Here is a 70044-nt window from a genome sequence, read left to right as displayed (position 1 = left end):
CAGCCTGCAGGTTCCCTCACAGCACCTGCACTGGCTGCAGCAGACCCAGGGCATCCAAAACTTCATTTCAGAGGTGGGCTGAGACCAAGCACACCTCCCCTGGGGCTCACACCCACGAAGTGCCCTCCGCTGAGACACACTCCGAGCCCATCAGCGAAATCACCTCTGACTTTGGGGACACCTATGCAGGAGCAGGGAGGACCTTGGGGTTTCCTGGTGTCCCCTGCCCACACAGAACCTCTTGCGTTAGAAGAGCTTTGGAATGATGTAGCAGCTCAGGTCATGAGGTTCAGCACCGCGTTGGCACAGCAGACCATGTGTAACTCCCTGTGTTCGTTAATTATGGGCCCCAGAGGGCAAAGGCAATAATAAAGTTACAATTCTGTCGCCCCTGTCCCCTTCATGCCAGCTCTTCCCTGAACCCTTCGTCTCTGGCTTAATCCTACCACATGTTCTTCCCTTTGAGGACCGTCCACCTATAATCAGGCATTTTTTTCCTGCTCAACTCATCCCCTTGGCACTCCCCCACCTGAGGACTAAGACTCTCTGCTTCCAGCTGGCAAACGCTGTCTATGCCTGCAGATACCATCACCAAGACCTTCATCATCAGCGTCAGGCCCCTCTTTGGGCTGCACAAGGGAAAGAGCTCGGGTGGCTGGGTGTTCTCGGACATGGCACATGAGGCCACACTGTCACCGCCACTGGGTTGAAGAGTTGTCACCACTCTGAGCCCAGACATGTAGCACTGGGGTGAGGTGGTGGGAAGGAGAGAAGATTCCTGAAACCTGCTTAGACTGTTTATAAAGTGGAAGCCAATGGGGCTGGCTGTTTTTCTTGGAAATACATTATTTCTTCTTTTTAAAATCTCAGCTCTCTGAGCCACGATCATAGAATCATAGAATGGTTAGAGTTGGAAGGGACTTTAAAGATCATCGAGTTCCAAACCCCCTGCCCTGGGCAGGGACACCAGACCAGGCTGCTTAATCACCTTGTTCATAGTTTGCAGTGTGAAAATGTGAAGTGTAAGTGTTCAAAAACCAGAAGGTAATTGAGATAAGAACCCGATGCTCCCTTTTTAATCAGCTCTTTCTAAGTGACTCCTAATTTGGGAGATGGATGGGGACAATATTGATGCTTATTTGCCTGTGTTTGATAATGAAGCTGGCCACAAGAGAAGTTTCTGAATGGTTGCACACACTTGTCATTCCTACAACCAAAAAGCTTTTTGTTGCACCACCAACACTTAAAATGATAGCTGGTACCAAGCTGTTCTAAAGAAGATACAGGGATTAGAGACCTCCTCCTTCTGGCTGCACAAATTAACCTTCCACCCCATAAATGCCTGCTGGGGGAGAGTCACATACACACCTGCCTTTAGGGAGGTTTTGCACCTGCAAAAAATGCCTTCAGAAAATTGTGGTCCCTTTTTACAGCCTGGCACCGCTTGACTGAGAGCCGCGAGCCCAGGAGCCAGCCACAGCTCCACCCTCAAGCCAGTGTATTCATCATGTTAAGAAATAAAAATAAAGCTATTTTCTTCTAAATAAAAATAAAGTTATTTTCTTCAAAAGGCTGTGCTCAGAGCTAGCTCCTCAGCTCCATCACGCATCTGGTCTGCTATTAGACCTGCCCTCATTAGCCAGCTCAGCTTTCTGCATCATCCAGGGCTCTTCTTTGAACTTTGCATAATTAATTACACACAGAGAGAGATAAGGCTTGTTGAAAAGGCACCACTCCCAATAGATCAAGGAGATCTGCTGAGGAGAGAAAGACCACATTTCTTCAGCCTCCTCTCTAGCCCTGAGCCAAGCTCCAGGGTCAGGGACAGCTGCTTTGTGACAAGTGTTGTCCTTCAACCCTTGGTCAACCAGCCCCAGATTTGGTACTGGTGGGGCAGCAGGGCAAGGGGAGAAGCAATGCAGTTGTGTGTGGAGAGTCAATTTCATTGCTCTGCGGAATGTGTAAAGTGAGTTTGTAATAGCTAGAGTTTGCAGAATTAGGTCATTCAGTTTTTAGGCTCATTTTTTGAAGTCTGTTTAGGTTTCTCCAAGGAAGCCAGATGAAGAGGAGCTACAGATGAGGTGGTTTTTCAGCCTCCCCAGAGACAGCACTGGACCTGGTGGCTTTTCTTGCCTGCTCCGTTGTGTTGGCCTGGCTCTTCTCCAACCTCACAGCCAAATGGCTCAGGAGACAAAGGCTGGGAAAGAGCCGCTCGTCTTTTCTGTGCTATTAAATTGTCTGTCCAGCTAAGGTCCACTGGGCTCACCCAGTGCCAGGGAAGTGCTGGGACCACAGAGATGGGGGCAGGATGCTCCAGAGGCAGCTGAGCTGCACCCCAAACATCAGCAAACGGGTCCTCTCCCCCTGTGGGGGCTGAGCTGCTCCCCCCCTGCCAAGGACCCTGTTGTACATCCCTGCTCTGCTCTTGGCCACCCACCCCACCCCTGGTGCTCTCTGCCAGCTCCGTCGGCAGGCAGAGCTCATTAGCTCAAAGGGAACATAATAATAATTAGGAGAAAGAAAGGGGGTGACTGTCTTCTGAGATAATGAGCCAAATAAATTCACGGAAAGAAGGGCCAGACACAAAATGAAGAGGATGGGGAGTAAAAGCACCTCTTTTGGAGGCAGCTCAACTGCTTAAAGAAATGCAGCCTCAACCTTTCTTTAAAATCCCAGTGCAAAGGAAATGTTCAGCCTCAGGGGGTGTCAGAGGGCTTTGCAGAGGGCTCAGAGATTATTTGTCCAAGTGTGCACTTTTGCGTTGGCCCCTGTCCCTACATTTAGCTGTGAGGGGCTACTGGAAGCACCAGAGATGCTGCAGAGAGCTGTTGGGGGGGCCATATATGAAAACTCTCCTATATGTGGGGTAATTGCAAGAAAAGGAAAAGAGGAAGAACTCAGCACTATTAGCTGCGCAGCGATAGCTGAAACTGAGCTGCCTGAGCTGTAAGTCCACACAGCACCACACGAACACTGCTGTGTAGTTTTTGCCTGTATTACAGCTAATTCATGACACAGCTAATCCACTGAGATTGAGCCACCAAACTGGAGCTGAATGTATAAAGCTATAAAATAAAGCTATAAACTCCTACGGAATCACATACTGAAAGGAAGCAAGATGACTCATCCGAAAGAAGTACAATGTGTGAGGTGAAACTCTGTGAGGTAATCCTGGCAGAAGGAGTTTTCTTCAAACTTTCCACCAAAGATTTCCCTGCAGGAGGAAAAAAAAAAATTGCCTGCTTTGCATGTAGATATGCATTGGAAACACTCTGCAGTGCTGTGTCACTGTCATGGGCAGCTCCTCATTCCATACTAAGTCACGTCCACATGCAGGAGAAGACCTGTCTCCACTCGATTACAAACTCCGTGTGCTCACGCACCTGCAACCCTACCGCTCCTCAGCCCCGCGCCCTCTCCCAGCCCATTCTGGAGGTTCTCCCATGCGCCGGACCAGAAATGCAGGTTCTGTTTTGGCCAGACTCCTGCATTTCATGCTGTGCAAGGAGTTACAGGAACCAGAAATCGGATCCCAGACCCGCCTGGGGTTCCTCGGAGCTGTCAGCTCCCTTATCGTCTCGGCACGGCGTGAGAAAAAGCAGGAATCCGTCTTCCAGCTGTCAAATAGCAGCTTGGTGAAATGACTGCACTTAGGTTATATCCTAGTGAATGATTAAGGTACCTTCAGGAAACTAATTCCAGGCAGTTATTCACTCAGCGTGTGACTTTATGGAACCCAGTTTAGAGGTTCTATGCAAAATACCAGGAACTTGATTTCCCAAGCGAGGTCTTTGGATCACATATTATGGAGGGAACCTGTATCTGAGACAGAAAAAAAAAAAAAAAAAAAGGAAAAAAAAAGGAAAAAAAAGGGGAAAAAAAGAAAAAAGAAAAAGAAAAGAAGAGTAGTGTTTCCTGGCAGCTCTTCCTCCACCCATCCTTATACCTATAGGGGACTTCATGCAGCACAGGAGGAAGATGTGAACAGCATCTTAGCACTAATCCCCATCCCACTCCCATCTCTTCCTTCTGCCCAACCTCTCCTTCACCCCAACCTTTTCCACCCCAGAGCTGGCCTCATCCAGAAGAGCCATTTACAGAGAAATATCAGTCCCTGCTAAACAAAACTATACATCCTGTGACCTGCGCTTCAGCTCCCCACGCTCGCAGCTGCCCTTTTGAGTGAGGCTTTCGACACGGCAGAGAGAGGCAACACCTCTCAAATCTTGCCTAGAACGAAAGAAGGCAGCAGCTACAGGAGGCAAACCCAGCAAAAAGAGCAGCCCTAACAAACTTGTTCAGTTTTTCTGCTGTTTTCTGGGGCAAAACTCACCTTCCAGCTCTGGAGGCCTGCTGATGCTCTACAAATTTTGCACCATGAAAAAGCAAGTTTGTTTTTTTTTTTCTGTACTGTGCTGGACTGTATTACTTCCCTCAATAGCAGGAGAAAAGAGAAATACACAAAAAGAGCTTCATTGTGCACAAAACTGAGCTGAAGCAGCTCGTCTACATTGGTCACTCTCTCAGCCACGCTCAAAGAGAATTCTTGGGGGGGGGCGGAATTTTGGTATGGTGACATTATTTTTGGATTTGATATAGTAGCACAACATTTCTCCATTCCCAGGTGGGAAAACTCTGTCTGGGTTCTTGGTTCCCTCTTTCCCTGTTGTGCCTGTTCAGGAGACAGTCCCCAGCATGGGAGCAAGCCAGCCTCCAAGACTGAGCAGAGGAAGGGGCCACATCCCATTTGATGTCACCCTGTGGAGATATGTCCCCTCTTCATGTGCTCAGGAAGATGGAGGCTGCCAAAGAAGGTGAATTACAACGCTCGGATCCTCTCCGTGCTCCCAGATCTGGTGGGTGAAGCACGGCATGGAAGCTTCATCTGAAAGGTTCTTGAGGGGAAGAGCTCGAGAAGGGAATTACACCTTTTAACCCCAATTTCGCCTGAAAATCCCAGGCCCAAGCAAGAAAGTGAATCCTATCTTATTCCTCTCAAATTAATTATTATTCCCCCTCAGCATCTGTTTCTCATGCAGGCATCTGCAGGCTCAGAAGACATCGCCAGCTGCATAAATGGAAGCCAAAGCATCTTCTCCAGCAGAAGATGTGTTGTGTGTTTCACATGGGGACTGCACGCGGCCACAGTGTAAAAATATGACAATCTTACTGTCAACATCTCTCACATGGAAGTGCCATAAGAAGGAAATGGCAGACAAATTCCTGCTGACTGGTTTGGAAATGGAGAAGGCTCTGCTGTTGTCATTACTTCTCCTGGCTCTTATCCAGTACTAAACTATCGCATTTATGCTATAATTATTTTTTCAACCCCATGCTAACTTGTTTTATGATTTCTTCACTTCCAACTAGTAGTCACAGACACAAACTTCCCCTCATTCAAGCTGAATCCTTTTAAATCACAACCCCAAACAAAAGCACAAGATAGTCCCTCTGCTCATGTATTTATCAGATAGTTATAAATACAAATTATCTTTAGGTTTCGTAACCTGACATTATTCATAAAGTTGCTGTTACTCCACTGTAATCAAGTTTTGCAGAGCTTTCAGGTAACAGTAATTAAAAATTACAAGACAAATCATATTTCTGAAAACATTCATTTCTTTTGGCAGACTCAATGGTTTTTAATGCTGTAGTTACCAAGATGAAAGATATAGTGTATCTGCACGGGATAGCTGCTAAGAAGTTGCACTGAAGCCAAGTAGTATTTCTGTTTGACTATACTGTGGTTTGTGTTTTATTTGATCTATCTAATCATGTTTAAAATCTGATTTATTCAAACCAGTCATAAGAAGATTCTGAGTTCACTAGTCCATAAATTTACTCTGCCTTGGATGAATCACTCGCAAATGGACATGTACGAGAAGCAGTCAGGGGACTGCTTCATGGACCACAGCTCAGAAATCACATCTATTATATGTGCCTGGCTTTCAGAAAAAGACACAAGACAACAGGTTGTGTTGTAGTCTCTTCTAGAAGAAAGAATATGTTGAGATTCAGGAGAACACATGGATCAAGGAATAGAGTAGATGGAATGGATGAGACTAAACTGCTTATGGCAGGGGGTTGGAACTCGATGATCTTTAAGGTCCCTTCCAACACAAACCATTCTATGATTCTATGTTTCTATGATTCTATGATTCTATGAAACTAGACTGGAATGGAAAGGAAAAGAATAACTTCAGCTTTCCAATATAAATGTAATTCCAACTTAGGTATAATTTCAAGTTGCCACTACCAGAAAAGTAGAATTGTTGTTAATTGCTGGACCAGGGCTGAAGTCCAAAAGTAAGTTCGTGATTCTCTTTTACAGTTATTATAATTTCTCAAATATACATTTTTCCTACATCTGCTTGTCCCCTCTGTAAACTCAAAAATAGGCCATGCCAACTGCTGGATATTCTGCACAAAGAGATCAATGGCATGACACTGAAATGTTGCTTCTTCAGATCTATAATCTGATTTAGGAGAAGAAATTTCGTGACTAGAAGCACTGGGATTTCACCTGGGGTCTTGATATGCCTGAGGACTCGATGGGTTGTAAAGGTGTACAATGGGAAGAAGAGAAATGGTGGTGAGAGAAGAAAATACACCTGAGGATTGCGAAGGCTGAATAGAAAAAGGTGTGTGGGAAAGCTGAGAAACAGGAGGAATTTATGAAAGGACTGAAGAGCTGAAAAAGGCCAGGTAGGTAAGAAAATATGGCAAGAAGCTGAAGTGAATGGCAAACATGAGGGACAGGAGGTGCTGAGGAACATACAAGAGTTCTTCTGCAAAGAAGACTGAAATACAGAAGAGAAGGCAAGGGACAGGTTAGGAGCTGGCCTCACCTCATGGACAAGAAGAGGGTGAATGAAGATTTGTTTCATTCATCCTGAGCAGAAGTATGGCAACATAGGCTTGAATTTGGAACTGAAATTGTCCCGTGTCTTAGGAGTGGTTCCTTCCCCTTCAAAGACCAGAAGGCCAACTGAAAGGAGCAAACACAGAGCAAACATAAGCAAACGTGGGTACATGACAATTAATTATGCTGTACAACTTTTCCATTGGCTTTTTAACTCTGAGATGGTTCGAACAGGTCATGCAACGTGCTGCCGCTTGCAGCAGAGCCATGTGGTTCCGTGGGAGGAACAACGGGATGGTGCTCACCACCTCGCCGTGCAGATGAAGGTGACTGGATGGGACTCGGAGACACGGCACACCAGGGTGTGGATGGGAATGGCACGTTCTTGTAGCACCACGATTGCAGCTTTTCCTCAGCTCGTACGGGAGACACCACACCTTTTCAGGCTACAATTGTGTTTAGCAAGCCAGGATCATCCCAAATGACTTCCCATATCTATTACTAATAAAAAAGCAAATGTGCTTTGCAGGGTAAAAGCCTGCTATTTCACTTTCTGTCGCTCCAGTAAATCCTCATTGCTTTGATGGGAAATATCAGGATGATTGTCTGCAATTAGGTGCAGTTACTCTATTTCTGAGGGTGGTTTCCCAGCCAGAAATGCGTGAGTGCAGGCTGGGTGGCTGACACATGGTGCGTTTGATGGTTCGAAGGCAGCAAACCCTCCGGGATTAGCACAGAGCCAACCTCTGCAGCGCACACTTTGCAGTTCCACACGCTCGCCCTGCGTCACACAGACCTGGGCAAGCACCACGGCCTGCTACATGCAAGGAAACACACCACGACTAGAAAATTCTGGGCACGAGGTAGCCTCACCAATGTAGTTAAAACCAAAACCAAATATATCAGTAATGGGGAAAACAGACAAACAAACAAACAAACAAAAAAACAACCAAACCAAAAAAAAAAACCCAAACCAACCCCCTAAAAAACCCTTTAACTGGCACAACATCAAAGAACTGGATAAAAAAAAACTATGAAATTACCCATCAAGTATTCTGAAGTCCAAGGATAACATCAAACCCTATATGCTCATCCTAATACTTGTCATGCTTGCTGTAGCTTATAAATTTATAAATTTATCAAGATTTTATGGAAAGTTTGGTTGGTGTTTCCATTAGAACTGCTCCTCCTGGAGTCACTTGAGGACATCAGACACTCAGCTCCTGTTCCAAGAGATGCCTCAGTCATAGAGAAAAAGTCTTGAAAACTGAGAGCTCCAGGTGATGCTGGGGAGCTTGTGCAGGGCACTGAATGCAGAGAACTGGCTGGTCTGCATCTCTTGTGAAAGGAAAAACTGTTTAGAATTCCTCTCGTAAACTACCTTCTACTTTTAATTCATCGTTTTTCTTTTTCCTATGATGTTCAGCTACCAATAGCGAACATTTTGCAGACTACGATGTCCACAAGTTTAACCAACTCGTGACCATCAGTCATTGCAGATGGGGAGCTGCTTCTGCATCTGAAAATCTGGCTGCTGGGAAGCAAGGGAAGGATACCTGCAAATCCAGTCTCTGTTACTTTACTAATATTTTCATAACTATAGTAATCTTCAACAGATAAGGATAAAGCACTTCACACCCTCCAGACACGATCCAGCAAGAAACTGGTTCAGCTGAAATGAGTATACACAAAGGCCAGGACAAATCCCAGAGGCAGGCAAGGATGCCCAAGGACATCTCAAATGGCACCAAATCCCATGTTTGGTTACGTCCCATTGATGGATCCATGGACTGATAACTGGTGCCTCCAGTAGCCCCATTATCTTGGTACATGCCTTTTCTTTGTCCAGTGTCCCCTGCGTCGCAGTGGCCAAAGGTTAAAGAAAAGCAGACAGATTAGTGGCTGAAATTCTGTGATTCTGCAAAAAAAAATCCCCCAAAACTCTGAGTTGTCTGAATGACAGCTCTTGGAGTTGTCATTTAAGGAAAAAAATAGCCATTGTGAGTAGAGGGTTGAGTGTGCACGCCCTGTGTGCGCATACACCCTATACTTATGATTTCACCCACCAGTAGTTGACGGCTGGTGTACCACGGGGAGAAGTGGGTTTGCTGTAAGCAATTATCTAGCTCTGCCTTTGATTTGTAATTTCTAATAAATAAACAAACTCCAAGCCTGTAATTCTCTGCAGTCCGGAAATGAAAATTACAGACCAGTGGTCACAGAAGCTATGTCAGAGCTGACCAGTCCCCAGCGCCAGTGGCAGCAAACAGCGTGGGGACGGCATATCATGTGGGAAAGTCATCACTCGTGGGGAAGGCATCATGTGGGAAATCTGCTGAGCCAGGCAATCATGGGGAAGGGAAGGCTGGCTCCTTCCACAGGCCATCCCAGTGGTCCTCCTCAACGTGCCTTTCCAGGAGATAAGGTGTGATGAGGACATGACAGGGTGACACGGTTCACTTCTGTGCAACCTGGAACCACCTCCAGGGTGTTGAACACGCCAGGTGAGAACTCACACTATGCAAAATGGTAACGTATCCTTCCATGTACGTGTCAGAACCCTTGGAGACAGGGAACTCCGATCCATTTTTAGGTGAGCTGTATGAGTCTTTCTCTGAAGAGGCCTAATTTCAGTTCCTTCCTTGTTGAAACTGGACCACGCGCAGCTGTGCAGAAACCAATGGCACCAACTTCCTACACTGGTGCTTTCTGTGGAAAACAAACGCTTTCTTATGAAGTGGAAAAGGCAGGTGCCCAGTATATGCCCCATGTGCAAGTTTTATGCTGCACATTGGCCGTAAGACTAAGGGTGAGTCTGTCATCAGGGGGTTTATAATATCAGAAAAATAATATGCAAAATTCAGTTCTGCAAAATATTTATACTCATCTTTATAATTTGAAAATTATTCAGGTGTAAAAAGAATCATTTTGTTTTGCAATGGCACGATTTCTTTTCAAAACATGAAGATACGAGCAGTCCAGCAACAGTACAGAACCTTACAGTGATTTTATTCAAAGGCATAGGGGAGGAGGGTTGAGCTGCCTTCCTAAGGAAATGATGCTCAGGAAATCGTGCTGTCTATGCATCTGTCTATCTGTTCCCTGATAAATTTTGAGCCCCGTGGCCAGTTTTCACTGATAGCAGTGCAGTCCTCTGCAAAGTAATTACTACTCCCTGTGTTTCATGAAAAAGAGATGACCAAGTCGACGAGAGAGACTAGAAGTGTCTTGACCAGTAAAGATGGCCACATGATGAGGAGATTAAAAGAGGAAGCAGAAGAGCAAAAGAGATACCCCAGTCATTAGAAATATTTAACTGCTGCTTGCACTCAACTGCAAGGTACAAATGGAAAGGGAACCAGTAGCTACATCAAATGCTCAGGGAATTATTTTTTGTAACACAGAAGAATTCTGGTAGGATCGAATGAAAATTTTGGAAGCATTGCTACCTCTGAGAATCTACCTGCCTGTTAAAAACCTGTTTAATTTTTTTTTTTTCCAGAAATTCCTTCCTATTTTTCAAAGCAAAAACTGTTCAGTGACTTCTTTATCTCCAGCAGTCCACTCTCTTAAGTCTCTGTCACCACAACTTGCAATAAGGACATGTCTGTCTTTGTGGCTCATATGAATAAAATCTGACATCCCTTAGGGAGCGAAAGGAAGGATTTCAGCCATGGTTTTCATTTACTTATCTGAATATTCATTCAGATAAACAAGCACGCAGCCTGAACTGAAATATCCCTCAGACACTGTTCAGTCAAGTATTAGGAAGAGTCCGTGCACAGAGTCCTCAGAGCTGGAGTTGCCAGCTTGGACAAGGAGAAGGAAACAAAAGCCCTGGAGGTCAAAATGACCTTGGCAAATGAATGGCACAACAGTGATGAAAGGTTCAGTGTCCTACTTGTTAGACCTGGACACCGGTTATTTCAAGATGCCAGGATGACCCGGGTGAGACCTTGGATCCAAGCGTAGAGAGATTTGGCTGAGCGGTGCCGCGGCAGTGCCAGGGAACGCAGCAGGGAGATGATGCTTTGCCAGCTGAGGGACAGGAGATGCTTTGGCAGGTCCAGCCCAAGGGGTATGGACCCCCACATGTGGTGCTGCTGGGGCCAGGTCTGAGCTGGTACCGCTGAACACCACTCCATAGGGATGCCGCCAGCGCAGATCGGAATCAGCCCGAGGATCACCGCACCACAACTTGTTGGGCAGTGAAGACGTAACCAGTTTTCCTGTTGGCTTTCAAAAGGAAAATACAAATTACTGGCTTTTCAAACCTGGTTCTCCTCTGACATTGGAGCTTCTCAGCTGCAGGTTGACAGTCCCACAAGCAGAGACCATCCTGCTGAGGGACATGTCATGCTCCTACACAGACCTTGGGAATCCACCACTTTTCAGATGGCCACTGCTACCTGCTCCAGGGGAGAGAAACAGCCAGGAGACCACCCTGAGAAGGGACCTTCCTGCCTCAAGGCACTTCACAAAATGCTTCCAAAGCAAAGAGATCATCCTGACTGTAAAAACAACATGGATTTCCTTTGCCATGGTAAGAATTATGCCCTTGTCTGCTATTACTTGGCTTAATGAAAGACTATCCCCTTGTTTCATGGAAACTTTGAATGCCCATCAAATGCAGCAGAGCTTGAAAGTGGTCCATAAGTTTCATCCGTTACTATTTCTGTGCAGTGTTGTGAAACTATGTGTTGGCACTAACATTTTAGAAGTAAACTTCCTTCACATAGCAAGAGAATGAAATATTGTTGACATAAGTAAAATAGAATGTGTAGACTCTTCATTTGGATTCAAAAAATATTGCTTTGAGGTCATCAGGCACATTTTGTCTTTATAAGGGAAAGCTTAGATTGAAAACAGAGACTATGTTTGATACGCAGCTTTGCAATTTAAATTGCATTTCTATAGCTAAGGTTAAAACAATTTTATCCTGTTCCATTTTCTTTACAAAAGATCAAAACATTATTCTAAGATCGAAGTGCAAAGTAATAATCTTAATTTTGTAATTATTTTTATTTTATTTTTTATTATTTTACGGTGGACTATTAAATGTGGGAAAATCAGTGTTGATGCCCAGAGCAGACCAGTAATTTGTATTGGTAACTGTATCTTCACTTTTTAAAGAAAAAAGACTAGATCTATAAGTTAGCTATACCTTTGCTTTTTCAAAAGAAATTCCTACTGTGTGTAATGGTAAAGGGAAAAACAAGTGCTTTACAATTGGAAAGACAGAGCTATGATTATCCGAGCTGTTTACCTAGCAAAAGTTAGTGGGAAGTTGTTTTTTATGCATGAAAAAAATTAACAAGCTATGACTGAGTTAATTAGTAATGGAATTCATATCTGAAGATATTTTTCCAGTAGAACGCAGCAAGGAGAAAGGTGTTCATGGGTGGAGAGAGCTGGTGGTCCCAGCTGGTAGCCACCTCGGAGCCCAGCCCCGACCTCAGCTCGCTGCCCAGCTGCGCCCCAGCCCAACCCAGTCATCGGTCCACAAAAATCCCAGTTTGAACAGAGGACAGAGGTTTTGCGATGCCATCTCTAACCCCCCTCCTTCTGTGTTGGAGCAAACCCGTTACTTCAATTCTTGGCTCTAAGAAGAGCACGAGCCACCCTGCCCACAGACCCTCTGACCCAGCCTTAAAAACGGCTGGGTGGCTCCTGCTGATGCCAACACACAACTGACCGGGGCTAATTGCCTGACCAACCCCAGCCTCATTCATTAGTCGACACTTCCGAGTGCTTAATGTCCCGTGCTCACCAGGACTGACTGGTGCACGCTGAGTATAATCAGTGCTCGTCCTGGTTCCAGTTCTTCTGTCACAAGATTTGGGTTCACTCTCCCAAGACTTTCATTTAGCGACAAGTGCAAGGTAAATAAAGTGTACTTAATTCAGCTTTCCACACGTGTGTATGCAAATGTGTGAATTCTTTTTTTTTTCCTAATTACAGTTGATTCATATGAGGGTGAGGAGATTCTGCTGTATACGTTACTACAAAATCAGCGGGAGGATAAAAAGAGTTACCCATGGATCGTGGGGCAAAACAGTTTGAACAGTTATGCAAAGGTCATGAATTGCAACAGAGACTTCATCTTCATCCACCCTTGGAGATGAAGAAATCCTGGTTTGCATATATTTCACAAATTTCAGCATCGGCCAAGAAGCGCTGTGGAAATTACTTGTGTCTCCAGAAGTTGTGTTTCCTTTGGATAAGTCAACAGAGGGGCTGGTGCTGAGCTTTTTGGTTGCAAGCTGCCTCAGGCTGGTGTCTGAGGCTTGGGCAGGAGGGCAGCGCTGCCTGGGAGATTCCCAGACGAGGTGTCAGCAGCGTGAGCAGAAGAAACAGGCATGAGGCCCTCTCTGTCCCTCCTGAGCCCTTCCTTTTGACACTTCTTACTTTACTTTTGTCACACAAAAGACTCATAATTATGTCACTGCCAACTCAGAGCTACCTCACTCATCACTTACAAATATGGTGATGATCAGCCTAATTGCTGGAAAACCTCCAGGCCAGCCCATGATAACGAGCACCAGGAATATTTTTGCAGGTCTGACAGAGCTGAGGAGCATCTCCCACCCGAGCAGCCCCTGTTCTCACTAGTGTTTTATCCTTTTACACTTGTGTCTGTTTGTGGGTGGACTCCATTGGAAGGACCCAGTTCAAGAAGGACAGAGAACTGCTGGAGAGAGTTCAGCATAGGGCTACAGAGATGATCAAGGGGATGGAGTACCTCTCTGATAGGTACAGGTTGATACACCTGGGTCTGTTTAGCCTGGAGAAGAAGACGACTGAGAGGGGGTCTCATCAATGCTGATCAATATCAAAATGGCGGATGCCAAGAGGATAACATGAGGAAAAACTTTTTTCCTGGGAGGGTGGCAGAGCCCTGGAACAGGATGCCCAGAGAGGGTGTAGAGTCTCCTCCTCTGGAAAGACTCAAAACCCACCTGGATGAATTCCTGTCCAACCTGCTCTGGGTGACCCTACTTTGGCAGGGGGTTGGACTGGTTGATCTCTGAAGGTCCCTTCCAGCTCCTACAATTCTGTGACTCCCTTCGCTCTTTGGAGGTGTAGGGGAGGTCGGGGAGCTCTGCTTTCATCCCCCAGACATGTCTGTGCTGGGAGCCAACAGTGCTCCAGCCAAGGCACCGGCATGGGATGGAGGGGCTGAGGGCAGGTGTTGCATCCACCCTGCCAGAAGCCAGGTATTGTCGCAGGGATGCCATGGAGAACGCACTGTTAGACCCTGCTCTTGGTTCTCAGGGTTTTTCTCGCTCTCAGGAAACAACTGTTTGCACCGTTACGGCATGAAATATTTCTAAAGCCCTATGAGTGCACGGAGGGGTTCCTTCTGTTTTTGCTGCTGCGTGTTCCCTTGGAGACTCCTGGCTGGCAACTTGCACAAAAACAAGTCTGTGTCTCAATAAAGCATACCTTCCTCTAAAGGCCCTCCTTAACATACTCAAAATAGCCAAACGTTTCTGATATCTACGCACACTGGCTGGATGAAGAAGCCAAAAGGACATATTTGATCCGTGAAGAACTGCTATATTCAGCTGCCTGCAAATATCTTCCATTCTTAAGTCACTTCCAAAGCCAGGTCCAATTCCTGAAACGGGAGGGAATGGGGAGAGCAAAGAGTTTGCAGAAAACACCAAAATGCTAGGGATTAAATCCTGTGCATTGCTGAGATTTTTTTATCCAGAAAAAGCAGTGGAAGGAGCTGAGATTTCATAAGCCGAGCACGTAGTCAACAATTTATACAAAGGCACGAAGGCACTTATTTATATAAGGGCACCTGGACTGACCAGTTTAAAGTCCATTTGCGTATGGCCACATTTGTGAAGCTGCAGCCATACCTCCGGCAGCGACATTTCAGCCTTTAAGCATTTCCACTGAATTCTGCACCTCTTTATAGCGTGAGTAACTTCCTCTGGGACCCGTCAACTTACAACAGAGGGTGCATGTCTGTCTTTAAAATAAAAATCAGCCAAACACTCACTCTTGTTCAAGTTCTTTTCCCATCTCAAACACCCACTTCAAACACCCGCTGCCAATAACTTGTAACGATGACGTTATCCGCTAGTTTGCTCTTTATGGTATTACACCATTTATCTGTTCTCCCTTTACTCAATATCGAGCTCTTTTTGTCAATGAAGCATTGCTTTGCATTAAAGAATGAAGCTGGCTTTGTTCAGAGGGAGTTAATAGCACGTCTTGATTAGCTAGAATATCATGAGGTACTCGAGGGAAAGTACATATTTAAACAGTTCCTTCATGGAATTCATGTTGATCTTCAGAAGATGCTAGGACTTTAAAGAGAAAACCTGGTTTTCTTAGAGGGAAGGTGCCAGGTGTTGAAGTATCTGAAAGGAAACAAACAGAAGATGTTTTTAAAAAATATTAAGCTATGTATGTGTAGACTCAATGTTTGGTAACACTTCTAAACTAGACCTTTGGAAATCATTTCCTCTCCTACCTCCCTGCCAGAACCAGAAGTTGGACCTTTATATCTCTCTTTGAAAGTCTGCTGGCAAATCTTGCAGGAACAGGTCTTCCTGAGACTTTCTTTCGTATTTCTTTCTGGTCTGTAAATATTAAAGAAAATAACTTCTGAGGATATATTAAATAAATCTCTTCAAAGCCAGAGCAAGCATTTCAAGGAGGAAGTATACAAACTATAATATAAATAGGAGTATCAAAGCCAAAACCTTGGTAGATGTTCATCTCAGTGTAGAAGCAAATCTCTTCTGTGTGGAAGAAGAGTATCCATAAGACAGAGTGAATATTTGGAGGAACAAGTGTGGGGAACTGAAGAAGAAAGAAGAATTAGTTTCAAGGTTTAAAAATACCAAGCTGGAACAGGCAGGATGCAAAGTCCACTGGCTTTATACCAGAATGTGCAAGTGAAGGAAAAAAAAAAAAAAAAAAAAAAAAGCAAGCCTCAATCACACTTCTGCAAAGTTTGTATTATATTAATAGCCAGGAGACCAGTTAGGGAACATGGCTGCATTACGCTTTTACTCCACAAAAAGGAGAGCCTCACAGAGGTCCCTGTCCTGAAGACCTAACAATCTAATAATCTACTCAAACCCACCTAATTTCTGCTGCTGGGCAATACTGGCCCACTCCCAGTACACATGAGACCACGGGACAAGTGGCCACTATGGTAATGTTTCCTGAGTCCGTAGAGATTATGAAAAAACATTCTATGTTCCTAAATATACATTTAAGGAACATCCATTTTATTCTATGGCCTTTTTAGAGGTGAAGTATGAATAAAGGAAAATCTCCTGAAACCACTCCTGCAGCAATATCGAGTTATGGAACAGCAACACAAGCATGAAAAGAATAAAAGAAAAATAGGTGCAATAACATCTATAGAAGTATCAAGGAGTCAGAGTTCCTTCCTTCCATCCTTTCCACACAACACGAGAAGCTGGAATCGGCATGTTGTTAGTAGAAGAGAAAATTGTCGCGGGTTTATTGACAGTTTCATTAGGCATGATAAGGTATATCTGTGAACATATTTGTTTTCAAAATTCCTGATCCTGCTGCACCACTCCACAGAGGCTGGTATTCTCCTTAAAGAAAAATCTACCTGTGATAGTAAAAAGAGCCTTGTTATAGCTGTGGTGGTGAAGGAGATGAAAAGCACGAGGTTTGAGAATAAAAGGAGTCGCCTCTCCCTGGTGCTCCCTCAGGGAAAAGCTGAAGTGACAGCAGAAGGAATGAGGAGTGGGAAAGAAATAGATGCTTATTAAGATGCTGCAGGACTGGGGAAAAAACAGTGCCTGACCATCGTATCAGGGCTGTCTTTACCCAGCACGGCTTCCCAGCACCCGGGAACTGAGTTTCCATTCTTCTCTTGTCTCAGTCCCTCAGCCTGAACACATGATTCCTGCCAAAAGGTGGGTAACGCTCTAATTTCTCTCTGACCCCAAACTGGTGAAGGCTTTGTGGGAGCTGCAAAAGACGGTATCAAACCCAGGCTTAAGGAGCTGCTTTATGATTTGAGAACAACTATACTCTGTAGTGCTGTTTCGTTTATAACTCACATAGGTGAAAGAATGGTTATTTCTTGAAAGACTCCTTTTGGCTAAAGAGGCGTACCATGACTCACCTAACCTGAATTGAGGTAACTGGGGTAACTGGAGAGGCACAGGGAAATGGCAAGTGTGGGAATAAGATTGCAGTGGCTTTCAAATTTAAAAAAAAAAAAAAAAAAAAAAAAAAAAGGAGGCTAGCTATTATTTTCAAATGAAGTCTTTAAAATGTCTGTTCCTTTTTCTACAAAAGGAGCCTAATATTTTCAAGGTACAGATTGTATCAGAATACAGTGTTAGAAAGTCAGAATATAAATTGTTCTATGATAAGAAAAAAATAGGTTATTCATATTATTTGCGAAAAGAAGTTACAAAGTCTTCTTGATCGGGAAAATAATGAATGCAATGGATTTGTTGGCTGATTCAGTCCAGCTTCGAACTCTGTCACTGGGAGAACAGGGGTCAGAAGTGGCCTCGAGGGGTTTATGTGGCACAGAGAGAATGATAATTCAAGGCCCCGGCATGTTCTTTGAGCTAAGAGTGTGTGGGTGCTCACAGACTGGGGAGCTGCTATGCGTGAATCTAAGTGGGCTCATTTCCTCTCAGGGGATTCTTGTTCCTTATTTCCCAAACAAAACTGGACGTCCCTGCACTCACTCTGTACCCACCATTACATTCAGCAAAGCTTTCTTCTCCTTTCTCCATCCTCATCCCAAGGAGTGGGATAAATTTTGCCATTGAGCAGTTTTGCATAAATTATGCTGGGCAACTATAAATAAGTGCTTTCTTTGGGTTCCTAAGTTCTTAATTAACTTATAAATATTTTAATTTGTTTGTTTTCAATTGTCTTTGTTTTTTTCAGCTGACTATCCAACAGCTTGGTTGTCTCCATTTAGAAAGCGTCCCTGTGACAGTGATTGATATAGTTACAGGTTGCCCAATAACTCCAGTGTTCCCCAGAGTTAGTCAGAAACGTTTCCTAATTAATGTACAGAAGAAACACGTGGCACGGTAATGCGAGCAACTTGCTTCTCAGGAGAACGGGTGAATTCCATTTCCCCAAAAGGTTTGCTCCTTTCTTTGGATTCACTGATACTTTTGCCCTGATTGAGAGCAGCGTCCTGGTCCAGACCTCAGCACAGAATCCAGGTTGCTGCCAAACTCTCTCCGACGGGTGTTTAAAGTCAGCTTTGTTCCATTTAATTAACACGTTGGGCACTACCAGACTAGTTCCTTCCAGTATTAGGCAGAAAAAACCTTTTCATCAGAAAAGCACAGAACCTGTCTGGATTACGAATGCAGAACAGAACTACTGACAGATGAATACACTCTTTTATCCAGAGAGAAGATATGGCTGTTTGTTGCTGTGGCGTGTTTGTTTCAGGCATTTACTTATCCGGAAAAACTTGGAAGAATGAAGAGAGCTGTGGATCCTGAAGCATTTATGAATATTGTGAGTTGCTCGGGGGAGCGACCTGGGGATGGAAGGGATGCAGAGGGGTTTCTAGGCATTAGAAATAACAAGGTAGACCAGCTGCCTTTATTTAACCCATCCTCTCTGATCACTCTCTATACCCTTGCTTTCCCTTCTGTTCTCTTCTGCCTGCACGTGTAACAGCACAGCTTATGTTCGATAAAAATCAAGGCAAACGCTTTTCCTTAGTAAATCTCCAGAGTTAATTCCCTTTTAAATATCAGTTGCTGGCTTGCTCTTGCTGGAACTATGCCCCTCTCTTAAAAAATTGACATCTGGAACGTCAGCATTTTGTCAGCAAAGGCTCTAAATAACTAGTGGGCTATGTTTTCTTCTTTTTTGAATGAGCAGCATAGATCAGAAAGGGCCAGCTTTCCAGAAGAGCACCTCTTGCCAAGCAAGCTCATTTACATCTTTAGTCACTTGTTAAAATCTTGGGGTTTTGTGTCCTGCATGAGAAATTACACTGCGTAATTCTCTGAGTGCAAGTTATAAAAGACAATCCTCTTCTGTAACAAAACAGGTTGAACGTTACAGGTGAAAAGTAATATTTCTTTCCAAAATTAATATTGGCTGTGCTAAGGATTTCCCTTGTGACTACACAAGTGGCTGATCCTGTTCTTTTTCCATAATGTAGTCAGTTTTTCAGTGGTGCTCATTGCCCGTGTGCCATTCACAAGGGGGCTGGTGTGAAGCTCTCTGGGTCTTTTATTTTATGATTCTATGATCTCTCTGAAGGTAGTTTAAATAAGCTGGTTTCGCTTCACATTGCAGCAGACCATGAGCAGGCACCCAGGCAGATCATCAACTCAGCTACGGGAATCAAAAGCTCCTCCTGGTTCTTATATCACCAGAATGCAAGGGCAATAGAATAACACAGGTTTTTCTATAACAGATCTTGACTGAGTAGTCAAATCCTGGATATAACACAAAGAACAAAGGAAATCTGTTGTAGTTTTAGGGTTACAACACCCAATCTGATATTGCTTTATTCAGATGCTTACTATATGTAGGCTAAATCCCCAGTTGTATCTGCTCTCGAACATTTCTTCATTGTGAATTTCATATTCACATAATAGATCTGAAATGGCCTTCTGCAAGCAAACGTATTTTACCTTCTCTTCTAGAATGAGCTGGTTACTTACAAAGGGTACCCCAGCGAGGAGTATGAAGTGATGACAGAAGACGGTTATACCCTCACCATTAACAGAATCCCTTATGGCGCACAGAGTCGGGGAAACCCAGGTACGTTTCTTTAATATGAGACAAAACCAGCCTAGATTGGGCACGTTCTGCCAAGAGACACCTTGTGTTTTCAAAACATCCACCAAAGCTTGTATCCACAAGTGATATTTTAGCAGAGAATTCTGGCTGCCCGGAACAGCCTGCAAGACCAACAGGATTTATGTCAAGCACACCTATTTATACTAAAAATCCACTATAATATGAAGCATATACCCTCATACTAAGAGTTGATGAGTAAAAGTTAGAGAAAAAAAAAAAAAGGAAAAAAGAGGGTAAAGGCTGTAATCTGTCCAATCCACTTGTTTTGAGAAAGCTGTTCCAGCTTTTAGTCTTGCTTTGCTTTTGCTTACACCTGGCTAATATCAGGGACTGATTCATATTTTGGGGAAAGGAAACCTCTGCAACAATCCCACACCTTCATTCTTTATATCAGTGTTGAGAATCTCAAGCTCTTGCGGTTGAGCGATACAAACAATGACCAGAGGGTGCCAAGCCAGATTTTTGCTGGTGTCAGGTACATCTTTCCATAAATCCTTACAGAAGCTTGGAAGAAGTTCTCTCTTTCCAGAAAGGGACGTTTTGTTCTTCTGAATAGTTGTCTGCCTTTAAGTTGGTGCAGGAACAAATCCCAGTATTGAATATGGGAGAATAATGTCCCTTAACTACCAGAAAATGAAAATAAAATAATATAAATTGTGGTTTTGTTTCTGATTTCCTTTTCAGCTTTGAAACCTGCTGTGTTTCTCCAACATGGACTACTGGGAGATGCTAGTAACTGGGTCACAAACCTGCCCAACAACAGCCTGGGCTTCATACTGGCTGATGCTGGTTTCGATGTTTGGATGGGAAATAGCAGAGGGAATCGCTGGTCCAGAAAGCATCAAAATTACTCCATTGATCAAGATGAATTCTGGGCTTTCAGGTAGATCAAACCATTAAAGGGCATCTCCATTGCCCACCCTTACATATTTATTTAAGCTGGCTAAATCAGGGATTTACATATGCTACCTTTTAAAAAGCACTCTTTACGTTCACTTTTGCTGAGGTGCCCCTGTACACATGTGAGCTTTCATAGTGGTGGAGACTGCTTTCCTCTAATTAATGCTAGAAAAGGTTCTTCAAACCAGAGACAGAGCAGCAGAGCAACTCAGAGGAACCAGCACCGCTCATGTCAAAGCCACATCTCGGTTCTGGAGGCAATTTTGGAGACTATTTAGAAATACTAGTCTATATATTACAATAACACTAAAATCACAGAAGGAGAAAATTTAAATATTTTTTGCACCTATTTCAATGAACATTTAAAAGTAGACCTTTTCTTTAATGCCAAATTGTATAAAATGTGTGATTCCACGGAAGGAGCTCTGTTACTATATCACCACCTCTTCCTTCTGCACACACCATTACAATTCAACCTGATACTTCTTGAGGTTACTGTCCTTCTGTTGATGTCAAAGGAGAAAGTATCCCTTAAGTAGTACCTTCCATATCCAGTGCCAGAAAAACACAAAACCTAAAATAGCAGAATGATTCACTAAACGGTTGGTGTTGTTTCTTTGCTGACAAGCCTCTATTAAAAAAAAAAAAGCAAATTCAAATGGACTTTTAATTTATGCGTGCCTCCCTTTCAATCTCCCGCCTGCAGTTTTGATGAGATGGCTAAGTTTGATCTGCCAGCAGCAATAAATTTCATTCTGGAGAAAACAGGACAGGAAAAGTTGTACTATATTGGCTATTCGCAAGGTGCTACCATCGGTAAGTAACACACAACAGACCAATGTTTCAGGAAAATGGGAGTAAAATGCGATTTGAGATACTGAATATACCTGGAGTTTTCATTAACTCTTTGCAGGAGTCATAAACACTGTTTTCAGCACATTGGCATTTTTAATTTATTATAAAGACAATAAAACATAATGGACCAAATGTGCTGCTGCTGGAAGTCTGTCGACTTAGAATTATACTGAAAATTATTGCGGGCCATTCAAATTGTTTGTTCCTAAAATGCATGGGTGTGCCCAACAGCAGATGGTCAGTGGACCAAAATAAAAAAAATAGGAAGATGAGAGCACAGAAAGAGAAGTTGGCTGGTTTGGACAGGACACACACACACGAAAAAAAAAGGGAAATATGAAATTGGATTGACCAGAAGAAAAACAACTACTCCTTCCAATAATATATGAAATCCATGAATGTACATCAGAAGTGCGCAGTTATGTTTAAATGCATTTGGAAGAAAGCTGCAAAAGACAAAATGTAGAAAAAAAATAGGGAAATAAAACTACAAGCTGGTAACACGTGGAGAAGAGGGATTTCACACAAATCTGGGCTGAACCATAGTCTCTGAAGAACTAACAAGGTTGCTTGTAGGTCTGAAATTGCAGAATAGCATTTATAAACACTGAAAGCAGTCTAATGGACAAATGATGGCTTTTCTTAACTCCTCTTTTTTTTGTTTGTTTGTTTGTTTTCTCAGCTTTCATTGCATTCTCAACAATGCCAGAGCTGGCTCGAAAAATCAAACTCTATTTTGCCTTGGCACCTGTCACTACTCTTAAGTACGCCCGAAGCCCAGTAACAAAACTCCTCTACCTTCCTGAAAAATTGCTCAGGGTATGTGATATCTTGGTTTCAGCCCTTTAACCATAAACTTGTTTGTTCAGCTCTTAAAATGGGTAAACAGAAAGCTTAGGGCTTTATGAAGTCTCCTCATTTGCATGTGGGTAGGTTATAATAACTCAGGCCTTTGGAAGTTCAGACTGGGCATTAAGAAAAACTTTTTATCGAGGGCAACAGCACTGGGAGGGGTCACCCAGAGAGGGACAGAGATGCAGATCCTCAAAGGTTTCCAAGATTCCTGTAGACAAAGCCACAACCGATGGTCAAGCTTAGAGCTAAAATATGAATTGGAGTTTAACATTTAACATATCTCTTCATTAAAAGTGATGTAACACAAATTGAGTAATGCCTGAGGAGGCTGATGCAATGGAAAAGCACCTAATTTCTTTCTTGTTTGCGGGAACATCATCTCAAATGAAGAAAAAGCAAGTGGGAACCACTGAAAGTGCTGGAGAAGAGGAACAGGACACAAACACCTCTTAAAAACAACAGCACAATACGGAAGTCTACGTTCTTAAATGAATGTTACCTTTGTATTTCACAGGCTTTGCTTGGCAAAAGGGAATTCCTTCCCCAGACCGAACGTCTAAGAAAGTTAATAGTCCCTTTCTGCAGCCACCAAGGTCTTGCCAGGCTTTGTAGAAGTATCTTCTTCGGTCTGGGGGGCTGTAACCTGAAAAACATTGACATGGTATGTATAACTCTCACCAACTTCACCGAGAGTTTAAGCTTCTGCTCCCAAAACTTACCTTCTATGCTGTGGTGCGAATCCTGAATGTCTCTTAGTCCACATCACATTGCAGGGAACAGTCCACACCATCAGATAGCAGTATCTGCTGGTTGCCCCATCACTGGCAGGGGACCACTGCCTCACTCCTCAGAAGAACACTTGGCACCATCCCTACACTCAGCAGCTCCTCAAAGCTCCACAAAACTCTAGAGTCTGATTTCTGCCAGACCTTGCCCAGTGCACCATCTCCCACCTCATACTGTGGTCTCATTGGAGATATTCGGTATTACACACCACAGAAGAAAAAAAATAAAGTCCCTACCTGCTTCGTGTTTCCAGGAGCTCTTTGCAATGGAGACAGGAACACACGGATTCCCCCTTGTCCTCCTCCTCTAAGCCTTGGACCATCAGGGCTCGGAGGCCCAAGACACTTCAGGGGTACCTGAAAGAGACTTGGCAGACGCTGGAGGTTAGGACATGCTTGAGCTCCTCATGCTATGTCCCGCTGTAGGCATCACCTACCCCCACCTGGGCATCAACGTTTTGCTCCAGCGTTTTCCAAAATATGCCTCAGAGCATATTGTTTATGGAAGGGTCACACAGCCACTTGTTAAGAAAGCCCTGCAGGACTAAGATTTGTTTTATTTCAAATAATCATGCATTCCTCAGGCAGCTGCAGTTCCTTTTGCTCTTCTGTCCAACAGCTGTCCTTTCTCACACAGGTTCTGTTACAGACTCCTGGAAAAAACCACCAAATTTGGGGTCTAAATTGCTGACTTTCTATTCTATCCTCTCCACCTGTTAGATTCTTTTAGATTCTCAGTCATCCTGGAAAATGTCCTGGTTGGGGACTCTTTTTCTGGTGCTGCTCCAGACCTGCCACATCTCCACATCTGGAGTCACTCTGAGGGGGTCTCCAATCACCCCACTCCAATTTCTCTTGGGTTTATGGATACATGACACTGCTGTGGCAGGGTTTTTTTTAATGTACATCTGAACAGAAGGGAGGAAGAGAATACTCACTGAATGTTTTCTTTCAGAGCCGAATCGATGTGTACATCGCACAAACCCCTGCTGGAACTTCTGTGCAGAACATAGTCCACTGGAGTCAGGTACCAGCAAACTCCTGGAAGGCAAAATAGGTTCTCACTTCTGGCTGTGCAGGGCATAGGGTGGGCTACAGCTGATATCCTGCTGTGAAGTCATTGATAACTTCTGGGAAACACACATAACCCATGGTTTACAACTGAAATCTCAATTCAAAACACTTTTTCATTGATTTTTCTTTTTTTCAGCAGAATAGAGATACCCTATGTGATACAGGTAACTTTGGAACCAACAATGAGGATTTGTGTAAAAATACGTGTGTTGGAAGCTGTGTATGCGGATGTATATATCGCTCTTCTTATTGCGTATCCATTACCTTATCTAAATGATGTCTGCAGCCCTGTACAGAGCTTATCTTAGGAAATTAGTTATGTTTCCAATGTGGGACATAGAAATGAGAAAGACATAGGCTGCTTTGTAAAATACCAAATTTTACTAGTAAAAGCCCTTGTATTTTCATCTCTCGCTTTCAAAGCTCTCAGTGTCTGAGCAGCAATAGAACTATAAATAATAAATCCTTTACTTAGTAGGCTCGCTACGTCCCGAGTAGAACGTACTGTCACAGTACATCCTCAGCAGCAGCGCTGATGGGAGCTGCCTTTCTGTTTTTAGGCTCCTGTTTTTAAGGTATCATAAAGTCTGGGTTCGCTTGCAAGAGCTGAGTTAATGGACACCTTCCTTTCGATGGTGTCTGTCACAGCAATAACAACCCATGGTGTAGGCAAAGCCAAGGAGCACAAGGGAAGAACTAGAAATGGTGACTCTCACAAAGCTGAGTGGTGGCAACACAATTGTCAGAAGAGGACACGGCAGCAGCAGTGAGGGGAACTGGCTGGAGGCAGTTGTTGACAGCAATTTTACAAACTAGAACAAATCGCCTGCAAAAACATCCCTGGGTCTTTCAGCAGGAGCAGTGAGGTGGGGTTTATTTTTGGTTCTGACGAAAACATTTGGCTCCTTTTCACTGGTTGAGACTTTTAACTAATTTACTGTTGGCTCTTTCATAGCTCTTAGAAGAACTTCGGTTGAGGCTTTAGTTTGGAGTCAGAGGCTCAGCAGGGCGAGAACCCATAATCTTCCTGAATGACAGCTTTGTAACTACCCTTTTCTTGTTCATCCTCTTAGGAGGCCCATTCTGGGAAGTTCCAAGCTTATGACTGGGGAAGTGCAGAAAAGAACATGGAAAAATACCAACAGGTATAGTTTGGGGAAACAATATTATCACCCTTGGACAACACAGAAGAACAGAGGACGGGAGCAGGGCCGTAGTAGGAGGCACATTTTCAGAATATAAGTAGACGGATTTAGCCACCCCCATCTGTATTACTGATTCCCAGTTTGGAAGTCAACAGAGAGAACATGCAAGCACTAATGACAATAGCAAAAGAGAGAGTGCAAACCTTTTCGATTAAATGATCAATAGGAATAAGAGGAAGCAAGGACAGGAAAGACAGAGAATAGATTTTGAAAAAAAAGAGTACATCCAGCAGGTCAGGCCAAAGAGGCATCTTGCCTACCAGCATGATTGACACAGCTGCCAATGCATGAGGGACCAGGGAAACACCATTAGGAAGAGGGAACTGGAGAGCTAATAGCAGCCAGAGACAAAAGGACTTTGTCACTAAGCAGTGCCTGAGTAACCTCACCTCCATCCAAGATTCTAATTCCATGCTTGACCCTCCTACCCTTTAGGTCTTTACAACAGCCTATCATTAAGAGCTACATGTTTTAATGATGGCTTGCATGAAATGCAACTTCCTTTGGTTTGTCTTGAATTTGCTTGCCCCTGGAGAGTCACTGGATGCCTTCTAGGTTTTGTGTTATGAGAAGCAATGAGATAATTACTTCCTGTGCTCTTTCTTCATGCTATTCATGATTGTATAAGCCTGTCTCCTGTCCCTGCTCTGGCCTCTGTTTTCCAAACTCAGGAGTCCAAACTACTTCCTCTTTCGTCCCACAGAAGTCGCTTGATTATCCTTTTGCCCTAGTCACACACTCTGTTTTCTAACCAGACCATCTCTGTCTTCTGGGACTGACCAGTACTCCACAAGGACCAAGATGGGGGTTTACCCAGAAGCATCCTGACATCTTCTGTCTTGTTCCAGGCTCCCGTCCCATGAATTCCTAGCTGAGAGGGCAAAGACCCAACAGTAGCTCTTTGTCAACTGAGGAGGCATTTCTCCTTTGGCTGTGCTATCAGCTGGGTCACCCCTGCAAGCCCAGAGAAAAGACAAGCAAGGGCACTTCTGTCATTTTAGGAAACACAGACTGTTTGGTTTTCAACAAAACTGCTTTGAACAAAAACAGAAGAAAGCCCCAAATGCATGTTTGCTATGCTTTCCTGGTCATTCCTTCCTGTACCACTTCATGTTTTCCAGGCTGCTCCTCCTCCCTATGTTGTGGAAGAGATGACTGTACCAACGGCGGTATGGACTGGGGGACAAGACTTGCTCGCAGATCCCAAGGATGCAGCCATTTTACTGTCTCAAATTAAGAGGCTCATCTATCATAAGAGGATTCCGGGATGGGCACACCTGGATTTCATCTGGGGACTGGATGCACCTTTGCACATGTACAATGAAATTATTGATCTGATGCAGAAGTATCCTTAACCCACAACCAGGAGCCGTACCCAACTCATTCAACACCACTTGCTCTCACAGGGTACAAACAGAACCTTCTTTTGCATCAGGTGGTTTCTGTTGGAGTCAGGGAAAGGGTTCCTCCCAGTGCTATTTTCACACCAAGTGTCACTGCATCCTGACGGTGCACTTGATATTTTCTGGCAACCTCGTAGGTCAGCAGTCCTTGATGACTTAATTGATGCAGCCTGGATTCTGCAATAACCATCCTTTGATAACAGGAGACATGGTTTGGTTGCAGCCTGCTCTCTGCTTTAGACCCTAACAGTAATGAAAACACTGACTTTCTCTGGATATGGTTAGTGATCTAAAGAAGTTTTCCATTCTTCCTATTATTTCTCATTTATTGGGCTGGCAGTTCTTGAAAGGCTTAGTGTAAGCCAAGACTAATTCTAGCAGTTATGGTATTGATTAATTTTATTTTTAGATGAGAAGATGAAGGAAGTAAAAACTGAGTTCACACAAAAAACTCACTCCTGAAAAAAAAAGATGGTTTGTCTTCATTTGAACCAGGGCTGCTCACTTTTTTCATGAGGAAGAGCAAGGGACAAGGGGAGGGTAGACGCCTCAGAAAACAGTAGCCAGTCTGGTGGTCCAAGCATGCACCTGGAAGATGAGAAGCTTGAGTTCAAGGTGCCCCCCAAGACAGAGAAATCTTGGCAGACTCAGTCTCTGCTGACAACACTTCCAGGGTCTGTGTACGTGAGCTTTCCAGGGTGGGACAAAGGAGCTGATTTCCTCTTGGCAATGACAGCACTTCAGTGGGATACTTTGGTTCAAAGTTACACTCTGAACCCAGCAGGAACCTCACATCTCCTGCTATTTCACATGGAAGCCACTGGCTGCCAAAGACCTGAGTTGCTCTAACCTTTACCATGGCTCTGAAAAGCCTCTTTGGGGTTTAAACACTAAGATTATAAGTACCCAAACATTGCTAGAAAGAATCTATTATCTCCATCCCATGTGTTTTTGGAGCACTTTGCTCGTTAGTGGGAAGGACTGCTTTGCAAACAGTGCTGAAGAAACTGTCATCCTATTTAATTTCCCCCAGGAACTCCGGTTCTACCAATGCTGTTTCAAATAGGCAGTTATTGCACAAAGACACTCTCGTGAAGGGTAGCGTCCAGGGGTTTTAGGTGTTTGGGGTCACTGTGCCTTCAAAATGAAATAACATTAGCTTCACTGTGGGAAGAGACACTGTGCATTTTGGGGTTACCTTTCAGTGTGACACCCTCATTCTCCTTTTGAATCAAATGGTAACACGGGCCAAGTCTGGGATGCTAACCAGGTCAGGGGCAGCCACTACACTAGCACAGGTCACTGGTGACACTCTATGACCAAAACATCAGCGTCTCACTCTGCAAAATGGTTTGTTAGCCAAAAAATTTAACTGTGGCTGGTGCCACTTCCGTTCCTTTCCCTTCCAAGACAAACAACAGGACTGTTTCGTCTCCTGAGCCCATTGCTGAAGCCTATCCCGTGTCCTTGTGCTCCACAAATGTAAACAGAGCTTGATCCAAACAAAACTGGTCTCCTCCAGACATGGACCTTCCTCACATCCACTACAAATTCCTGGGGATGAATACCTTCCAGGCAGTCAGCCCTTCAACTAAGTAACTTGGGACATGAGGAGGGACTAGACATCATGTTGCAGAACCCTTTCTGAGCAATTCATTTATGGTTTGATGAAAGTTATTGTCACTTGGAGACGTCAGAGTGGTTGAGTTATAACGCTTTTCACCAAGAAATTACCGAATTACCTTTTTCACCATCCCAAACAATGTTCTCTACTTTGTATGTAAAGCAGAACTGTTACTGTGTCTTCACTGACATCCTGTTGTTACTTCGTGCCTTTCCTTCCCCCTCCACCCAAAGCCATCCTATTATTTGCGACGGTGTTCCCAGGAGCAGATCCCTTTCATCTGGTGTTATTCTAAATGCTCATCAGTCCCTGATGAAACACAAGTTATTCTGAAGACACTTAGGAGTTAATTGGCTGAAAAGGCTGGTCCCCGCGTAGGAGGATTCTACTTTCTTTGTAGCCCAGCTGCCTAAGGACACAGAACATGTCCTTCTGCCCATGGCCATCAAGCCAATTTCAGTGAGGACTGAGCCTCCAGGCTGACCGATTCAGCAGTTAGGGAAAGATCTCCAAAGATACCATGTTTTCAGATTTGATGGAAATGGCTTGGGAGAAACAGGAACCCTTGTTTATTTCTTCACTGGGAGAAAGGTTTTATGATATGTGCAAGCCTTCTTTGGCACCAAAGAGTCCCTACAGAAGCCCTGTCAACTCTGACCAACTCATGTGGAGTGACATGGGTTTTAGGAGTTGTGCCGCTCACTGAAAAACAGACTTAGGAGTCTGTGTGTGATTTCACTGAATTTTTCACTGAATTTTTTTTAGAGGGACCATAGAGATCATTTAGTCCAACTCCCCTGCCAAAGCAGGATTGCCTAGAGCATGTTAGAACATGTTACTCAGGACCGCATCCAGGCGGGTCTTGAAAATCTCCAAAGAAGGGGACTCCACACCCTCCCTGGGCAGCCTGTTCCAGTGCTCTGTCACCCTCACCGTGAAGAAGTTTTTTCTCATATTTGAGTGGAACCTCCTATGTTCAAAGTCAAAATAAACCAAACGAAAAACAAGAGCAGAGACAGTGTTCTTCAGAGACTCCTTTGAGAGACGCTGGACACTTCCCCATCTTCATCCTAAAAGATCACATTCGGAGCAGCCCCTCAGTTGGGCAATAGGACAGGTCAAGGTCTGCCACAGCCTCAGGGAACTGGAACACCCAGGTCCCAGCTGAACATCCTAACCACTGATTTGTATGTACTTCTTAAACTCTCCTGCTCCATGGGGCATGTTGGGGTTCAGAATTTGACCAGGAGATCTTTTTCATCACAAGGATTTCCCCACCTCCGAAGCACTGCCAAATCAGCACTTAAACACGCTCTACAATACACGCTGCCAACTCATGACACTCCACGGCTGCTACCCTGAAGTGCTCATTGTGTTTTGACTTCCTTTTATCGGCGCAGGTTTCTGCCAGTGAATCAGTCTGCTGGTGGAGACGGACCAGGAGCAGCGGCAGAAGACACCAGCGAGGCAGTCAGAGCAGAGGTAAGGTGCTTGGTCCGTATGTGCTCATGGTATTTTCTCAGTTGCCTGTCTCCATGAAGACGTTCAGTCTCGGTTTTGTGCAGTTGCTTGTAACAGCAGAGAGCTTTTTGCCTCCCCGATCTGTAATCCTGTTGCCGTGCACAGAAGCGCACAATTTGCTCAAGTTAGAAGGCAAAGAAGTTTGACCCGCACAAAAAGGAAGAAAAAGAGCAACTCTCTCGTTTTCCTCTACTTGTTTTCTTTGGTCTGAGAACAAGGGAATGAAAGTCCTGGGATTGCAACAGCGTGTGCCAATCAGACCGCCCGCTCTCGCAATTTTATGCACGTGTGTGTGTTTTTAATGAGTAAGGCAGAAGATTCTCACCTGCATTGAGTCACAGCTGCTTCTCTGGCTGGTGTGTGTGTGTGTGTGTGTGTGCCTTATAGCTTACATGAAACAAGTTTTGTCCTGCTTAAAGAACAGGGATAGATGGATGAATTTCTGAAGGGCTTGTACCTCAGCTTCACCAAATCTTAAAAGTGCCTAAAATACTTTGAAGGGCATTTCTCTCTCTGACATTTTTTCCTTATAAAAGTGTTCTTTCATGGGGGTTTTACTGTGCCCAATGTTTCCGTACAACTTTACCTCACTAGATAAAAGCAGCTCCTGTCACGGCTCCTGTCAAGTGTCTAACCCTGAAGCTCCAGGGAGCACCGGGCAACCAAACCAATGTGACTTGGCCGCTGTATCTGATTTAAAATGTGAATACCTGGAAGTCTGTGAGCCATGCCAGCTAAGGCAGGTGATTGCAGAGCACATCAAGAAAAGTTTGCCCTAGCAAGAGGAATAATTTAGCCTCTGCGATGCCTCAACTAGTCTTGGAAGTGATCTGAAAACAAGTTGAGGCATTGGCAGCATTTTTTCTTCCCAAATGAGATTCCCCATGCAGCAGGAGGGCGGCATATTTTACTCCCATTAGAACAGATCAAAACAGCAGAAAGCAAAAAGGGGTGCTGTGCTGACTGAGTGTGTGGTTGTGAGGCTTCCTATTTTGACAACAAAAAAAATAAGTATTTGATATACAAAGGGAATCTAACGGAGCGTGGTTTGGTGCCAAGTTTCAAGTTTTGGGTGTTTCCAAACTCTGCTTCAGTTCAACTGTCTGATGACTCAGGAGGTTTGACTTCTTTAAATTCATTCAGTCAAATTTAAAAGTTAAATTAAAGATGAGAAGAAGTCAAAATTCCTTCTCCTAAAAGGAGATTCAGAGAGTGCAACGCTCTCTTGGTTACCCCTCCCTCTCTCTCACAAATCCTGCTCATCTTCCCCATTACTTGCCTGGGAATACTCTAATTTTCTCTTGATCTGTAGCTCCATTTACAAGTCCAGATAAACTTCATAGAGCAGCATGTCCCACCACTGCAGATGTTTTATGCTAGAAGCAGACTCCAGAAACATGTGGCTGCAGGAGAACCTCTGTTCCTCATTAAAAATTGGATTCTCTATGTCTAGTGGACCTCGGAATGCCTTGCTTCAGAAAGACTTATTTCCTGAGTCTGCTAAACTTCCTAACACATCTATAATGCATGCAGGTCCCCTACAAAATTCTCCAGTGGCAACAAAAGTTAATTACAGGATGGACAGAAAGGTGAACTAACATAAACACGCGGTGATCATAGAAGTGTGTCCTCTTCTTCTGAGGAAACTAAGCTGACAGGAGAAGTGATGTCCCCGGTCATTACTGGTGAGGCAGCGTGACAAGATGCCTCGATGTACTGAAGCCTTACATTGCATTATGTGTCCTTTTTGCCCTGTGGATTCTATTGTGGAATGTTTTGGTAGCCTGCCTGGTCTTCATGGTCTTTATCCTCATGCAGAAGGGCTGCTACTTTTCTCTTCACAGTTCTCATTCTCCCCTCACACCTGCAAGCCCAGCAGACAACACATATCAGCTGAATAAGGGCTTTTCCGGAAGGTGTAAGCAGAGTCCTGAGCTTTATGGATGAATCCTTTTTGTACAGGTCTTCAGATTGGAAAGAAAAATCCTGTCCTACCTTCTCGTAGGCAAGGAGCACTGAATAGGTCAGCGCTTCTCTTGCTCTCCAAAGGGTTTTAGCTCGTAGTCCCACACCCAGTAGCTTTCTGGGGCACAGAACCCACTCTTCCCTTTTCTAGGGAGCCTTTTTGAGTCAAAATTTGCACATTGAAAAAAAGGATGTAAGAAGCTCACCGAGAGCAGTGTTCCTGCACTCATCGAACAGGTGCTTGAAAATAAAGACTATAACCTGGAAGCATATCTGCTGTAGGTGGAGCTGGAATAAACTGGCTCTAGATAGACTGCACTCTGCTATTCAGAAAAGCTAATCTGGTAGCATCAGTCATCCCAGGAAAGGGCAAGGTCTCACCTGCCCATGACCTTGACAAGATTTGCAATATAGACAGCCGTTTCTAAGAGATACAGGAGACGGTCCCTTGGCAACAGGAAGGGCCCATCTCAGGGTCTATTGTTCACTGCCCTAAAAATCAAGTAATTCCATGGGTTCTCGGTTGGTGGCAGCCATCGAATTTGAGAGACAGAAACTTTGGGCTCAGGAGTAGCAGTAGGAAAAAAAAATAACCAGTCGTCTGGTGAGAGCAGAGCAGGTTCTTGGAAGAAGTGGGCAGCAGGGGGCTAGGGAAGAAGCCCGAGAGGGTGGTAAATAGAGACCTACACGACTCAGTTTCAGTCTGAAAGACAAAGTTGACTGGGAACCGACTCATGGGTCTTCTGGGAAGCCACACATGGTCACCTTGTTTTCTTCATATTCTCAGAGGAACTAATTTCAAACAGAACTTGATCCTGGTCTGGGGCACATGTGGTGCAAGCATGTTCCCGTAAGCCTGCTACGTCTCCTCCCAGAGTTTCTGAGTCACTCCTGGTCCCTGCAGAACCCTTCACTAGCCTCTCATTGATTGATCCCTTACCCCAGCACACCATTGACCCATTTGATCCCAAGGGAGGAGGAGGCAAGTGGAAAGAGCCCGTCCCAAATCTTTCTCACCTCATTCCTGAGGAAACAAGCAACAAACAGTGCTTTCTTCTCCTTTCACCTCTCCTGCTGGCAGAGAAATGGAAGCAGATAAAGGCAGACAAGCTGGGTGATGATCATCTTGAGTACTTATGCTTGTCAAGCTTCTGCTAGACTCATGCCAAGAACTGGCCCTGTCTACCAACCACAGCTCCCTTGTCATCTGCAGACAGCTCAGGCTTATTCTCACCTGGTGTGTCCAAGTGTTTTCCTCACGCGTTTGGTAACCTTCCCTGTTCCCTGAACTGTGGACAGTCCCTCCTCACACAGGGATTTATTCCAGCAGCCCCTTGGGGAACAGACCTTGGGCAACTTTCAGGAGACTCCCCACTTGGGTCTTCCTGTGGAATTCCACCCTCTTCCTAACGCAAACATCCCTGCATGTCCTCTTTCTCACAGCCACAAGATGTGGTGCCTCCTCATGCTGCTCTGCACCCACGGAATCGCCTTTTCAGCAGGATTCACCACACCGAATTCAGACAACAGCCCACAGAGGAAGACTCGCAACCCTGAATGCTTTATGAATGTCGTAAGTTGGGTCGTTTTCTCTCTCTTTGTTTCTAAATCGTCTCTCCCAGTACCACTGCCCCATCACTAGTAGTCCCTGTTAGGAGGCTAAGAAGGGCTCCTTCCACATTTCCCATTTTCCCAACCTGCCTTTTCCAAATCCCCTGCACTAGAGTCACCACTGCAAGGAGGGTCAGCTCTGAATGTGCTGGGGATAGATGTGACTTGCACATGGCCATGTCCATGAGGACAGGCCTATAGCACTGCAATGGAGAGTGCCAGCTGCTACTTTTGGCTCGAAGGCCAGGCAACCCCGCAGAACCTCCTGAGGGGCCCTGGAGATCCAGGCTACAGAATTTTGGCCCCAGCAATAGGACTCAGCCCTGGACTGTGGCCAGAGCATGGACTACACGCTCCAGTCCATACCAAACTGGAGAACAGACTTTTACTGCCAGCATTTAGGGTGACACCCAACAGATACATGATGAACAGATGAACACAAGGCTTGGCCAAGCCTCATGACACTTCCTTGCAGTCACTTTTCCCAACATACACTTTGTTATTTTGGGCTACCGCACAAAGAAAGAGAGGGTGCGATCCTAGCAAGAGGACAAAGATATCCCTCCTGCGCACAGGGCTAGAAGAAACCTTGATGCTCCTACCCAAAAAGTCTGAGCTGCCAGAGAGAAGAGCTCCTTTGCAGTGGAGGCAAAGGCTGGTTTCTAGTCTCAAGGGAAGCGAAGTCCTCCCCTTCTGTACCAACCTGTTCGCTCAGTATGGTGGCAAAGGAGGATGAACCCCTTCTTCAAACGCCAGGTTCTCACAACACAAAGCAATCCAAGACCCTTGTTCTGAATCACCAAAAATTTCCTCACAGTACATGCAAAATTAGGTGTAGGTGGTCTCATGAGTTCCTTCACGACAAGAGCTCCACCCTTGTTTGCCTTGCCTTCATGGCTTGCCTAATCACACTTTGGCAAGAAAGGACTCATTATGGCCCCAAACCCACATCTTTTGGCACTGTCTTATGCAGATACTGCTGCATGTTTACTCTCTAGAAAGTTTGATCTGTATCAGCCTTGCAAAACATGAGAAACTATCTCCCAAGAGCTTAGTCACTCAGTACAGTTCTGCTTTGTCCCATAATACCAGATCAAATACCAGACCTAGACAGGTCTGAAGAAGACTTTGCATGAATCTTTTTACAAGACTCTGATGGTTTTTTCTGAGCCATGGTCCCTATGGCCAGGGGTCTTGCACTACCATTACAGAACAGCCGACATCCACACTGCTCAGCTTGGTCACCCTCCAAAACAGACAGCTTGCACATTAACAGACTCTCCTTTGGCTTCCCACAGAGTGAAATTATCAGATATCACGGATACCCTAGTGAGGAATATGAAGTTACCACGAAGGATGGATACATTCTTGGCGTTTTCAGAATTCCTGCTGGGAGGAACAGCCAAAATACAGGTGTGACACGGTCATAGAGCATAAGGAAAGTGTGAGAGTCAGTTCTTACATGGGTCCCCCCGTCTTTCCCCTTTGCACGTGCAATAGCACGTTCCACACCTTTCCATCTTAGCAGGAGCACCCAGTCAGGAATGTGGCCTGAATTCTGAATCCATCACAAGTCCACACAATCAGCGTCTCTGTCCTCATTTCAGACTTTTCTAATAATTTTGTCATATCCCAGTTTTTTTTTCCCTCATGGGGCTGGGCGAGGGTTTGGTAGACTGGACTTGGGGAGGTTTTGCATTAACACCCGAAGTAAGATACATTTAAAATAGAAGTCTGACAAAAAAGCCTCTCAGGTTTGGCACATGAATATTAATTCCCAGCCTTCTGAAGGACAGATATTCTTAAGGAAGATGATAAGGATGTTGAATAACCTGGGGTTTTCAGCAACCTGGTCTAGGGGAGGTGTCCCTGCCCAGGCCAGGGGGGGTTGGAACTCTATGATCTTTAAGGTTCCTTCCAACTCTAACCATTCTATGATAAGAAATCAGGTCATCAATGAAAAGCAAATGCATTTCATCTGTTTCTTCACATTTTCTGAATTGAATAAAAAATTCTACCAGTAATTTGAGATACCCAGGATACTGCCACTTTCTTTGTTCCTCCTTGTTAGACTTAACAGAATATTTGGGATGTCTCCTCCTATTTGGATCTCCTCCTTCAGAGATCATCTGGATCAGCCCCTTTCTCAAAGCTGGGTTAAACAAAGTTAGATCAGGGGCCTCAGCCCTTCTCAGCTGGTTACTGAATAGACCTAAGGGTAGATATTCTTCTTCGGAATAATTATTCTTTGTTTTCCATACACTATTCTGCATTCAGCAGTTTTCAGCTGTGGGTACATGGTTTCAATATAGGGAGGTGTACATTGACTTTCCAGTGCAAGAGCAGGTGGGGACAGGCCTCCTCATTAAATTCTTAATTTGCCAGACCTGTTATGAAATGGTTCCTGCTTCTATAGAACAAATTCTTCAGGTTTCTCAGACCAATATCTGTGCATAGTTCTCTTGGGAGTTTCCTGAATAAGGAAAGGTTTAAAACCTCTCACAAACAAAAGCCTGCACCCCAATCTTAAATACACATTGCTCTGCTCCAATATAAGAATACTTTCATCTTTTCTAGGGCAAAAGCCTGTAGTCTTCCTACAGCATGCTTTGCTGGCAGATGCTACCCACTGGATTTCTAACCTGCCCAACAACAGCCTGGGCTTCCTCCTTGCAGATGCCGGCTACGACGTCTGGATGGGAAACAGCCGAGGGAACACTTGGTCTTTAAAACACAAGATGCTTAATCCCAGCCAGAAAGAGTTCTGGCAGTTCAGGTACTCTTTAGAGGAAGAATTACTCGAGACACAGACTCCAGGGGGACTAGATAGCTTCAGCCAGACGGATTTTATCTAAACCAATGTCAGAACAGGGTCTACACCAACCAAGGAGAGTAAAGAACAAAACAAAGAAGGATGCTCACTGCTACTCACAGTTGGGAGTATCAGATGGGATTTCAGACACTGGGGAATGACCGGGGATGCTGAGGAAAAAGGAGACCGTATTGTGAGACAGAGAGAAAGAACCTCAGGCTGAGCAGCCTTATCTAGAAATCTCTGATCTCTCACAGCTGAAATCAACCAAGAGATAAGTGTGTTTTGTAACCCACTAGTGAAAAGCACTGATTACATTCAGTTCCCCAAGGGCTGCAGCTGGCAGGGGATACTGGCATCTCCTCTGCAGGGAGCCCGAGGCATCGGGCAGCATAGCCTCATCCCCCTGCCCCATTCCCCAACTCAAGCAAGGATGCAGACAAAGCATCCAACCTCGTCTTTCAGTGAGCCCTGCTTGGCACGATGAACAAATCTGACATTCAGTAGCCCACAAATTCTCTGCTCCCTTTTTGTGTTTCTCCCCTGTAGCTTTGATGAGATGGGTAAATACGATATTCCAGCTGAGCTGTACTTCATTATGAATAAAACTGGACAGAAGGATGTGTACTATGTTGGTCACTCCGAAGGCTCAACAGCAGGTAATGTGAGGACACTCAGGGTTCACAACCGTCCCTGTTCCCCCGCTCAGTAGGTGGGTCTCCCCATTGAAGCAGTTGTTTTTCTGGTTTGTGGAGGGCTGGCAAACGTAGAAGTGCCTCCTGAGCTGAGATTTGCAAAATATGCAAAACTTTTCTAAAACCAGCTTTGGCTAGCATTAATAGGCAAAGAATTCTAATAGCAGATCCAAATACAGTTCAACTTTTAAAATAATTAGAGATGCAAAAGCGATTATTTACTGGGTACTTCAGGTACTGGGCACTTTTCTTAAATTCTCAGCAACAGGAATTTTCATTGAGTTCATCTTGTCTATTAAGCCATACAATTATTTTCCTTATGAACTGGAAGGAAAACCTATAAATTTAAAAAACACCTATAATACATAATTTCAAATAACAGAAGCCAAGGGAAAAGAACCTCAATGTTACTAAGCCATGTGGCTTAATGCAATCTTGCAATTTAAAGCACAGTTTATAAACAGATTGCCAGAGACTGAAAAATATGAAAAAAACCGCAAACATTAATAACTTATTTTTTCTTAGTGCCAGCCTTTAGCATTAACATACTTCATGGCCTTTGAATGAAACTAACTTTCTTTTATCATCAGCTAAAAGTTTCTGATGTTTATAGCTTATGTGTAAGATCCATGAATGGGCATTGATCAGAAATGAGCAACTGCCAGTTCATTAAACTACCCAGAAAAAAAGGAGGAGAAAATGTGGGAAAATCATACATTGTCACAGCGCCAGATCTTTTCTTTCTTTTCCTCTCATAAGAGTATTTAAAGACCCTCATGGCAAAACAAACTAACCATCTAGGCTTTCTTCAGCTGCTTTTGATGCAAACAATCAGTTGAAAACACCCAAAGCTCCCAGTGTTCAGCTAATTATTCTAGAGTTTCATGGAAGCATAAACATACATAGACCTATAGAGACTATAATCTGGAAAACTCCATTTTTATGAGTTCAGTGAACTTTAGAGGGAATTGGTTTTATCATGAAAACCTTATTGACATGTCATCTACAAAAAACTGTTCAGATAAAGGCAAAGTCCAGACCTGCTCTAAACCTCAGAATGAACTTTGCTTCCTGAATAAAAATTAATTTCAGGACTTAGCTTCAACGCTTGCCTTGGGTAAAACATGGGCGACAGACAATGGGCTGCAAATCTCTCACTTCTTGTTTGCTACCTACTGCATATTTATTTATTTAGTCTGTGGAAGGTGTCTTCACTAACCCAGGCTCTCTCTTTTGTGTTTGCAGGCTTCATAGCATTTTCTACTTACCCTGAGCTGGCTCAGAGGGTGAAAATGTTCTCTGCTCTGGGCCCAGCAACCACGTGTTCGTATGCTACGAGCATTCTCATTAAGATAACAAGTCTTCCTGATTCACTGCTCAGGGTATGTTATTTTTCCTTCTAAGAGACTCAGTGCCTGACTTATCTTCACAGGGTTCCCTCAGGTGGAGATGAAGTGTCCCCACACTGGTGACGTGCTGATACTGTGCTCTTGAAAAAAATGTGTTCCCAAACTCTGTGGGGAAAATACTGGAGACATAGGGCTTGAAGCAGCAGGTCACAGCGAAGTGGGAGACTTATGGAACTCTGTCTCATCACAGGATTCTTGCTGATTACTAATATTTTGCTGGCCTCATGCAGGAGGAATTAGACCAGGGCTGCAGTAACAGCCATGACAATCCCAGGAACTTCAGAAATGAGTGAGCGTTGAGGTCACTACACTAGAAATGGAAGGATGGCTTCCTCCAGGACTGGTGCCAGCAATAAGAAGGACGAAGGATATGTGGTGCACTGTGGGGAAGGTGTTTTGGAGGGGAACCAGGAGGGCAAGCTGTTCAAGCAACCTTCGAACAGCGAGTTAGGAGGCCGGGCTATTTGCAACAGTTTCCTGCATAAAATGCTCCTGTAACAAGAAAAAAGATGTGTTTTGCTTTTCCCTTCCCTCAGTTGGTATTTGGCTGCAAAGGAATCGCACACCAGATTGGATTTCTGAAAGGACCCGTGACACAGTTATGTGCAAGCCTGGATAAGTTTTGTGGCCACATACTCTGCTACATAGCCGGGGGTGACATAAAAAACCTCAACACAGTGAGTACATGCAAGAACACCTACTCAAAGTCAAACTAGAGGGATTTTGGAAGTCACATCTGTGCACTCTGTCCTTATCTAGTAACTGTCACAGGTGAAAACGGACATAAACCACAAGTTGGTTCCCAGGAAATTGAGGGAATCCCAGGACATTGTGTGGTGTGAGCAGTGCCAAACAGGACTAGAGCTAACGATGGATGGGACCAACAACCAGGCACATTCCAGTCCCAGAAAGAAAGGACTGAATTCAGCCTGGAGCTATATTACACATGTCAATAAACGTGCCCTCTTTTGGGGCTAAGCCAACTAGATTTTGGTCATACGCAGGTGCTCTTTAAAAGGAGCCAATGGATGATGGAGATTTCTTCTTGGTAGCACAGTTCCCAGTTTCCTCCCTTAGTGTGCAGACACCAGGGTCCTCTGAACATTGGAATAATTAAGAGACAGGAAAAAGCTCCTTTTCTCTTCCCAGTCTTCAGACTACTTGGGTCCCACAGAAATACTGTAAGGGGTGTTTTCCCATTTTTGTTGTCCCTAGAACTGCGCCCAACAGCTCAGTCCACAACCTGTAGAGCTACAGAGAAGTGCAACACACCTACCATGGGATTCATAAAGATCAGTGCATCCGTCAGAGGGGACAGGAGAGACAGGAGGGTTGTCCCTATGCTTATGGACACTGTAGTGTGTCTTAAATTCCCTTTACAGTGGCCAAAGTACACAGAAGCTGACCTGTGTAATGTTTATTACTGCAATATCTGTAAGAAATGGGGCCCATTCTTCTCCATCTATAACCACTTGTAAAAGCACATACGGGAAATCAGTGCAAATTAAAGGTTCATTGCAAAAGCAATTAAAGGCATCGCAGCCCTTTTGAATTGTGGAGCTAAAGCATTAAGGATCTTTCCTGACTTGTGTTAAGTCACTAATGTGCTTGTCTGGGCAAGAGAACAAGCCTGAGGAGGAATCCAGTGAGATGGAATTAGAACATCTCCTTAACAGAAAAATACTATAAAAGTACAAACAGAAGAAAAAGGAATCTATTTTGTAAGCTGGCTTTTTTAGCACTAGGAGTAAAGTGGAGAGAAAAGTCTGGTTCTCAGTGTTCTGTCTGATATTTGAAGAATATCCTATTAAAATGGGGTTTTAACACAGCAGCAGTATGTTGCTCAGGTCCTTCACAGTTTTATTCTCTCACAGCCCTGGGTCACTGCCCTTATAACGCTTCTGCTTTCTCTCCAGAGTCGAATAGATACGTACGTAGGACATTCCCCTGCTGGAACATCTGTACAGAACGTTATTCACTGGCAACAGGTATAACCATGCACTAGTGTATAAACAGCCTCTCACTGCTGCTTTTTATCCAGCCGACAGCCTCCAGGGAAGCCCAGAGGCGGTGGATCTGGGAAACTGCCCAGCGCATCTTCTGGGGTGATGCCGAGAGCCCTGCCACGGGGGGAGCACCGCCTCCCATGGCTCCCCAGGCCATTACCTCCATTGCCCCTTTGGTACCAGGCACTGAGATTTCCCCGGGGCACATCAGGCCTCTCTGTGTGGTGGGCTCTAACAGCTTCCAGCCTTCACCCTTATTTATGAAAACATTTGCCTTGAGAATGACCATGAGCATGGTCTGGGCACTTGGCAGGCAGTAGAATAGTGGAAACTCAGCAGCCAGGGGATGATCCAGACAAAGTAGTAATCCAGGCTAAACCTTTTTTTTCCAAGTGTTAAATGCAGCCTGGATTGCCTCCCAAAGTCAATTAACCAATTAACCTCATAAATACTTCCGCTGGCACAATGGCAAAGTGAGGGACTGCCTTATACTGCTACAGTACATGTCAAGGGACACTGCTCTACAGGGATGTTCCCAACAGCCAGTTTTTTCCAAGCCCCTTTTAGTCACTCTTGCCACTGTCCAGATCCTGGATTCCAGTTCTCTAAAGGTGGGTTTCTACTTAAGCTCTGGCAGATCTGAGCTTGTTCTGCTCATGGTCTGAACCGGACCAAGGTGAGACGGCTCTACCCAAGAAACACATCACTGCATGAGTCCAGGTGCCCCTGCGGACCCAGGATACACCTTCATACATCATGTAGGCACAAAACCCATTTCTGCAGACACTTAATATGGTCTAGAATATAGGTGTGCTCCCAAGGACACCCCTGAAGAATTCTCAGCAGTCAGTCCCACAGGATACACCTACCCCGAGCCAGGAAATGCAGACAAACCATTGACAGCCAGTGGCTTTACAGCCTGTTTTCCCAGCCTCTAAGGGAGTGAAGTGGCTACAAAGCAAACACAGATAGAGCAGGATGGAAGAAAATAGCAAATGCAATACAGCAAGCAGGTTTGTAGCACATCCCCAGCTACTTGAAGCCTTGAAGTTGAGGTTTTCTAAACTGACAGACGGTAACTGTCTCTCACCCCGTATTACATACGGCCAATCACAAATGAATTTGTCAGGTTTGTGCAAAAAAAATAAAATAAAAATAAAATGACAAAAAAACCCACCCCAAACAGATGTGTACTTAACTCTTCACTCATCGGTTCTTCAGTCCTGCATGTTCTTTAGACAGCACAGACTAAAGAAGGCTGATGTCTTGTCTCTAATGCCCCACCTTGAAACTTCTGTCGGAGCACAACTCACGTAGAGCCAGGACAGAGCCTTTGGAAATCTGAGCAGATCAGACAAAGCTGACACACAAAAGATGTGTAAGGAGAGATCTTTTATTACACTAGACCAGTAATAGCCCTGACACGTTCTAGACCTTCAGGTCCTCTTTCCATGTGACAACTGAACCCAACTCTCGTTAACTAAGGTAGTCAAGCAAAATTTTAATAACAAAACAACACGGGTGGCAGCTGAGAGTCGAAGAGAAAGTTAACAAGAGGAAAGGTGATGAAGCCCCTCAGCCTACAATCCATCCTCAGTACCCTGGAAGCCTGCAGCAAGAGGAAGAGGTGGGAGTAGCTCAGAATCCGCTGCCTGAGCCTTGGCTTCAACCACAGGCAGGAAAATGCCTCCTGCACTCAGCTTCTTGGTCTCTCAACAGTTACATTTCATCTGTTCTCTTAACAGCTAAGACGTGCAGGCCAATTTCAAGCTTACGACTATGGCTCTAAGGAAAACATGAAGAAATACAACCAGGTAAGGAAATACAATTTCCCCAAGAACACATCCTTGGGTCCTGGCAAAACTAAGAACAGAAAAATTCAGATTTTAGGACCTGCGAGTGCTATAGAAAGAGGGTGGTCTGTGATAATGTTTCACCTGAATCTCACACTCAGAAGTGTAAAATTCTGTTCACAAACAAGGCATAGATGGTTCCTTGCATTTTGCCTCCTCTCCTGATGCAGGGATGTGTCCAACGACATGTCCATTTACCTCCCATTCCCAAAAGGCTGAGTCCCACCCAAGTTCTGGGACCAGATGAATATGGAGGTCTTTGCTTCCCCAAAAAATCTGCAGGTCTGCCTGTCATTTAAGGGAGGAAATGAATCTCACAGCTACGGTGACCTCTCCAATTAGCTGACAGTCATTTTGCTTTTAACCAGCCCATTTAACTTGCAGTGTCCTGTGCTGTACCAGGGCACACGACAGACAGATAGAGCCTCCAGAGATATAATCAGCCACTTCTACTCATGCACACTGTCTCAGAAACCTTCTAGAGTGAAATTATAAATGGCCAAACTATTTCCTTGTCACTTCAGTCGTAAGTATAATGACTAAGACCAACAGTTGCATTCCATACCCCAACAAAACTTAAAGATCTTCCCACCCTAAATATACTCGAGTGAGCTCCACAGTCCTGGCCTGATAAACAGGGACACTGCTCTTCCCACATCCCCACCTACAAAGGACACGAGTAGGTGTCAAACTGCAGGACAACTCACAGCCATGCACTAAGGAAAGACATAGGAATGGGATGGATCATTCCCTTTCATGTTCGACAGGGAACGGAGTGAGGGCAGTGGACACTCAGAGGGTGGCCTTCATCCTCACTGTTCTACTGCAGCGAGTGCAGAGCGGGGAGAGAGATGGTCCCACAGAATCCTTTCTCTAAACACAGTTTCTGATACAGGAGCCTTTGCTCAGGTCTCCCCCCTTTCTTACAGTCCACTCCTCCTGCGTACCCCATCGAGAAGATAAGCACACCTATTGCTGTTTGGAGCGGTGGACGGGACAAATTTGCAGACCCCAAAGACATGGCAAAGCTGCTTCCTCGGATTTCTAACCTCATTTACCACGAGCATTTTCCTTCTTGGGGACACCTTGATTTCATCTGGGGCCTCGATGCGACTGAGAGAATGTATCTGAAGATCATTGAACTAATGACAAAATACTTTTGAAACCACATGCGGAGTATTAATTCACTCAATTAAAACCTCCAAGATTTCTATTTGGCAATAAGAGTGATGTCTGGGGAAGAGGTAAGCACACAGACACAGATAACGGATACCAGTATAGGTATTTATCTGCACTTTGTTGTTTCTTGCTTTCCTCATAGTTTGAGGTTGTCCATGGTGTTACTGTGACTGCTGCCTTCCTGGGAAGTTTGAGGTGCATATGAATGAAAGCTGAAAATGTGAATGTATTTGAGCACACACTGCAGGGATCCCTTAATTTGGACAGCCTTTATAAGACTGATTTTCCTAAGCTTAAACTCTCTTTTATGTTATTCTCGTGTATATCTTACATACCCCACAGAAATATTCCTATGCCCAGTTTGTGTCTTCCCACGAAGACCCAAAAGTGAGATTTGCTCATTTCTCTGTTGAAGTACAACCGACCTTTGTTTAAATAAAATCTTTTATCTACTTGACAGAGAACTTGGCTTTTTGTTTTTCCTTTTTTTCTCCTGACATTTACCTACAGCGTCAACACAACCAAGAGATCTTCAGACACAAGAAACTAGGCAGGCAATAGATGACTTCCAAACACCAAGGAATCCAAATTCAGGAAAACTCATAGAAGTATGCCCTCTATGCCTACACATCACCCAAAGGTTTGTTCACACGCCCTAAACCCCCCAACTTCAAAGACCATGGATGGCAACTGAGAAGTGAAGAGATACAGACCCCTCAGGCAAACTGCACTCCAAGCAATGCAGCTTCCACCCCAGGAATTACTCTTGACGCTGGCAACGAAATTGTTGTGAGCACTCTGAGCTACCAGCTTTGACTTTTACATTAATCTGTGTCTTGACCATACTAGGTTCAAGCAATTTTCGCCTTCTGGCCGTTAGCCCAAAGAGGGAGCATCTTCATTGTCCATGCAAGTGCCTCACATCTACTCACCTACAAGTCAGTCTGGTGGGTCAGAGTGCCTGTCCCCAGGTTAAACCCAAAGTGTTCACTATTACAGGCTCAGACAGGGTACTTTTGTTTCCTGGGGTGTTTCTGGGTGGGGCCTTAGGCTCATATTGCCCAACCAAGATCCTTTGTAGTTGGAGTCAGCATCCAATAGAATAGTTATACCCCCAAAAAAAAAAATACTGTGTTCTGCAACACAGGAAAAATACACTAGCTTGTCCATGCACTTAGTCTGGCAGCCATTAGCAGTGCGGATCATGGCATCTATCACCTGAACTTATGACAGCTTACGGGAAATGGCCCAAACCATCAACAAAAATAAAGATCCATTAGACCAGGAAAGCAAGACACAGCAGCATTTGAAAGGCGAGTCCCCTTTATTGCTGCATTATTAAATCACAAAGCGCCAGACCACGTTAATGCATTGCTTACCGCTGCAGGTTTTCTTCTGCCTTCACCTATGCAAGAGCAGACTCATGAATTTATTATTATTTCGGTATGCGCATCCCCCGCTGCATGCACCACTCTGAAAAGGAGGCTATCCCGTCCAGTCCCGTGGGATGGATACATCTGGTTCCCATCAACAGCATTTCATTTATTGATTTATTTATTTTTTATTTAGTACATTGTTTGTATTGGAAAGGTAGTCAGGAGATTTGTTTTTCTACCACAGCAAACGTATTTTCGTTATTATTTCTGAATGCATTGCATTAAAGCGACCCAGGAATTGGCTTCCTTTGTGGTCTCCAGTAACTCACTGAATCTTTTAGCTGTTTCTTATATATTAAAAAGAAAAAAAAAAAGTTAATCCTTCTCTCGTAGCAACATAGTGAGAATTAAGGTGTGTGAAGCTGGTAGCAGGGATGGGAGGAAGCGCTAAGCGGGGAGATCTGTTTTCCCCAGTCACTCCCAGCGCAGGAGGAAAAATACAAAGAGGAAGGGTGCCAGGCTTTGTATAAACCGCTGTGGCCTATTGTTCAGTTGTCAAGCATAGCCCCACCAAAACGAGTAACACACGCTCTAAAGGATATTTTATTTTTTGCATTGGCTGCCAGCCATCATGTGCAACGTTTAGGCTTCCCGAAATATCCCAGCCAGCTTTCAAGATCCACACTCTGCGCAAGTCAAGCAATAAACCTGCAGAAGCAGATGGGAAGGGCGATATTTTGAACACCATTGTAATTGCTCACGGCTTCATAGAAGCAAGTGAACTCCTTTCAGCCCACGTGGCCTTGGGGACACTGAGAAGTCTTCACATGAAATAGTCAAAGTCTGCAGCAAGGAATTGGTCCAAGGGTTTGGACCGAGTCTTTATCGAGTAACAGCACCCAACCCTCTGGAGGACTCCCACCGCCGTGCAAGATGGGGTGCTAGATGAGGTAATTTTCTGCGCATTCAAGAGTCCTTGACGACTAGGAGGTTTTCCTCAGCATGCTTTCAATGTTGTGGAACTGCAATCTTCTGGCTATGTCTAAAGGGGTCTCCCCATCCTGAAAGAGACAGATGAAATGCATTGCAGTATGGTAGATACAGGTCAAATACAAAGAGCTTTCCCAAATTTGTCACCCAGATGCAGTGCTTTAAGTTTCACTGTCACATTCTTGGTCTAAAACAGAGGTTTCAGAAGGTGCTGGGTCCTATACTACCCTCACTGAAGCCGGGAGAAGAGTCCTCTCCTCACCTCCAGTCGTGACAGCCATTCCACCGCTTCCTGGGGCTAATGCCCCAAGTCAGCGCAGAGCCAAGCTAAGGTTTGATTCCAAGAGCAACACGGGCAACGCATTGCTCACCTCAACTCAGCAATGCAGATGCTCCCAGGCCAATATTTATGTGGGCAACATTTGAGCTTTTCTGATGGCAGAAGCAGCTTGACTTAGCTCCTCCTCTCAGAAGAATGGTGTCCAGTGGCACAAAAGCACCATGGAAGGCTCTTACCACTCCCCTGCGGCCTGCGTCTTAGGAACGACTGTGGAGCAGCTCCGAGTTAAGAAGAGGTACCACAAAGACAGCTAAGCTAATGGTTTTAAACTGGAAGAGGGGAGATTGAGATGAGATCTGGGGAAAAAATTCTTTGCTGTGAGAGTGGTGAGACCCTGGCCCAGGTTGCCCAGAGAAGCTGTGGCTGCCCCATCCCTGGAGGGGTTCAAGGCCAGGTTGGATGGGGCTTTGAGCAACCTGGTCTGGTGGGAGGTGTCCCTGCCCATGGCAGGGGAGTGGAACTGGATGATCATTAAGGTCCCTTCCAACCCAAACCATTCTATGGTTCTATTCTATGATTCTAAGTGATCCAGTGGACACAGAGGCAGTGTTTACTGTTAGCAATCCAGCAGTGAAGGACCTGGACCTTAAAGTTGCTCTTGCCAACAAAGGCAGTGGAGCAAACATTGCTTCACACCACGCAGCAAACGAGTCCGCTGCCAGGAAGCTGCACAGCCTTTTTTAAACCCTCTGCTCACCAGCTGAGGTTTACAACACATCGGTTTGCCATCATGATAAGGGAATACAGGTATCAACTTCACCTTCTTACCTGATTCTTCACCGAAATGTCCGCGTGAGCTTCAAGCAGTAGAGGAATGACTGCCTGGTTTCTCATTTTGCAAGCGTAGTGAAGGGCTGTGCTACCAGACTGGAGGGAAAGAGAAGCAGATGAATTTTAGTTCTATTCCTTCTTTCGTAGACCTCGGGTGAGTGTGGCTACCTTACCAGCTCCTCCCTAGCAGCTGGATGCAAGAGACACATATAATTTCCCATCACAATACACCACAGCAAAACAAATATATTATCATAAGAGCAACAAGAATAAAAAAAAATAATCATTCCTTCCCTTGGATGCAGCTGCTAAACCAGGTCTGATACCTTCAGCAGGGAGCCAATACTTTACTAATTTCAGAGGATTCCGTGATCCTGATCTCAACAGCTGCATCTTAAGCAATACTGTTTGCTCACACTTCAACGTTTTAGAATTTGGTTGCTACTAGAATTGGGGGGTTCTCCTTTTCTGCCTTCCAGCAGGGGAGATCCTTACCACACCCAAGCAGTCTGGTGGCTACAGAACTCAGCACGTGGCAGATCAGGGCACTCTGAAGATCAGGAGAAGACACAGGGTCTAGGACTGTGGCACAATCCTTACCCATCGATCTGCTCCAGTGCAAGGACTCATAAATGGTGATAAAGTCAGACCCTCATATCACTAGAATACTTATGCATTAAATACCTGATCCTATAAAGATCTTAACCCAGCTTGCCTGGATTCTCTAAAGATGATACTGGTCAGAAAGGGAGAATTAAATGATCAGTGGAGAATTATTTCTGTGTACATTGAAAACCATTGCTTAATTGCCAAGGGGAAACACTGAATTCTGCTGCTGAATCCCAGTCAGTTCAGTCCCTGATCCTAATCTGAAATGTTGCTAGAGGGTTCTGAATCTGTTTAGAGCATTATTGCATGCACAGAAACCACATCTGCATTTGTACAAACCCACTTACAGAGTCTGTAGCATTGACATCCACACCAGCTCTAAGCAACATCTTGATCAGGTTTTCATTCTGTTTAGTCTTTGAGACCTGTTTGGTGCAAGGGAGAGAGTAACACAGTAAGACAATTCATCTGCATATAGTAGTATTAAGTAGATTTGGGCTAAATACTGTGGGGTTTTTTTCCCAAAAATAAGAGTTTCTGGCTTCTACAAATGCCAGACTGATGCAGTGATACAACTCTGCTCCTTCACTAGCTATATTCACGGCAAAATCCCTGCTGCTTCTGTTGCTCTCCATCAGTCCTTGCTTTAGAAACAGCAGTCCATATTCTCTACAGGTTCCTGCCCTGAAATACTGCCCTGAGAAAGGCGACCAGTGGAAAAGGAAAGGTACGGGGGCTTTCGTGCTTTCATCCAGACTCACCATGAGGAAATACCCGAGCAGCATAACGGGCATGAGTATTATGATGAGCACGTAGTCAAGGAAGGTGAACCGTTTCCTCACAGCGTAATGCAGACACGTGCGGTCTTTCTAGACACAAAATAACTCTGATTAGTACCAGATTCAACAATCTGATGATTTTTTTTTAATACTGACAACAGTAGGCCATTTCATATTTCACAAGCTTTCTTTTAGGTCATCTACTAGAAGTATTTCTCTGGTTTTCAAGTAGAAACAGACACACGCGTTTTACATCCTTCAAGCAGAAGCACATTTCACACATCTAGAATCACAGAAATGGGGCTACACGTGCAAGAAGGATGTGGGATCCAAAGGATTCCCTGTTTGTGTCTGCAAATTTGGACACTGCTGCAGAGGGAAAGAGGGCAGAGGAGACACCTGATGTGGCTACTGCCGCTGCCCAGCAAGTTAAATCAGCAGGAAAATCCCCCCCAGCTCTTCTTCACAGAATTGTATCACAGAATTTTATAAAAAGTGCTGGTTTCTGAAGCAAAGGCATGAGATTTTATGGCATCTCCTGCGGCACAGGTAAGACAGGCAATTAGCAACATCCCCAGAAGATTCCTGGTGAGAAGAGAGTTTAAAAGTCATTAATATCTTTTAATACTGAGCGTAGCAAAGCAGCTAAAGGGTAGAGCCCTTAAACCTGTGTTAAACCTCCTGCAGGTTTAACAAAGGTTGTCAAACTGGACTTTGGCAAACTAGGGTCACGCCAGGGCCCAAAATTAGCGGAGAAGCCTTTCTGTGCCATCCTCTGCTCCCCATTGCCAGTTCTGAGCACCACAGCCCAGCTCTGCACCCAAGGACCCGATGCCATCTGTGAAGGGGAAGCAGAGAGGCATTTAAGAAAGCCAGGCACAGCTGAAGAAAAAGCTACCAATGCAATTAGAATGGTCTTACCAAAAAATATGGAGCCCTTTCAAAGGGACTTTGGGATAAGATGGAGAGCCTTCTGCATCGAGAAGAATAGACAGCATAGAATATGCCACTGCCCTCACGAATATTTGCTGCCCTGCTATGAAATAACCAAATGCACTGGAAAGCAGAGATATAAGAGCCCACAAATGTGTGGGAACTTGCCCAACGTTGTCTTGGTGTAGGAGATGATACAGCAGAATTGACAGCCTTGTGGGTTTGTCTCCTGGCTATTTATCGCCCTCACCATCACAAGAATAAATTAGTAACGAAGCCAGAACATGCATCTTTTGGCTACTTTTTATTTGTAACCTACAAGGAAATCTACCACAAAAAAACCCATGCTTCCTCATCACCTCAGGGAAAATAGCCAGTCACAGCTACTGTGCAAGGCAGGTTTTTTTAAAATGGGCGAAGAACAGCAGAAGGTTTCCCTCCTCACCCCCGTCACATTATTACGTGTCAAACCATGCGACAAAAGCAGGTCTGCAGAGGGAATAAAGAAGGTTTTCATGGAGTCAGTCCCTCCTTAGGGATGCATTTGCAGGAGATGGGCAGGGTCTCCTTCAGACCTTCCTTTGAGCCAGGGTGAAAAAAAAGATGGAGGGAAAAGAAAAGCTACAGAAGGGGCAGAGACAAGCTGGAGGGCGAGGTGAACACAGAGTGACGGATGGGGAAGCAGGAAAGCACTGGGAACGAGAACGCAGAGAAAAAATCAAGTTGGCAATGGTTGTCTTCTGTGCAAGTTAGGAAAATAAATAAGGAGACAAATGGAAACATAAAGGCTTATTAAATTATAATTTGGGGGCTATTGTCATGCCTCGGTTGGAAGCAAACCTCAGGTCTGGTGGCACTGCCACTGTTCACACACACACGCTCCGAGAACCTGAAAGAACAGGCACTGCAAAGGAGGAGTCAGTGGCCACTTACCTTGTTTCTGAGGTGGACATCAGCATTTCTTTTCAGGAGATAGCTGACTATCCTGTTGTGTCCCTGTTTGCATGCACAAATCAAGGGGGTGTCTCCACCGAAGCTGTCCTGGACGTTCACACAGTTGCCGTTGCGCTCCAAAAGGAGCTGGACTTGGTTGAAATCGTTGTTATAAGCTGCCTGACAAATGGGCTGAAGAGAGAAGAAAATATTCATCAGCACACATTTCACTAAAACCTCCGTTCTTCTCATTTTGACTTACTATTTTCACATCCTAAGACACTACCAAGAACTCCTTGGCAGAGGCTGCAGTTCTAGGTGACTTCCAGAAGATGGTGGTAAGAGATTCTCCAGCTGCTGTGTGGCAGCTCAGCCCTTGGAGAAGTCGCAACCCTCACACAGTGGAGTGAACTTTCTGTTCCATTTGGACGATGTGTCCATCATCCAAGAAATAAATCCGGTTCATTCACAGCCATTAAGAAAAAACCCTGCTTCTGATCTCGCAGGAGTGGGTCACTGGATTAAGCAGCGAGTGCTGACAAGCCCGCACCTCTCCAAGTTCACAGCGGGCTTTCCCTTCGGGTGAGCGTGGCTGAACACGAACTAACACTTCTGACTCATCAGTTCCCAGAACGGAACCATACCTCAGGCGAAAGCTGAGCTAGGAATTAAAAAAAAAAAAAAAAGAAAAAAAAAGGCAGCAAAAAAACCCCCACAAAAACCAAAACAACAACAAAACAACCAACAACGGGAAAACCCAACAAAACGAACAAACTAAAAAACCCAGCAAAACCCCACTAAGACCTAAAACCTTCACAGTGGTTCTTTTCTAGGGCTTTAAGTTAAACTTCATGCCTAAAAAATACACCCATGTATGTCCTCCCCGGCTTTTGAGAGCCTCTGGCTGTTCAAATCTGTGCTCGAGTATTTCTACGCACCCTTGACCCAACTGGCAAACCCTTCCCTCTCCAGCTGCAAGAGCTCAGAGGAAGGAGAGGATGAGTGACAGGAGTACTACACGTTTCTAATGGCCTAATACAGGCAGAAAATAACAGTGGGAAGTCTGGCAGCATTTGAAGTTCCCCAGTCAAAAAGAGAATAAGTTTCTTTTTTTCCTTCCGTCTTCGATATTGAGGGGTTTATTCACCATTTTCCAAGATAAGCATTTTCTTTAAATGCTATCTGCGGTTTTTCCTTCCCATCCTCCTCTCATCAAAACTTAAATACACAACACGAACAAGATCTAGCACTGAACTCTGAGCCCTTTCCTCACCCCCCCTGCAGTCGGCTTTTCTTTATTTTTTCCACATTAGAAAGATTCATCTTATTTACATTTCCACTTCAGACAAACTTTGATCTGCAACACCAGTTTAACTCCAGCATCATCGCTGCTTAGTCTTCTGGACAGCAGCATGAGAGAAGTGATTTTCCTTTCTAGAGAAAGCATTTACATGTTTACTAGACCTTGCACTCCCTCTTGGCTTGTTTTGGGGGGTTTTTTTAATCAAACAAAAATCTAAAAAGAGTACATGCAACATCGTAAATTTACATTGTTTGTCTATATTCTTTTAAAACCTCACATGTGCTATTTGTTTATAATACACTCCTCCAGAACTGTTTTAATGATTTTTGAGGAGAAATCCCTCTTGTAAATCCTGTGTTTATGTAAGTGATCTGCACACCAGTGCCATCTAAATGATCAGTTTGCTCTAGAACCTCACTCTCTGTTAACGTTGGTGTCCCATGCGGTATCTTCTTGTCCAGGAAAGAGAAGATCAAGTGGAGTCTGTCTGCACCTTTGATTTCCGTACTATTCTTGCTTTTAAGTATTGCTTGGCTTATTCAAAGATGCAGGAGACTTGTTTGGTTGAATACCTGCTCAAATCCCAGCCATTTACCACACAACTTGACTCCTTCCCAGTCTGACTCTCACTAGTTCAGAGCTCGTGTCACCAAACGATACGTTGCAAATTGGACTCTTTTGTGCTTTTCTTCCTGTGCTGCCTCAAAGAGTTTTACTCGTCTCTGACTCATGAGATCTTTTTCTAAGCCTTACACTACTGTTGAACCCAGCTCTAGAGCCACGAATAATGACGGGGCATTTACCACTCCCTAAGAGACTATGTGATTGGGGAGTGAAGTCATGCATGGAGACAAGCACACAAGTCACGCGTGCTCTTTTACCCTCTGAAACTGGCTTTTCTCACCCAAGATCCCAGGTACAGAGAATGTAAGGAAGCAATTCTCATAGAATCATAGAACGGTTACAGTTGTAACCATTCTTAAAAATCATCAAGTTCCAACCAGTTCTTGACATCGGGGTCCAGAAATGAGATCAGGCTACAGCAGGAGCATAAAACTTCCACACAACTGAGGAATACGAAGAGCCCTGAAGAAAGACTGATTTGCTTAAACTCGGCTGGGAAGGAAAGAGTCAAGGCTGTAAGAGTTTTCAAGATAAATTAAAGAATAAGCATTAGAGAAGAAGAGCCTGGAGCATGAGAAGTGTGCAAGGATTTATGTGGCTGTGAAAGCCTCTGCCACAAACCCCTCTTCCATCTTTCACTTTTTTGGGGGTTGCCGCTTCAGTAGCTCTATCTAAATAAGGACTAACCATTCTTAAGACTATTTTAAACAATTCTCCAAACTTTGCTCAGAGTGATAGAGTTTCTTACATACATGCAGTTAGACAGCACCTGCCTAAAATATCAGCAGTGAGGCCAGTTGTAGAGTTAATGTTACATACAGACAGTTATTTCCATCCAATGTGAGAAAACACATTTCCTTTATGTTTACAGAAAAGCAGGGAAGCTTTTCTAAAAATCTGGGAGCCCTCACTCATTTTTCTGTGACATTAAAAGGCCACCTCAGCAATGATGTGGCTTAACAGCCAGCTTCTGATTCATTTTAGGGTTGTGGCACTATTGTTATCCACCCACCACACACAGGAAGGAAATAAACCTACGAGATACGGATTCAGAACGACTGGGCTTCCCAAGGGGGAAGCAATATCAGAAGGGTCTAAAGTTCACGTCTCAGGCTTGGGCTCATCTGTGCAGAAGAATCACACCACCAAATTCCTGCCCCCATTGATGGTGTCTTTTCCCTGATGCAGAATAAGTGTTAATCACAATTAACTCAGGTTCTCCAGGAACCAGAGCACATGGCTCTGCCCAACCGAAGAAAGCAGACACCAGGGATAGGAAATTAGAGTTTGAGTATTAGAAGTGCCAGTGACTGAGTGATGCTGACCCAAGTCAGGTGGTCAAATGAAAACCGAATATGTTATTTTAAAGCAAAAGCTCCATAGCTGGACTAGAATCTCTCTTTCCACAAATATTTCTTCTATAAGAAGCCCTTCAGAAGAGGATTTCATTTTTCAGTATCTGAGGCTTCAGGAAAGGCGAGAAGCAGTCAGAGGACAGCCAAATGTTTTCACAGCTGAGGTCCTTCGTTACAAGATCATTAGATAAAGGGTGGAAGAAAAGTGAAAAAAACACATTCACTACCTGGGAGAAGGACGATACCTCTACACAACTGATTTATTATTTTTTTTCATCAACTGTGGGCCATGTGATTGAAATCAGGACCCGGTCATTCACTCAGACCGAGACGAACTGCCACATCTGAATTTCCCTACTTGTTTTCAGAGCTTCTTGCATCTCCCTCCACGTCGCTTTGCTGAGGCAGTGATAACCATGAGCTATTCAGCAAGTTCTACCACATGGAATGAAGGTTAAAGGCATGGCACTAAGGACAAAGCATTCCGCCAGCAGAGAGGAGGCTGAGGTAAAGCCAGTTTTGCAACTGGGAGAGTAATTTCAGCTTATAATTGCTTCCTCCTCTGCGAGCAGCAGGGTGTTGCCTAAGTTACAGCAACGCTTCGCAGTTGTTTAGACAAAAAGGAATCATTTCCTAACATCCAGGTATTCTGAACCAATCTGCTAAAATTCATCCAGAGGCAGGCTACAAACTAGACAGGAGAGTCTACTTCACATTTGGGATGCACCAGGACCCCACCCCCACTCCTCAGAAAGTAGAATTTACACTTGTTTACACTTTTGTAGCTTTCTATCGTGTATAAATGAACCATACTTTACCCAGAAAATGGTATTTCTCACTTAAGAATTTTCAAGGAAGAGAACTAACGAATATGAAAAATATAAACTATTAAGCATGGAAGATATGAACATCATTTGAACATTCTCTAAAAACCACTTAAATTAAATGACACTGGTTTCTTGCACAACATTATCTCAGGGCAGTAGATCTGGAGAGAGGCAACAAATCCTTTCAGAATAAGGTGCAGTCTGCTCGGCCCATTGCCTTATGAATGCATAGATTCACTCTCCCTCTAACACTGAAAGAGGAGAAGATACTTGATTTCATTGAATAGCCTTTTTTTTTTTTTAAAAAAAAAAAAGGGTGGCTTTCAGCACAGAAATGTAACCTTTGAAAGGAAGGGCTGTGTAATGCTATCTCCAGCAAAAGAAACTGCAGTGCAATCCACTGCATTCACAGGCAAAGAGGACCAAAATTTCTTCCCAAGTGTACAAATGGAAAGTTTATAAAATAATTAATATCTTTAGGTATCATTTACACTGAAATCCAGGGGTATGTTAAATGGACTGTGGTCTGGGGGCAAACCCATAAAGATAAGAGCTTAAAAAAAAATAAAAATGAAATCACATTCCTAAAACAATCACGGGGTGGGAGATAACGTTTCCTTAGGCATTAGCTTTATTATTTATATTCAACATAAGCCAAGGAGTTGTTTGCAGAGCTTTTTTTGTTGTTTGCACCATGCTCAGAATCATTTTGATCTCAGAACAGCAAAAAACATTGAACACATACTTCCTCTGTGAAGTCACAATAATTACACTGGTTATTGCATTTTCTTCATTCTTACAAAGAGTAACTACTTCTGTCAATTTGTAATGGCCAAAGTATGGCATTTCCAAAGGAAAAAACTTCCAGATCTGTATAATCCCGTGTAGGGGAGGCTGCGAAGGAACAAACCCGACCCAGTGAATATCTATAATTTTCAATAACTTCAGTTACTGCGCAGAAAATGTTCACGTACCTCTGAATAGAGTATCCCCATGCCTATTCTTCACTGCTGGAGTCGTTCTCGTTCACCAGCCCAACAAGTTAACCTCACTGGAAATGCTCTTGAGCTTGTTTGAATCTGGTTAATATTTAACTTAAAAGTATTGCTCTTTCTTACACTGCATTTCCTTTGGGTGATTCCTACTGGCAGCACGGAACAATCGTCTCCAGAGGCCCAACCCAGGGAGGTAAACGCGAGCAGGGTGGCTTACGGGAGACCAAGAGAACAAGTTACAACAGAGAAACATGTTCCTTTGTAATTTTTTGTAATAACAGCCTCCGGTTGCCTAAAAAGGAAAGTCACAAAACAGGCTGAGGAGGGGACGAGAGAGAGAGGGGAAGAAAGTTTCACAAGTGAAGAAAGGGAGGGGAGAAAGAGGGAAAAAAAAAAAAACAACATAAAACCTAAAACTTAAAACTATGAATAGTAGCTAGTTTGCCAGCCAAGCTGCTTCTGACTGATATATATCCCAAGCCCTCTGCAAGAACACCTCAGATGTTCCAGGAAAAGGAAAGCAACTAGATGCCACACCTTTAATGAGAGCTCCCAGTATAATTAGCTACAGCCTCTTATTAAACAGCCCAGCTGCTTTCATCACCTTGTGCTCAGCCTCTTCTTCCTCACCCAGCTCAAACAACAAATATGGTTTGTCACTGTAAGATCCATACCTTAGTTGCAGCAGAACTTCCTTGGGAAGGGGATTGTTGTTGATGTCGCCGTCCCCTTTGAGTGTTCATGTCCCTGAAGACACGATGCTGATGGTATTTCTGTACTACACCCTGACAGCCTTTCCGAGTTAGGCATGCATGTTTCATGTGTCTGCAGACATCCCCAAATCTCTTTTCACTTTAAATCCACATTTCCTGTATTTCAAGAATATTTTTAAACCAGTGTTAAAATATATGCATGTAACTATCTGTCTGAAATCCAAGCCCTCTACCTTACATGTGAGAACTTTTATTTCCATATAATTTCCATATTTATTCTCCAGTAAGATGGATGACCACTAAAAAAATTGGTTATAACGCCTCCATCCTTCTCTGATTAAAGTAGTATAACCACACTGGCTGTAGCATTAGTTTGCTAGCACCAGGTCTAACCCTTCCAATGGCTGTTTACCTGAAGAAAATTAGGTTGGCTTGTAACAGAAACATACACTACTCCTACCCGCGACAAACCCCACGAGGATCCTCCCAACAGATTGATCTTTCAGCATGCAGTAACTATTCTCTTGGCCTAAAGGCACAGGGCAATAACACCTCAAAGGCTAGAAGGTTTTCCCTGCCAGCATTCCTTCACACCCAAATCCTAAGGAGCAGACACCCCCCCCCTACATCAGCTGGCCAGGTTGCTGCAATTTATAAACTACAACTTGTTGAAAAAAACCAACTCAAATCGCTCAGCTGTTACATATAACAACTTAGTAGTTTACCTAATCCTCTCCTAACACCAATGTATAAATGCATGGTGAGATGGAAAAGTATTTAAAACAAAACCAAAACTCCCACTCCTCCACAACGCAGAGCAATAGCTTCAGGAAGCACCTTTCCCAAGACAGTCTAAATGTCATTTAACCCAGCGTCACACCTCAGGCCCTCCTGAAAATCACCAAAGTGACTAATTTGGTCAGAGCTTCGGCTGGGGAAGAGATAAGTAGCCCAACCATGATGAGGTATGAGTCATGCAAATTTATGTAGCCACAGGTCCCCTTCTGCTCCACATACTGCTCTCGTGTTCTTTACCATGCTTATAAATGAGGAGTTGAGTTCTGAAAATTTTAATCTTTTTTTGTTGAATAAGTCTTATTTTCTCCAAAAGGTGCCAAGACTCAATGCATGGGCAAACTGTCACCTACTCAGACTCTTACCTCCTGAAACAATTTAACCACACTTCAAAAGCTTCATCTGAGCCAGAAATGAACTAAGAGTTTGTCAGAAGGGCCTTCCTCAGAGAAAGAATAAGGGCAACTCATTTTAAACAAAATATAAATTAAACTTCAGGACAGCATATGGTCACTACTGGGTTACTTCTGTGACGGCCCGTGCTGTGGCTGAGCTCCAGGAGCTCATGGTTCATACAGACCCATCCTGACCTCTCCAAGATCCCGCTCCCCACAACCGGTTCACGGGCACAGGTTTTGGAACTGCCCCATGTGTAGGACAACAGCCCCGCAAAAGTCAGCAGGGCTGTACATTGGCGCAAACATGCTGACATACGTGTGTGTTTTCACAATCGGTGTTATCCCGTATGGTAATTCTTAATTTAAAATGGGTAAATGGTAAATGGGTAAAATGGTAGCACGGTGACTGGGTGATGCCTTGAGAGATGAAAACATTTGATAAGCAGCGAGCTCCTTTCCCATACGTGCCCGCCTAAACACTCACCTGTAATGCAGATGCAGGTAATCAATCACCCGGCAAACGCAGGGAGAAAATTGATGAGAACCACAAAAGTACCTGGGAAGAAGTTCCAAGACAAAAGGACGAGCCTGTACAGACCATTTTCTTAAATTAACACTATTTTTGTATCTTACAGCATTTGCAAAGGAGAAAGGAACACACATATTCCCCTTTGTCTCCCCCCTCCAAGCCTGAGGATCACCAGGGGTGTGCTCAGAGGCCCAGGATACCTTGGGGGGACTTAAGAGAGAGTTGGCAGATGCTGGGGGCTAAGACACGCTTGGGGACCTCATGCCACGTCCAGACCACCTGGGCATCGGCATTTTTCTCCAGCATTTTGAAAACAGAACACTTACTATCTCAGCTGGTGTGGTTCTCTAAGTAAGGACAGTATGTCCTGGGAAGTTTCCGTACACCTTTTAGGATTTTCCCATGCTCTTTTTTATATGCATGACTTTCATCATCTCTTTTCCATATTTGAGTGAGTTTACCTATTTTTTGCCCTTCACTCAATTCCTGCTGACAATATCAGAAATAATATCGTACACCCCATATGCTGGCGTGAGGTGAAACTAGGTAAAATGTTGCAGATCGTTCCAGGCTGATAATTCTATAAAACAACAAAAAAATGTCATATGGTGTTAGCTGGGAATAAAGCAGAGAAAAGACGTTTGTATCTCTTGGGGTGGGGGGGTATCAGCCTTGCCGAGCTGTAGTGTTTTTCATTGAGAAACCACTTGGCTTTTCCACAAGCTGCCCTCTACTTTATAAAGCAGAATTGTTTCTGCGGTGACTCCCAGGTTCTATTTACTAACAAGGACTTCCATCGGTTTTCCCACACAGGACAGCAGATGGTTGGCACCCACATTCCAGGGAATTTGCTGTACGAGGCCACTTTCAGCAGGGACCGAACCCCAGTGAATTCAGCAGTTAGGCAGAGGTTTCCAAACATACCATGTTTTCAAAAGGTGCTTGGAAGATGCAAGAAACCTTATTAGCATCTTCTATGAGTCAAAGTTTACACAATGTTTCTGAACTTAATTCAATCCTAAGAGTCCCAGGCTAATTCAGAGCAAACTGGTCTTTTCATGGGAAGAAAAGACCTGTTTTCCCACACCTTTCAAATCACTTTCATTTTTATGCTGAGATTATCTAGCAAAGGAGAATTGTCCCGAAGCAATCTGCAAACAGCAACTCAGAAAACAAGCGATGGTGCCAGCTTCTCCACAGCCACGGCAGTGGAGACCTCGTCCAGAGGTGGGAAGTGTTGAGAAAAGCGGGACTTTTCCACCTCTTCATCCCCAAATAATGTGGCCACAGCACTCCCCAAGACAGGCATCACGATCTGTTACAGCCCCAGGGGGCAAGAATCCCCCAAGGTCCCTGATAAATATCCTAACCACAGGTGAGACGCCTCCCTGCTTCTCCTACTCCATGGTGCAATTCGCTCTTTCAGAACATCACGTAACAGTGCTGTTTATCATAAAGTAACTCCCTTCCCTAAATACTGCCAAATGAGCAATTAAATGTGCTCTCCCATAGGCACAGGCACCGCACAGCACTCTGCTGCTGCTCCTAAGGGAATTTTTAGTTCCTTTTATCGGCAAAGGTTTCTGCTGGTGGAGACGGACCAGGACCTGCAGCAGAAGACACAAAAAAGGCAGTAAAAGCACAGGTAAGATGCTTCAACATATGTGTTCATGGTCTTTTCCTCTGTTACCCGTCTCCATAAAGATGCTCGGTCTTGCTTTTGTGCAGTTGGTTGCCGGAGTAGACAACCTGCATCCTCTCTGGTCTGCAAGACCCGTGCTGGGCATCAAAGGACATCTTCTAAAGCTGAGGAGGGGAAGAAGCCTTTGACCCATGCAAATGGGAAAAAGGAGTAACTGATGGTTTCATTTTGCTCTACATGTTGGTGTTGTTTTTTTTTTCCCTGAGGATGTCACTGTGGATGCCTGAAAATCTCGCTATTGAAGACGTGTGCATGAATTGGGTATTTTGCTCTCATAGTTCCAAATGCATTTAAGCTCTCCTCGTAAGTTAACCCGGACACTCTGATATCTGCCAACCACGCTAATTGCCCCAGTGCCTTTCTGTCCCACTTACAATGTGAGAAAAAAATATTACAACCCTCTCAAGAGTACACTGATTAATTTCTAGAAGGTTTAAAGCTTGTTTCCATTAAATATCAAAAGTCTTCAGAATGGCCTTCTGAATGTATCTTTCAGTTCTCTTTCTCTACTTTTTTTTAATTTTATATTTTTTAATTAAATATTTCAGTTAATTCCAGTTTGCCATGGTAAATGCGGCTCTTTGGCAGAGCTTCATTGCATCAAAGGACTAGATTGCTGATCAAGGCTCCTACAGCCAAGACTTCATGAGAGAGTGCACACAGGTGGAAGGATTGCTGTTCTATTGACAGAAGAATGGAAGTGTTCTCTTCCAAAGTGGATGGACTAGAGTGAGTTTGGATGCCAAAATTAAAATCAAGGGTATATCCCAGTTTTGGCTAAATACAAATGTTCTAATGACTCAAGGGGTGTGACAGATTTAATCAAAAATGAAAATAATTGAGAACTCCTTCCCTGTTGTGGTTTCAGCTGGGATAGAGTTGACTTTTTTACTGGCAGCTGGTACAGTGTCATGTGTGGATTTGGGATGAAAGCGATGATGATGGAGCACTGGTGTTTTGGGTTGTTACTGAGCAGTTGAGGCCTTTTCTGTTCCTCACACCACCCCACCAGAGATGGGCTGGGAGGGGACGAGGAGCCGGGAGGGGACACAGCTGGGATAGCTGACCCCAGCTGATCAAAGGGATATTCCATATCACGTCATGCTCAGTATATAAAGCTGGGGGAAGAAGAAGGAAGGGGGGGGGGAACATTTGGAGCGATGGTGTTTGTCTTCCTAAGTCACCGTTAGGTGTGATGGAGCCCAGTTTTCCTGGGGGAAGCAGGGAATGAATTCCTTGTTTTGCTTTGCTTGCGTACAAGGCTTTTGCTTTACTTATTAAACCATCTTTATCTCAACCCACGAGTTTTCCCACTTTTACTCTCCCCATTCCCTCCCCTATCCCACCCAGGGCAGGGAAGGAGTGAGCAGCTGTATGGTGCTTAGTTGCTGGCTGGGACTAAACCACGACACTCCCTCATGAAGAAGTTCAGAGAAAACAAATCTTTTGGCTCTGTATTCCCGGCTCTCCAAATCTTGAAAATCTTCCCCATTATATGCCAGATAATACACTGTGGTTTTATGACCTGTTTGTTTGCTGGTTACAAAGGTGGCTACAGCCAAAAAGCAGGGCAGCAATTGGATAGACTGCAAAAAGCTCATTCTTCCAGGTGGCTTCCACATCCTCCTGGAGCCTTGGACTCACTCCTTAAACAGGAGACCTGTAGACAGTCCCTCCTCACACAGGGACTTATCCTGGCAGCTCCTTGGGGAACAGACCTTGGGCAACTTTCAGGACACTGTGTTTGGATCTTCCCATGGAATTCCATACCACTTGGGTCTTCCTGTGGAATTCCACATCACCCTTTTCCTAACACAAACGCCCCTGAATGTGTTCTTTCACACAGCCCCAAGATGTGGTGCCTCCTCGTGCTGCTCTGCGCCCACGGAATCGCCTTTTCAGCAGGATTCACGGCACCCTCCTCTCTGAATTCAGACAACAGCCCGCACAGGAAGACTCGCAACCCCGAATGCTTTATGAACGTTGTAAGTTGGGTCATTTTCTCTCTGTTTCTTTCTAAATTGTCGCTCCCAGTACCACTGCCACTGCCCCATCACTCTGTCATGAGATTAAAAGTAGGGCCTCTTCAAAGGGGTTATTCCAGCGTTGGGACAGGGAGTACCTGCCTAGAAGAAAGCTTGATGCTCCCTTCCAAAACGTCTGAGCTGCCAGAGAGAACAGCTCCTTTGCAGTGGAGACAAAGGCTGGTTTCTAGTCTCAAGGGAAGAAAAGTCCTCCCCTTCTGTACCAACCTGTTTGCTCAGCACAGTGGCAAGGGAGGATGAACCCCTTTTTCAAACAGCAGATTCTCACAACATGAAGTAATCCAAGACCTGTGGCTCTGAATCACCAAAAATTTTCACACAATAGTGGCAAGGGTGTGATAGGTGCTGCTGTGAGACTGTAATAGAAGATCCACCCTACCTGGCTTGCCTAGAACCATAGAATCATAGAATAGAATCACAGAATCGTTTTGGTTGGAAGAGACCTTTAAGATCACCTAGTCCAACCATTAACCCAGCACTGCCAAGTCCACCACTAACCCCTGTCCCTCAGCACCACATCTACCTGTCTATTAAATCCCTCCAAGGATGGTGACTCCATCACTTCCCTGGGCAGCCTATTCCAATGTTTGACGACCCTTTCAGTGAAGAAATTCTTCCTAATATCCACCCTAAACCTCCCCTGGAGCAACTTGAGGCCATTTCGTCTTGTCCTATGGCCTGTTTCTTGGGAGAAGAGACCAACCCCCCCTGGCTACACCCTCCTTTCAGGGAGTTGTAGAGAGTGAGAAGGTCTCCCCTCAGCTTCCTTTTCTCCAGGCTGAACACCCCCAGCTCCCTCTGTAGAGCCAACCTGCCCTCCAGCAGATCAATGCTCCCACCCAACTTGGTGTTCTCTGCCAACTGACTGAGGGTGCACTTGATCCCCTCATCCCCAACTGGCATTCAGCCACGCTGCTCAGCTTGGTTAACCTCCAAAACAGAATGGCTTTATCCAAGCTGTTAAATAGCATCATCCCTGAAGTCTAAAAGAACAAAGATGGATCCAGGAAGAGTGGTGGGGAGTACTCCCAGGACAGCCCTAACACATGACAGCACATACAGCCAAGTTGCAGGGCCCAAGAACAATCTCATTTACTGCACAGGTCCTTTCAGACTCTTCCCTTCCTTCAGGTCCCTTCCTACCAGAACAACACAGAGCAGTAGAGGAAAAGCCAGCGCTATGTTACAACATTCATCTTCCTGGCATCTTCTGGGCCAACTTCACATTCCTGGACAGAAGTAGCTTCTAGACAGCTTCTCCACCCATCTCTACACTCTAAATGAATGTTAACAAGCTCTCCTTTGGCTTCCCACAGAGTGAAATTATCAGATATCACGGATACCCCAGCGAGGAATATGAAGTTACTACGAAGGATGGATACATTCTTGGTCTTTTCAGAATTCCTGCTGGGAGGAACAGCCGAAATACAGGTGTGACATGGTCACAGGGCATAAAGAAAGTCTGAGAGCCAACTCTTACATGAGTTGCAGGCACATGCAATGGCATGTTCCACAGCTTTCCATCTCAGCAAGAGCACGTAGCCAGGAATGCAGCCTGAATTCTGTATATAGGCTAAAAAACTCCTGCAAAACCAGACTCTGCACCCCAGTTTTAACTACACATTACTTACTACTACAGCATAAGAAACCCCTCTTCTTTTCCAGGGAAAAAGCCTGCAGTCTTGCTACACCATGGTATTTTAGGAGATTGTATTCACTGGATTTCTAACCTGCCCAACAACAGCCTGGGCTTCCTCCTCGCAGATGCCAGCTACGACGTCTGGATGGGAAACAGCCGAGGGAACACTTGGTCTTTAAAACACAAGACCCTTAAGCCCTCCCAGAAAGAGTTCTGGCAGTTCAGGTACTCTGTGGAGGAAGAATTACTGAAGGAAGCACCATTCAGGGGGCTAGCAAGATTGGGCAGTTAATATTGGAATGAAAAACATTTCCCCTTCTGGTTGTATGAAAACCCTGCTGGTTTTTGGACATGCAATGTCCAAAAACATGGGACATGCAACGTCTAAGGAGACTAGACCACCTCTTTTCCTCAGATGCAGCCACTTCTGGGCACATCACGGGGGGTCATAAGAAGGACTTGGCTACGTGATCTGGACAGGTCCTTCTGGAATCAACACATAGAGGAGTAAAGCTGGAAGTACACAGGTCAACTCTGTCCATATACAGTGCTGGTTTCTTTGGGGAAAAGGTTTCCAAAACTGGGAGGCATCAATAACCTTGAAGTCTCCCACCAGATACCATGTCCCAAGCTCAGACAGGAGAGGAGCTCAGTCTAGAAATCTGATCTATCACAACTGGTGTTAACTGAGAGAGGAGTATTTTTTTAATCTGTGAATTCCTGGTGAGAGCAATGATTACATTCACTTCTGCCCCATCCCTGGAGGTGTTCAAGGCCAGGCTGGATGGGGCTTGGACCAACCTCGTTTAGTAGGAGGTGTCCCTGCTCATGGCAGCAGGGTTGGAACTCGAAGATCTTTAAGGTCCCTTCCAAACCAAACCATTCTATGATTCTATGAATCTAAGAGCCTCAGGTAATGGACAAAACCTCCTCTGCAGAGAGCCCAAGGCGTCAGGCAGCCTGGTAGCACAGTTGTGTCCCTCTGCCCCCTTCCCCAACTCAAGGAAGGATGCAGACACACCATCCAACCTCACCTTCCAGCAGGTCCTGCTTGGTGGGATGAACAAATCCAACATTCAGTAACTCACACCGTGGTAGCCAAATTGTCTGCTCACTTCTTGTGTTTCTCCCCCGTAGCTTCGATGAGATCGGGAAATATGACATTCCAGCTGAGCTGTACTTCATCATGAATAAAACTGGGCAGAAGGACGTGTACTACATTGGTAACTCAGAGGCTGCAGCTGCAGGTAGTATTAGGGCTGCCTGAATACAAAATAGTTGGTGTTTATGATTCATATATAAGATCCATGAGTAGATATTGGGGTTTATGCCATGGTGTGCCATTGCCCTTCCACAAAAATAAACTCAGAACCAGAGGAGAAAATGGGTGAAAGTGGCACATGGCCACATTTGTAGACAATTATTTTCCTGCCTTGTCATACAGGCATTCTAAGGGTCTTTTTGCAGAACAAATCATTCAGGCCATTATCACCTTCTTTGTCTTTAGATAATTATGTTCTAGGCAACCAGTTAAAGTTCTCACCAAATCCATCAGTGGAGAAATTTAGGCATGTTCAGAAAACAGGATGGGATGCACCCTTTTCTGGTTTTCCTTCCTTCCTTCCTTCCTTATTCTCTTGCTTTACATGTGCATTCATTCTCACCTGAGTTTGCACTTAGTTACAAGTAAAAATTCTGCTCCTAATCTTCAGATGATTATTGCGTCACTGCATGACAGCTTAAACCTATACAGTCTGTAACAGACTGTAGGCTGAAAAACTCATTATTTTATTAGAATTTGGAGAACTTTAAAGGGAATTTGAAATAAGAACATCTGATTAATGCATCTTCTCCCCCCCAAAAAAATGGCCTTACCAAATTGTCAGTTCTGAGAAAACCAATATCGAGACATGTTCTAATGAGCCTGTATCCTTAGAATGAACTCTGTCCCCCAAATAAAAATTTCAAGAATCAAGCATTTTCCCTGGGTCTGCAGCACAGAAATGGACACCAGCCAATGGGCTGCTAATCTAGTCTCACTTTTTTTGTTGCCTACTGGTTTTTTTTGTTTATTTGGTCTGTGGAGGTCTCTTCACTGACTTGACTCATCTCTTCTGTGTTTGCAGGCTTCATAGCACTTTATACTTATCCTGAGTTGGCCCAGAGGGTTAAAGTGGTCTTTGCTTTGGGACCAGTAACCACCATCACACACGCCACCAGTCCCCTGGTAACATTTGCACGTCTTCCCAAGTTACTGATCAGGGTATGTCATTCCTCTTTCTAAAAGACTTAATCATTTGCTTTGTCTCTACTGAACTCACTCGAGCCGAACTGATTTTAAGGGGGTGATGAGTAAAGAATTAATTCAGTGTATCAGGTTGCTGACAGTGCTGGTAGACTTCAGCTTTTCCACAGAGCGAAGCCACAAAGCTTGGCATGGTATCTCTCTTGCAACTTCTTTAAGATAACAGGCCTACTTTCACCATTATTTGTTCAAATCATATATTTTTGAAGCAAGCTCCCAAATGCCAGAATAGAAGATGTCTAATGTAGCCTATTAAATCTAGCCTTAGGCACTAGTAGAAAACTACAAATAAGATATTCCACATCTTCATTTTATTACACGTGAGGATCATTTATGCTTGTGAAATATTTACTTGTAAAATGATGAAGAAAACTTAAAGGGAAATACCTATTTCACCCCAGAATTTACCAATTTAATAGAATTTGCTGGGAACGATGGAAATCCCACATGCTATACTTCATGTTAAACTGCAGGACCACATCAGCAACCTGGTCAAGAGGGAGGTGTCCCTGCCCACAGCAGGGGGTTGGAACTCGATGATCTTTAAGGTCCCTTCCAACCCAAACCATTCCATGATTCTATGATCCTCTTCGGTCCAAGCTGTACCCATTATGTGACTCTAGAGCATCCAGCTCTACACCCTTCTCATTTCTCTGCTCCTTCTTTGCTCAGTAGCAATACTCAGAATAGAAATATTAGGATAAAAAGGGACTTCCTATACTCTGCAGTCATGAGTGCAGCCAACTTTCTCACTGAGGTCAGGGCACTAAAATCAGATGGACAGTGATTCGTGCCCAATAATAAGAAGCAGAAAGAACATCTGGTGTGCTCTTGGGAAGAGACACTGGGATGTCAAGCAGTTCCAGCAATCTTACTTAAGAGGCAAGACTATTAGAGAAAAGGGAGTGGCAGTTTTCTGCATGAAATAATCCTGCAACAAGGGGGAAAAAAAACCCAAACAATAGTTTTGCACTTTTCCTCCCCTCAGTCACTGCTTGGCTGCAAAGGAGTTCTTCAGCAGAACGAGCTGCTGAAAGGGCCTGTAACCTGGTTCTGCAGAACTCTGGGAAAAGTTTGTGCCAGCATCTTCGGCTTCATAAGCGGGGACCGAATACAAAGTCTGAACACGGTAAGCATGGCTAAGAACACCTCCGGACAAGTAAAGCTAAAGAAATTTTGAAGGAAAACAATTTTTCTGCCTTATGTCTCCAAGTAGTTGCAGAGACACACAGAAATGTGTCGGGGTTTTCAGTAATGCCAAGTAGGACCTCAGCTCATGTGAGATCTGCCACCTGACACGTTCCAATCACGCCAGGAGGAAAGGCTGAGTTCAGAATAGTCCCATCATGTGATGATGTCCCTCAGTGTCCTGTCTTCTGGGGATAAGCAAAAGAAAAGTTAGATAAACACCAAAGCTTTTTAAAGTGGACAGATGGATGGAGCAATTCCTTTTTTCATTTTGCACAATTCATATTTTCCTTCCTAAACAGGAAGAAATCCAGATCCTCTGAACGTAAGAGTTTGTTTCTTTTTGGTGACTACACATCAAAACATTTCCAGCCAAAACTCAAAGCTGTTTCTTCACACATCTCTCAACAGCAAGATCTCATTCCTTTATTTTGGCTTCTGCCTTTTTTTTCTTGCAGACCTTCCACATGTCAGGCCTCCAGTGGCCTTTGATCTCACGTACTCAGACTACTTAATAAGTGTTCCTATAAAAGGCTCCCACACACGTAGCCTCATTATGCTCGAGCAGACAGCCTATTAACAATCCTTCTCTGTCGACTAAGCACAGCACTATTTAAAAACATCATACAAACTGTAGAAACTGAGAAAAACAAAGGCCATATACGCTCCCCAAATGATGTCTTCCCTATGACTAAGCACTAATGTGGGAAAGAGTCTCCCAAAGGGATAAAATCCTACATACTCTTTCCGACCATAAACTCACATATTTGCGAGTCTGTCCTCAACTTTCTTTTAGATATTTGAAGATTATCCTATTAAAATGGGGTTTTAACACTGCTCAGGTCCTCCACAGTTTTATTCTCTCACAACCCTGGGTCACTGCCCTTATAACGCTTCTGCTTTCTCTCCAGAGTCGAATAGATACGTACATAGGACATACCCCTGCTGGAGCATCAGTGCAGAATGTTATTCATTGGCATCAGGTATAACCACGCACTGACTACTTCTCACTGCTGCTTTTTATCCAGCCGACAGCCTCCAGGGAAGCCCAGAGGTGGTGGATCTGGGAAACTGCCCAGCGCATCTTCTGGGGTGATGCCAAGAGCCCTGCCACGGGGGGAGCACCGTCTCCCGTGGCTCCCCAGGCCATTACCTCCATTGCCCCTTTGGTACCAGGCACTGAGATTTCCCTGGGGCACATCAGGCCTCTCTGTGTGGTGGGTTCTAACAGCTTCCAGCCTTCACCCTTATTTATGAAAACATTTGCCTTGAGAATGACCATGAGCATGGTCTGGGCACTTGGCAGGCAGTAGAATAGTGGAAACTCAGCAGCCAGGGGATGATCCAGACAAAGAAGTGATCCAGGCCAATGCTTTTTTTCCCCAGAGAGTTAGTTGCAGCCTGGATCACCTCCCAAAGCCAATTAACCACACAAACGCTTCCGCTGGCACAAAGGCAAAGTGAGGGACTGCCTCTTCTGCTGGCATCTTACGCCACGCTCAGACCTACGTTGTTCTGCCCATGTTCCAAATCAAACCAGGACCGGAGAGCGTCGGCTCGGAAACACATCACTGTACGTGCACAGAACTGTGGCCACTTCTGCCAACACTTAAATATATGCTTGGTTCCGCACACCCCCCCGACTAAAACTCCCAGCATCCAGACCATCAGCAGCCAAAATAGAGAGACAGAAAATAAAGACAAAGCAGCAGATTTCTAGCATATGCTCAATTACTTAAAGGTTTGGATAAAGATAAAAATAATGCACACACCTTTTCAGTAAGACAGATTCATCTTTTATTAATTTTTCCTTTCACTTTATCTGTCCTTGTCCCAATGTCAATAGATAGCACGTGCAGGCCAATTTCAAGCTTACGACTATGGCTCTAAGGAAAACATGAAGAAATACAACCAGGTAAGGAAATACAGTTTCCCTGAGAACTCATCCCTGGGTCCTGGCAAAACTCAGAACAAAAACCCTCAGATTTTTGTGCCTTGAGTGCTACAGGAAGAGGGTGTTCTGTGATAATGTTTCACCTGAACCTAACACTCACGAGAGTAAAAGTCAACACTAGAAATGCTGTGCTCCTCCTGCAACACTGATAACTTCCAATTTTTTGAGATTTGATCAGGCCAGTTGACTTTTAGTGAGCTTTTCTGAGTCAGGGCAGGTTATTTTATGGGTGGCACATTATTTTACCGGTGGAGAAAGACTCCAAAGATTTGTCAGCCACCTTCCATCCATACATATGGTCTTTAGATACCAGAGTTTAAAATTTTGGAATGGGAAATTTGCTGTTCTCAATTCTTTGGATGGTAGGAAATTGCCCAAAAATCAGTCAATGGGAAAAATAACATAGCTACCCTTAGATAATAGGGGTCAATTCAAATGCATCTTGTGCATGGTCTCTTACCACCCTGCATTAAGTCTTTTGGCTCAGGTCTCAGAAGATCCCCATTCTACTCCGCCATATTTCTTTGATTTCCTCCACGATGACAGGCAAGGCAAGGATGCTCACGGGCTCTTACTCCATCAGTAGCAACACTGTGACCTAGAGAGAGTGTCAGGAGAAGTCTGGACCAATACAACTAAAAGTCTTTCACTCCATGCCCCATAAAAGGATGAGGATGACCCTATATAAGCCAAAAATGGGGCACACATGAACAACAACTCCACAGTCCTTGCCGGATAAACAGGGACACTGCTCTTCCCACATCCCCACCTACAAAGGACACGAGTAGGTGTCAAACTGCAGGACAACTCACAGCCACGCACTAAGGAAAGACATAGGAATGGGATGGATCATTCCCTTTCATGTTCAACAGGGAACGGAGTGAGGGCAATGGACACTCAGAGGGTGGCCTTCATCCTCACTGTTCTACTGCAGCGAGTGCAGAGCGGGGAGAGAGATGGTCCCACAGAATCCTTTCTCTAAACACAACTTCTGATACAGGAGCCTTTGCTCAGGTCTCCCCCCTTTCTTACAGTCCACTCCTCCTGCGTACCCCATCGAGAAGATAAGCACACCCGTTGCTGTTTGGAGCGGTGGACGGGACAAATTTGCAGACCCCAAAGACATGGCGAAGCTGCTTCCTCGGATTTCTAACCTCATTTACCACGAGCATTTCCCTGCTTGGGGACACCTTGATTTCATCTGGGGCCTTGATGCGACTGAGAGAATGTATTGGAAAGTCATTGAACTAATGGCAAAACACCCTTGAAGTTTCACTCGGGCAAATTATTCATCCAGTAAAAACCCCAAAGATTTATATTTAGTAGTTGAGTACGGGAACAGGGTTTGGAAGAGGGGTTTACAAACCACCAACGATTGGTTTGCAATTTTTTTTATGTTGCTTTCCATGGTGTTACATTATTTTGGTGACTGCAGTCCCTCTGAGGAAGTTGAGGTACGTGGGGATGAACACTGAAAATGCAAACGTTATTTGAAGGAACACTTTAGGGAT

General features: G+C 44.4%; 4 protein-coding genes across 4 annotated transcripts; 3 read left to right on the top strand and 1 right to left on the bottom strand.

Annotated features, from left to right (window-relative positions):
• Positions 1 to 18256: 18256 nt before the first annotated feature.
• LOC141469149 (lipase member M-like) lies at positions 18257 to 26707 on the top strand. Its single transcript, XM_074154506.1, has 9 exons — positions 18257 to 18373; positions 19522 to 19639; positions 20363 to 20561; positions 21285 to 21394; positions 22116 to 22252; positions 22803 to 22949; positions 24029 to 24100; positions 25221 to 25292; positions 26474 to 26707. Exons 1-9 carry the CDS (start codon positions 18335 to 18337, stop codon positions 26705 to 26707), a joined length of 1128 nt encoding a protein of 375 aa, XP_074010607.1. The 5' UTR covers positions 18257 to 18334.
• Positions 26708 to 33315: 6608 nt separating this feature from the next.
• Positions 33316 to 43414, top strand: LOC141469150 (lysosomal acid lipase/cholesteryl ester hydrolase-like). Its single transcript, XM_074154507.1, has 9 exons — positions 33316 to 33438; positions 34775 to 34889; positions 36054 to 36252; positions 36838 to 36947; positions 38229 to 38365; positions 38929 to 39069; positions 40309 to 40380; positions 42144 to 42212; positions 43181 to 43414. Exons 1-9 carry the CDS (start codon positions 33316 to 33318, stop codon positions 43412 to 43414), a joined length of 1200 nt encoding a protein of 399 aa, XP_074010608.1.
• A 2375-nt stretch (positions 43415 to 45789) lies between these two features.
• ANKRD22 (ankyrin repeat domain 22) lies at positions 45790 to 55265 on the bottom strand. Its single transcript, XM_074154450.1, has 6 exons — positions 55245 to 55265; positions 50162 to 50353; positions 48278 to 48385; positions 47864 to 47941; positions 46905 to 47003; positions 45790 to 45867 (listed from the first exon to the last, which is right to left on the bottom strand). The coding sequence occupies exons 1-6, from the start codon at positions 55263 to 55265 to the stop codon at positions 45790 to 45792; spliced, it is 576 nt and encodes a 191-aa protein (XP_074010551.1).
• Positions 55266 to 61255: 5990 nt separating this feature from the next.
• LOC141469118 (lipase member M-like) lies at positions 61256 to 69801 on the top strand. Its single transcript, XM_074154449.1, has 9 exons — positions 61256 to 61387; positions 62764 to 62878; positions 63113 to 63311; positions 64224 to 64333; positions 65213 to 65349; positions 66380 to 66520; positions 67491 to 67562; positions 68426 to 68494; positions 69568 to 69801. The coding sequence occupies exons 1-9, from the start codon at positions 61256 to 61258 to the stop codon at positions 69799 to 69801; spliced, it is 1209 nt and encodes a 402-aa protein (XP_074010550.1).
• Positions 69802 to 70044: the final 243 nt, after the last annotated feature.

This window comes from Numenius arquata, chromosome 10 (genome assembly GCF_964106895.1).
Source record: "Numenius arquata chromosome 10, bNumArq3.hap1.1, whole genome shotgun sequence".
Classification (NCBI taxonomy): domain Eukaryota; kingdom Metazoa; phylum Chordata; class Aves; order Charadriiformes; family Scolopacidae; genus Numenius; species Numenius arquata.
This window is presented reverse-complemented; position numbering and strand designations above follow the sequence as displayed.

What these genes read in the sequence shown, in the direction of transcription:
- ANKRD22 (XM_074154450.1), bottom strand. Translation starts at nt 55,265, where the DNA reads ATGGGGATACTCTATTCAGAG. An exon ending in TGGGGATACTCTATTCAGAG is followed by an intron (nt 50,354 to 55,244) that starts GTACGTGAACAT and finishes TTCTCTCTTCAG; the next exon opens with CCCATTTGTCAGGCAGCTTA. An exon ending in ATGTCCACCTCAGAAACAAG is followed by an intron (nt 48,386 to 50,161) that starts GTAAGTGGCCAC and finishes TTTTGTGTCTAG; the next exon opens with AAAGACCGCACGTGTCTGCA.
- LOC141469149 (XM_074154506.1), top strand. Translation starts at nt 18,335, where the DNA reads ATGAAGAGAGCTGTGGATCCTGAAGCATTTATGAATATT. An exon ending in TTCCTGAAAAATTGCTCAGG is followed by an intron (nt 22,253 to 22,802) that starts GTATGTGATATC and finishes TGTATTTCACAG; the next exon opens with GCTTTGCTTGGCAAAAGGGA. An exon ending in ACATAGTCCACTGGAGTCAG is followed by an intron (nt 24,101 to 25,220) that starts GTACCAGCAAAC and finishes TCATCCTCTTAG; the next exon opens with GAGGCCCATTCTGGGAAGTT.
- LOC141469118 (XM_074154449.1), top strand. Translation starts at nt 61,256, where the DNA reads ATGTGGTGCCTCCTCGTGCTGCTCTGCGCCCACGGAATCGCCTTTTCA. An exon ending in GAGGAACAGCCGAAATACAG is followed by an intron (nt 62,879 to 63,112) that starts GTGTGACATGGT and finishes CTTCTTTTCCAG; the next exon opens with GGAAAAAGCCTGCAGTCTTG. An exon ending in ATGTTATTCATTGGCATCAG is followed by an intron (nt 67,563 to 68,425) that starts GTATAACCACGC and finishes CAATGTCAATAG; the next exon opens with ATAGCACGTGCAGGCCAATT.
- LOC141469150 (XM_074154507.1), top strand. Translation starts at nt 33,316, where the DNA reads ATGTGGTGCCTCCTCATGCTGCTCTGCACCCACGGAATCGCCTTTTCA. An exon ending in GAGGAACAGCCAAAATACAG is followed by an intron (nt 34,890 to 36,053) that starts GTGTGACACGGT and finishes CATCTTTTCTAG; the next exon opens with GGCAAAAGCCTGTAGTCTTC. An exon ending in ACATAAAAAACCTCAACACA is followed by an intron (nt 39,070 to 40,308) that starts GTGAGTACATGC and finishes CTTTCTCTCCAG; the next exon opens with AGTCGAATAGATACGTACGT.